The sequence below is a fragment of the Phragmites australis genome, chromosome 2 (assembly GCF_958298935.1).
Source record: "Phragmites australis chromosome 2, lpPhrAust1.1, whole genome shotgun sequence".
NCBI lineage: Eukaryota > Viridiplantae > Streptophyta > Magnoliopsida > Poales > Poaceae > Phragmites > Phragmites australis.
This window is the reverse complement of record NC_084922.1, coordinates 49,806,609-49,870,608: the sequence shown is the minus strand read 5'-3', so window position 1 is coordinate 49,870,608 and position 64,000 is coordinate 49,806,609. Positions and strand designations below refer to the sequence as shown.

At 42.9% G+C, this 64,000-nt stretch overlaps 3 protein-coding genes across 5 annotated transcripts; 1 reads left to right on the top strand and 2 right to left on the bottom strand.

Moving 5' to 3' along the window:
• Nucleotides 1-4,302: 4,302 nt before the first annotated feature.
• On the bottom strand, nucleotides 4,303-10,543 carry LOC133909557 (probable potassium transporter 2). Of its 2 annotated transcripts, none has more exons than XM_062352030.1 (10): nucleotides 10,402-10,543; nucleotides 8,832-9,069; nucleotides 8,331-8,579; nucleotides 8,169-8,219; nucleotides 7,396-7,656; nucleotides 7,238-7,290; nucleotides 6,604-6,718; nucleotides 6,269-6,523; nucleotides 5,005-6,149; nucleotides 4,303-4,558 (listed from the first exon to the last, which is right to left on the bottom strand). In XM_062352030.1, the coding sequence occupies exons 1-9, from the start codon at nucleotides 10,420-10,422 to the stop codon at nucleotides 5,068-5,070; spliced, it is 2,325 nt and encodes a 774-aa protein (XP_062208014.1). In that variant the 5' UTR covers nucleotides 10,423-10,543; the 3' UTR covers nucleotides 4,303-4,558; nucleotides 5,005-5,067. The 2 variants fall into 2 exon arrangements, with proteins under 2 accessions (XP_062208014.1, XP_062208015.1); XM_062352031.1 differs by lacking the exon at nucleotides 10,402-10,543 and adding an exon at nucleotides 10,124-10,385.
• A 3,829-nt stretch (nucleotides 10,544-14,372) lies between these two features.
• On the top strand, nucleotides 14,373-16,167 carry LOC133909554 (protein SRG1). Its single transcript, XM_062352027.1, has 3 exons — nucleotides 14,373-15,037; nucleotides 15,111-15,683; nucleotides 15,759-16,167. The coding sequence occupies exons 1-3, from the start codon at nucleotides 14,600-14,602 to the stop codon at nucleotides 16,029-16,031; spliced, it is 1,284 nt and encodes a 427-aa protein (XP_062208011.1). The 5' UTR covers nucleotides 14,373-14,599; the 3' UTR covers nucleotides 16,032-16,167.
• A 753-nt stretch (nucleotides 16,168-16,920) lies between these two features.
• Nucleotides 16,921-22,503, bottom strand: LOC133909556 (cullin-1-like). 2 transcript variants are annotated; one of them, XM_062352028.1, is made up of 9 exons: nucleotides 22,346-22,503; nucleotides 20,767-20,919; nucleotides 20,576-20,669; nucleotides 19,322-19,507; nucleotides 19,170-19,217; nucleotides 18,914-19,099; nucleotides 18,747-18,830; nucleotides 17,633-17,719; nucleotides 16,921-17,545 (listed from the first exon to the last, which is right to left on the bottom strand). In XM_062352028.1, exons 2-9 carry the CDS (start codon nucleotides 20,892-20,894, stop codon nucleotides 17,468-17,470), a joined length of 891 nt encoding a protein of 296 aa, XP_062208012.1. In that variant the 5' UTR covers nucleotides 20,895-20,919; nucleotides 22,346-22,503; the 3' UTR covers nucleotides 16,921-17,467. The 2 variants fall into 2 exon arrangements, with proteins under 2 accessions (XP_062208012.1, XP_062208013.1); XM_062352029.1 differs by having other exon boundaries at nucleotides 19,418-19,507.
• Nucleotides 22,504-64,000: the final 41,497 nt, after the last annotated feature.

The following is a 64,000-nucleotide window of genomic DNA, read 5'->3' as shown; positions in this document are numbered from 1 at the left end:
TAGTTGGATGAGCCTATCTTCTTCAAACCAAAATTTTTGTGCTTTGAGGTGTTGTCAATACACTCATCAAGGGGGAGATTAAAAACCAAGTTGAAATGTGCCTTGGTTTATATGTGATGAGTGGTTGACAAGGTTATCGATTTGGTTTGTTGAGTTTTTGATTGTTTGAGCTTGGTTTAAGCATTTTGATTATATACTAACTGGAGTTGGAGTTGGAGAAATATATTTGCTTATATCATGGTGTGCAGATGACGGATGCAACTTGGCGGTTGACGGGTAGTGATCAGGGCTAAGCAGGTGCTTGGTGCTTGGTGCTGGACGATCAAGGAAGCCGGACGGAGTCAAGGATGATCCTAGCTGTACATGTGGAGGTCAAGGAAAGCATGAATTGGAGGATGAAGACGATATGTTGACAAAGTCAAGTGAAAGGGATGCCGGTGCAAGTAACAAGTCAGCCCGAGGGATCGAGAGCGGGAAAGACTTACTGGTGGTCAGGATCGCAAGACCGCGTACACGTGTTGACATCAAAGTGCTTGCTTAAGGTGTAGGCAAGTGACGAGTCACGCTTTGAGAAACGTGTAGAGGGTTTCACAGTTGGGTCTCAAAACTTTGGGAGGATTGAAAGAGTATATGACAACATCGTGAAGCTTGCGTCGAGGCGAAAGTAAGTTGTGAAGGCGTCGCGGCCGTTTGATGGATGGAGCAAGAAATAGACCAAAATACCATCGGTGTTAGGTAGGAGTATACTACAAGATAGAGGTATTTTGGTAAGAAGTTAGGGAACTTAAGGATCAAGTTTTGTAGACCTATAAATAGAGGGGTATGGCTATTGAAGAGTTCAAACTAGCCACTTGAGCCCCGTGTGCCACCTATTTAAGTGCCTAGTGCTAGGATTTTAGAGAGATGAAGATGAGTGCTTAATCTATATAATAGGTGATAGTTTTTAAGAAAAAAATCATTGTAATCTGTTTAAAATAAAGCTGATCTCTTTTAGTAATGAAGTTTATGTTTTTGCATTTGCTTGAATTCCCTTCCTTCTAGTCTCTCTTTAATTGTTCTCTTGCAAGTTTACAAGTTTTCCTTTTTCGGTTGTGATTTTCTTGTTGATTTTTGTTTTTACCTTTGAGTTGCAATTTTTTAACTTTGAGAAGTTGTTCTTCTTATTGCTAGAGACATAAACATTAATATACTTATGTATTTGAGAGGGTCTTGAATCCCCTTATCTTTAGACCATCAACTTGAAGAATTGCTTCTTTCAGTGACTGTCTTTTTGCTTTTTTCTTCGTTCAAGTTTCAAGGTTTTATGCTCAAAGAGAACTGGAATGGTCTTGAATAGAGCATATGGTTCATATTCCATCAGTGGAGTCATGTTGTCTTGTAACTTTCTTTCTCACTTTGTCTCTCTTAACACGAAAGTTTATGGTTCCGTTATGTGTTTTTGAGGAGCATTGAGTGAATATGGAGTAGATCATCTATTTCACAAGAAATTTATAAGAAGCCTATTCACCCTCACTCTAGCCGCCTTTATTGGTCCTACATTACCCCTTTTCAGTTAATGTTAGGGTGTGCACCATATTTATTCTCAGGTAACATACGGTATTGTACCAGTATGATCACGGACATAAGACGATGACATAACTTCCAATACATGATATGCATATATATGACATGCTTCATGCATAGCCAATAATATAACTTCCAAGATATGCATAATACTTCAATAATTACATATTATAATAAAGAACAACTACAAAGCGACGTATCTCGCTCACTTCACTTCTTAATTCAATATTCAAGCAAACTTTGAAAAAGTAAATATTAAGGCAACAAGCTCAAGCATAATCGAAATAACATAATTTTCAACATAGGTCAATCTGTCATGCTTCACAAACGAGGAATATAAACAACTACAAATAAGAAGGCTTATCCTGCTCCCTTTACCTCATAATCTAGTGAAAACATCCAATCTTCAGAAGACGGAAAGTAGATAACACTTTCACATTTCATTTAATAAATTATTAGTGAGTGTGGCAATTAAAAGATGAAGGTAACCAAATAATAACCATACGCTACATTCACTTTCCTTCATTGACAACAAAGGCGGGGACTAGCTGTGTCTTGAGGTGGCACCACCTGAACAAGTGCATGAATTATCACCAAAATGCCACAACAACAAAAGCAAAAAAGAGACATGCTCCTATGCCTAAAAACCCTGCAAACATGACAACCGAGGTCTACGAAAAGACATTTACCACTTAGCTTGCAAGACACCAAATGAGAACTTCCACACTAACGAGGTCAAAGACCGAAGAACAAAACACCACGCGAGCTAACTTTTGACACACAACATCATTTTATCAATTACCTAAACCACTTATCCAAAATGAATGAGACTAGCACTATTAGAATGATAGTGGCTAGACCTACAACTTCTATTTTTAGCTTATGGTCGCATTCGACACCGATTAAACCTTAATTTCCAATTTATGTCGCTGCTCACAACAGATCGACCAATACACTAACCCGACGACAGAAAATGATCGGTCCCCACTAACCACAAGCATCTAAGGACTACGAAGAGGTCACCTTCGGAACGAGAAAGTTAGATTGATGATGGAATCGACGAAACTCCAAAAATCCTCCTCCTTCTCCATTTCTTCTTCTTCCTCTTTCCTTCTCCTTTTTTTTTTCTTTCTCTTCCTTCTCCTTCCTTCTCTTTTCTTTCTTTCTTTCTTCTCTCGACCGGCCCCCTACCTTCAGTCTACCTCCTCCCCTCTGCTCTTCCCGCCTCTGTTTCCCTTGTGCTCACTAGTCAGCGATGCTTCGATGATCGTCAATGGAGGATGAGGGGCGTTTCCGCCAAGCGACGACAGGGGTAGGCGGCACAGTGTGGCTAGACGGCAACATGGGGCAGGTGACAGCAGTAGTCGACGAGCACCGACAGCAGGGCGGGCGACAACAGTAGCCGGCGAGCACCAGCGACAGGGCAGTGCCCGAGGTGGCAAGAGGCAGTGGCGGGGTCTAGGGTTTGGGTGGAGGCGGGTGGCGTCGGGCGGAATGGGTAGGGATCAGGGTGGTGACCGATCCCCCTATTCTTATCTTCTTCTTTTATTTTTTTACACTCATCCAACGGTCTAAACCTATTGTGCTCAAAATAACTTCATCAAGTGTCCAAACGGGGTGTTAGATAGCATAACGGTATAGTCTCGATAAGATCTATGCATCTACGGTCTCCAATCGTCTATCTAAGCAACATAACAAAAGGTCAAAATTTGCAACCCTCCTAGTCCCACGGTCAACTTCTGAATTTCTGAAATTTCTCGAGTATTACACTCCATGCATATATTATCATTCATCTCTATCTTTTCTACCCTTCTCCTGTTTGAAGGGAGCTGCTGCATTATTTTTTATTAGGTAGAGAACTGTTCGATTCACCGGAATAGCTCAAAGTGGAAGGCGAAGGGGAAGAGTATGGTGTCTCACAGATTTTCTGAACTAGATGAGATCAGACTTCTTTCGATGAAGATGAAGAGGTCCGTGGTTTATTGTGGGGCCCACATGCAGAGATCACTTTGGCTTTTTTTTATATGTGCCTTTAGCAAGCACTTGCATTGTGTGACGATCTTGGCACGGGATCTAGAGCATAGCAACACTGTGTCACAGCGCCATCCCCCATTGTGGGAGTGTGCCGAGTCAGCGGCAGGTGTCGCTCAGAGGCAGAGGCCACATGACCATCGCCGCTTCCGTCCTCGTCTTCTCCCACCTCCTCCGACCCCTCCCCCTCCCCCAATGCTCTCCACTCTTCTCCTGTGCCACCGTCTCCTCCTCACCGACCTGCTCACCCCTACGCGTCCTTGCCGCCGCCGCCGCCTCCATGTCGTTGTCGTCATCGCCTACCTGCTGCAGCACGCGCACAACCCGGTGAGAAGTCTTCTTGCCGACCGCTGTTCTGTTTATGCATCCAGTCATCTTGTCTCCGTGTATGAGGTTTAGTGGATAAGGTATCAGCTGAAGTTTCAGAAGCTCTTGAAGCCTTCTCAGCTGCACATAGATGTTCACAGCAAACTAGCAAAGTACGTATGGAAATGCTTTTGTTCTTCATCTCTTGCTTGAGTTATTCGAGTACCCAAGAACATGAAGATTTGAGATGGTAACCTGATTAGTGGGAGAAAATTGTTTTAACATTTTTTTAGCATGCTAAGTTTCAAGGGAGAGCTCAAACTGTATCAAGAAAATCTCCATCACAGCAAAGCATAGCATGCAGCTACATCGCATAGATAAAAGTTATAGGTGGAAATCGTCGAGCGAGGAAAGTTAACGCTGACCATAAGAGAATGCATATTCCCATTACATGGCTCTCAGAAAAATTACAGAGCATGCATGTAAATATACCGAAAGAGAAGGAAACTAGGATCACTGGTACCACTCTGATGGTTTATTTAGGCTAAAAACCGTATTAGCAGGAAACTAAAAGCTGAAACTAATAAGCACATGAGGATGCAGTATCTTCTCCCTGGAAGCACAAGACTGAACTCCAGATAAAAAGCCACACGTAGCACTGAAAAGGAAAAAATGAAGGAAGGTTTAGAGGGCCGGTTACAAGTTCAGTTCAGTTCCTCCCTGCAAATTAGTTCCCACAGAAGACCATGAAAATACTTGTGCATATTTAAATTGTAACTATCTACTCCCTCCGTTCAGAAATAGTAGGCGTATTTCTTTTAACCTCGGTCTTCGAAATTGGATTTTGACTAAGATTTTCTCACAAAATATATCATTTATAGCTACAAAACATATATAGTGTGAAATCATTTTAAATTGTGAACCTAGTTGTATTACTTTTATACACTGGATATTTTTATAATTTGATTAAATGTAAGTCAAAAACATAAAATTTGACTTTTTAAAAATAAAATATGTCTATTATTTCTAAACGGAGGGAGTAACTACAAAACTAGAAACAATTTAAATTTAGCTCATATGGCTTAATGAATAGCACAAACTCACCAAGCTTTGTAGCAACCGGGTATCCACATGTGAACTTGGCAATACTTGGCAATGGGCATTAGGCTAAACATAGTAGATCATGCCGACTTCTATCAGACTAATGTGTGGAATGTGCAGTGTGACTGATGGACCTCTGCAGTTCTTCCGGAGGAAAGAGTAGCCAACATCAATAGCAAACTTCTTCAGAAAACTTGAGCTCCTCCTAGCTTTGATATAAGAATGACCCATGATGTACGCCACCCCTGCATGTTTCGCTTCCACAAGAGCCATAAGTTCATCTTTCACTTGTTGACCCATGTCGTCATTCTCTGGCAGCTCAAAGCGAACACGGCGTCGCCGGGTTACACTTGGCGATTCTTTCTCGTAAGAGGACTGCAAACTTCGAAGGCTCTCTGATTTGCTGCTCCTCGTAGTCATGGAGTCAGCTAGGCCATCAAAATCTCTCATGGCCAATGGAATCCCAGAATCAGTGGTTGTTATGACCGCCATTCTTCCTTCATTGGCGATATCATAACTTGCTGAAGAAACATCCTCAGCTTCCAACATAATGAACTTTGCAATGCTCATAACTATCAAGTTCTCAAAATTGTCATCATCCCTCTGCACATCTTTGTAACCATATCTGACAATGCAACGGTACATCCGATATTCTTTAGGTCCAATCCTACCCACAAGGTATCTCTCATCTGGTGAAACGTATGGCATCGGCACTGACTTCACACAAAGAAAGACTAGGATTTCATGGAAGGCAGGGAGATTAGTGACAAAATGTGAGAAGATGGAGGGTACACCAGTCACCAGCTCTGTGTAAATCAATCCAATACCAGGAACCCGAACTATGCCAAGGCTTGGACCCAGAGACAGGATCGATCTCATCGATACTTTGTTCTGAAGGTCAAACTGGTACTTCCTTCTTGTCCCATAGTGCCAAATGTACATGACAGACATGAATATGAAAGCAAGCACAAGAGGCACCCATCCTCCCTGAGGAACCTTCATGAGAGATGATGACAAGTATACAGCTTCAATGGATCCAAAGAATACCAGGAAAACTAGGGCAAATAGTATGTTCCTTTGCCAAACAAAGATGACGATCAATGCCATCAAGAATGTAGTAACAAACATAACAGTCATGCAAGCAATACCTGAAAACACAGAAAACTACAGTGCTTAGGATCCCAGTGCATGAGAATGCCTTGAAAAACAAAAATAGGCTATGTATAAGAAAGATCTTTATGCTCATGAATCAATGCTAAAAGTTCACCATAGGCATTGCCGATAAGAGTAGTATCACGGAATGCAACCGTGACAGCTACACAAAGCACCATAAGGATCCAATTTATCTCTGGGATATATATCTGCCCATTGATCCACCTCGACGTGTGGACAACCTTCACTCGCGGGAAACATCCCAAAACATGGCACTGTTTCACAATGGAGAACGTTGCTGAAATGACAGCTTGACTACCAACAACTGCAGCGAGTGTGGCCACCACGAAGACAGGCCAAAATACAGGTTCTGCATGACAATACAAACTCAAATGACACTGTGCGCAAAGAAAAAGAAAGGGGGGGGGGGGGGGGGCAACAGATGCAAACCTGGGATAGAATCATAAAAACTTGTCCGCATGTGAAAGATGTTCTTCGATAGAAATGCAGCCTGACCCATATATTGTAAAATAAGACATGGATATATGATGGTAACAAAGGCCACCTGCAGCAAGGAGAAAACAATTGTACAATTCAACATGATTTTTTTTTTCAGACAAGGGCGCATAATTCAATCAAACATAAATTGTAGGTACTAACAAGACAGACATAACTAAAATCTAGAAGCAATTCTCAATACTGTATGGTAAGGACCAAATAGGCTATCAAAGAGACACAATGGAACATCAGATGAAGCAACATCCTAATCCACAGCAAAGAATTAACTAGGCTGGCTCCTTTTGAGTTTCTGATATGTCTCAAATATGCAAGTTATATTCATTTCAAATAAGCATGTTGAGTAACTTTTGTTTTACATATACTTTGCTTAGTAAATTAACTTTCCTGCTTCTTTTACAATGAAACATATAGGTTATATGTGAGTTCTTTTTCATGTTTGCTTTACCACACTACACAATACTGCACAACCAAGTATAATTACAGAACGTAAAAGGATATATCCAAAAAGTGTGAATGTTCCAGTGCAGAGATTAACGGACAGAAGATCATTACTAATTAAACTTACCCTGACAGATGCACTCCTAAAGTGACCAAGGTCAGCAAACATCGCTTCGCTGCCTGAAAAGTGGAAAGTAGAGATGGAGATTAAATCCTCCGACTTACTAAAAGTGGAAAAGACAAACATGAAACATCGCCCAACTGGAGGGGTTGATAGTAACTAACCTGTCATGGAAAGAAGTATCCCTCCCAAAGCAATCCAGCCATCTTTCCCTGTCATCCTAAAGAACTTAACCATATAATATGGAGAGAGAGCTTGATATATCTTTGGGTTCCAATGAAGTATGTTGTATAAACCGATTCCACCAATGGAAAATAGCCAGATGATGACAATAGGTGCAAACATGAATGCGACCTTCTGAGTACCTTGGTGTTGCAAGGCAAATAGACCAACTAATACAATGCATGAAAGGAGTACTACAGAACCTGGATAGGAAACAAATTATGTGTCAAACATAAGAGGTCCAACTTCTGAAGTAAACTGATGTTTTGAAAAATTATTACAGAGAATCTCAATATATGAAATGATAAAACTTAGTCTTCAGAAAAGACACAGATATAGACAAAAAAAAGTACATGCGCTTCAGTTCATCCAAGAGAAAAAACAGTTAGGCTCAGCACATTTACGAAAGTAGTTTACATATTGCTGTAAATTTGCAACCGCTAGTACTCCCACAGAAAAGAAACAGATAAAAAGTGGTCTTCAGAAAAGACACAGATAAAAATTAGTCTTCAGAAAAGACACAGATATAGACAAAAAAAAAAAGTACATGCGCTTCAGTTCATCAGAAAAAAACAGTTAGGGTCAGCACATTTACGAATGTAGTTTACATATTGCTGTAAATTTGCAACTGCTAGTACTCCCACAATGACCAGATGTGTGTTTTAATAATGCTGCATCAAGGAGTTATGAGTTCACTGAGATGATTTGTACTTACGTTCCTGTAAACCAGTAGCTCGAACTTGTAATCCAGACATAGATGAGAGGACTGAAAGAAAGGAACAAGCAGAAAAAAGCATGATAAATATACTAAAAGGTTAATAATTACAGTTTTGCCTACATGAGTGGTAAACAAAGAGATTATTGTGGTAGTCTCCACCTGAGATTGCCGGGGTAAGGATACCATCACCAATCACCATGCTAGCGCCACACAGAACTATGAGAAGAAGTACAGTTTTTATTTTTCTGTGCTTCTCCAGAAACCTTCTTAGCCAAGGTGAAGATCCATTGTGAGCTGCAAATCCATTTCTGTAGTATGAAGATAGTTCCTCATCGGCTGCTTGTTGATTTGGAAGCAAGCTAAGTTTTGCATGCCTGCAAAGGAGCGAATACAGCGCAAATGGTCCACCTACAAAAGCGTAGGCAGCTACTTACTTGTCCTCAAATGACCAAAGATTAAACTGAAAAAATAGGACTCATTGTTTCAGAAGATAGAGTAACGGGTATATTTGTTCTAAGATTCATCGGGATGATAAACAATGTAACATTAGCTTTGCTTACATAATGTTGCTAGCCAATTAAAACCATATACTTGTTGAATAAACAAAGTAATTCTGGGCATAAAAAGATAGAAGTTGTTTAGAAAGGGATTGCCATGCACCTTCGTTATTATCATCAGCACTCAAGACAATAGTGACATACTTCAGCAAAGGAATAAGAGTGAAGGTCCAAAATATCAGGGAAAGTACACCGAATACTGTCTCTTCATTTTGGTATCGACGGAACCTTCCAGAGAATGTACTTTTATAGACGTAGAGAGGTGATGTGCTTAGGTCCCCATAAACGACACCAAAGCTCTGGTAAGCTAAAAGTAATAAATTCATGTAGTATTGCTTCCGCTGAAAATGCATGGCAGAACAACTACCGTTATAAAATATATATTTGCAGTGTAGCAGAATAATGTTCCATATATTTGAAAGAAGTGCTCTAAAGTATCACAATATTCATTAATCAAGTAACAAAAAGATCAACAAAGAAAATGATTAAATTCATACATGTGCAACTATAAGAATTGTTTTATATGATATGTCTAAAACTAAAGACCATCCTGACAAACATGTATCACTTACTAAAACTGTGAACGGTATATAAGTATCTTGGGTTTTTACGGATTTGTATAGGATTGCTATTTAGTAAATAGCACCTGACAAAAAGAGAAACAAGAAAATCATCTGTTTATTCCACTTCTTCATCTGTAGTAACATCTGCGGACGAGCTATTGCCTTTTCATTTAAAAGTAATCGTATGCTCATATGATACAAGCATACAACTGTAACAAAACTCGCACAGTAGAATTTCAGAGAACACGAATTGGATAGAATCTGAACGAAAAGAAGTGAAAATGAGGAAACATGCAACACATCAAATATGTCCAGTCTCCATAAACATCATATAGAACCTAGACAATTATCCTTCTCCCGGGCGGGAGAAATAACCCTACTTCATAGATGAATCATTGACACTCTAAACAGCAAAATTATGGTTATTTGTTCATTATCATTCATCTGGGACATGACGGGAAGAGGTCATGAAGTTGGAACATTCTTAATTTAATTAGAATCAACTTCTTTTCTTTTCGAGGTAATTCCATTCCGTCTTGAGTTCCAAGGCCATTGTTCTTCCAAAAAAGAGAGAAGGCAGTCATTTTCCCATTAAGTTCTTCTTTCACTTTATAAAACTCAAATCCCATTTTTTTTTTTTAAATAGTAGGGCATTACAAAAGACTACGATCTTCACTCCAGGAATAACCAACCCATCTACTTGACAGTAGTGATTTCCGATTCAAATCACCAAAGTTGGCTACTTTCCTGCTCCATCATTCTCCCCGCAACAGAACCGAAATGCCCAAACAAACGTTTACCGAAGCAAAATTTAACAGGAGTAGAGCACTACCCTTCAGATTCAAGTCCCAGTGAAGAACAAACCAGAGAGGACACAAGATCTCCCATAGACGGCGCGCAATCCCTGATCCCCGTCAGGGCCCCGCACCAAATCCCCTAAATCTCACCCGGAAATCGTCCCAGCGTAAAGATCACAGAGCCACCGCAATCCAGACAGCAGGCACGAGGAGGGCTCCGATTCAGGTCCAGTCCAACCAACACCACAAGCAACAGATAACGTAAAGAGGGACAGCAAAATCAAGGCAATGGGAGGTGGCCGTGGGCGCGTACCGGCAGCTGGTCGGCGTCCATGGATGCGATCGGGCTCGCAGCGCGAGGCGTCCAGCCGGAGCTCGATTACGACAAGCTCTAAAACACACAGGATGCGGGGAGCCGAACGGCGTTATACACTTGTTCTCTTTTACGTAATTGCTATACATTAGTCAGCTAAAATAATTCGTGTTCTCAGTCAAATTTCTTTCCGTCCAATTGGTGCCACGATTCGTGCTCTCGGCCACTCGCTCCCGCCCTCGCGTGCCTCTCCGCCCATCCTGGACTGATTACGTTTGCTATTTGTTTCAATTCATGGTCTTTGATCTTGTTGTCAGTCTAGTTATTTTAGTTAGTTTTGCGAAGCGGGTTATGCTGTGGAGATCTGGTTAGAGGATGCCACGTAAGATGAGGAAAAAGACAAATTTTATGTACGTTGAAATTCGTCTCTTTTTTCTAATTATATAAGTAATTGTGTGAGATGATATTTTGAAGTGATACGTTATAGTATCCTCTATATCACAAATATTTTTTTGAATTTTTTATGACTATTATATAGACGATTAGCTAGAAGATTCGTAAAGCGGGCTCCTTTGTCGCGCTCGCACGTTGCATTTGTGGACTGTTTGTTCCTTTATGTTGTGTTGATTTTTATTTTTTGGTGTTAGTTTTGGCCCACCTAACAAATCAAAATGAGTTGTAGACCCGTTATAAGAGAGGGGAAAAATGATCAAGTGTCGGAAGAGGGAAAGGTGAATTACTGACTCGATTTGTTTCACCTGTGATATGTCTTCGTGTGAGAGTGGAGCCGCTGTTGGTGCCACTTCAAATCCCTATGCTTTTTTTTTTCTCGCGTCAGTTAGTGTAACTCACTTCTATTCATTTTTTTTATTTTTCTGGAACCGCTCGCCCTTTTTTATTTTTCTTTATGTTGTGTTTTTTGTTAGTCCTGAAATTGACACTCCAATAATTTTGCAAGCAAAATGAAAATCTTGATTCTATTAATGTCAATCCCTGGTTAATCTTTTTTTTATTTGATAATTTTTTATATTTCATATGGCTTTTTTTTTATTTTCAATTTCTTATTTGTTTGTTATAGCTCCTATTCACCCAATAAATAAGAAATTAAAACCTGTATGTAGAAACACTTTATATACATATTTGTTTGAACCTAATAATTCTCACCCATGGAAGCAAAGGGCACTTTGTAGACAACAATGTCATGCTGTTATTAGCTCATAAAGTACCAAAAATACTTTTATTAAGCAAGCTGAGTTACAAAATGAGGTAGATATGTTTTTAAATTACATCCTCATGTCAATATTTTTTGTTTGTACCTTTATTTCATAGTGTTAATCATTCTTCTTAGATAATTGATATTGACTTGTAATTTGATCATCTTTCTAAGAAGCAAGACCCTCATGTATGTTATTCCAAATGATATATTTTTATATTACATTAGAGCTATGTTTCTGAAATTTATGTTGTATTTTCGTGTATTCTGAAATTAAAACCACTATATGGTCTTTTGTTTCAGCATTCTGGTCCACACATGTTTCATTCCAAAGTCCCTATAACTTCATTTAATGGGAAAAAGATTTCACTACTATACATTTCATTTTTCACCCCATCAAGTGGCATCCTATTACTTTGTCTACCAAATACATCTGATACCATTTCATCTACTCTGCTTATTGTCATATATATTGAGTTCTGTACAAATATTTTATAAAATAAATTACAGTTTTACTACAAGATTTACGCATTTAACAAAGATCAACATGTAATCATGTGCACTGCAGTAATCAATATTTGCATTAGATGTTTTTTGTTTCTGAACTTTCTAACCTCAATATTTGAAGCTCCTTGCAGGAGGAGCTCTGTGAAGCCGCACTGCAGTAATTATTTTCTTTGTTGTATATTGCATCCGCACTGCAGTAATTATTTTCTTCGTTGTATATTGTTAATCATGTGCACTGCAGTAATCAATATTTGCATTAGATGTTTTTTTTTTCTGAACTTTCTAACCTCAATATTTGAAGCTTCTTGCAGGAGGAGCTCTGTGAAGCCGCACTGCATCCGCACTGCAGTAATTATTTTCTCGGTAGATCATATGTAGCTGTAGGACATGAGGCCATGACGCGTCCGGTACGTCGGAAGAAAGGATCCGCTGCTAACTGCTTTCTCGGCTCCTTAAACGGCCGTGATGTCCTCCCTCACTTGGCTCTCTGTTTTCTTCATCTTGTTCTTTGCGATCAATGTTTGTGACTGCATAATCCATCGTTACAGTGCATGATAGTTCGATTTGTACTGGCAAGGCCCAACAGGTAGGTCCAAGTGTACTTCAACTTGGACCTCCCAAATCCTTGGCATATGCTACAGTGCACTCGCGTATGTCATGTACGTGTGGCGTGTATAAATCCATCGCTGTTATTCAAATACGATTTTTTGCTTTTCTGCAGACATGGGTCACTTTCCTTAGTAGTGGTTTTAATGACATAGTTGTGCATTGTTATAATTAGATCAGATGTACACTATTTCAGACGCATAAACCTCATGTTACCCACACTGCAAAAAAGTCCATCGGTATCCCTGTCCCCCCTAAAAAAAAAGAGAGAAATAAATTGAACTATTTCGTCCACTGATGCATGACTCTGCAGTCATTGCATTGTTGCCTCAGGCATTTCAATTTCATTTTACAAAAAAATTTCACCGGTGAAAAGAGCTAATTTATAAATTTTTGTCAAAATTTCAATCATTTTTTTGTCGTATGCTATACGGGTCCCACATATTAGTGAAAGAAAAATCTAATGTTAAATATTTTGTTCCCTACGAAATTTTCGAAATTCACAAAATTTCACTAAAATTCAACGAAATTTTAACCCATGTTTACCACTCCCCAGCAGCAACATCAATAATCATGATCTTGTGGTAGTAACGGGTTGCAAGGGTGCCGATGGCTTGAGGATGCTGGCCACCATTGTGGTAAAGGAGGAGCTGAGTTGCCTAATGAGGGCATATTTGTTAAAGCTTTATCTGATCTATATTTTTTTTAAAAGGAGTGGCTCTGTAAGAAAAGTGATTATATGATTGAAAATGATTCTCTAGTGTAAATTTTATGAAGAAAGTGATTCTGTATGAGAAGTGACTTAGAGAAAGCTACTTTTTCAATTCTCAACATCTAATTTATTTTAGAGAATCATTCTCACAGATTTCAATTAGAAAATTTAAAACTAAAAAATATTGTTTAACAAAACTTCTTTAATTTCACTCGAAGAGCTCTGAAAGCTCCCTGAGATTCATGGACAGCTTTTCGACGTTGTGCGGCTCGCTCGTTTTTCACTATCCCCGGGCACGGTCTTCCTCTACGACCCCTTCTCTTGATTTCTCTTCTCTGGTAGCACACTGTTACATTTCGGTTGGAACAGCAGAGGCGCTAAACTTCTTTAGGATATTTTTTTGTTGCCTTAATTATAAGCTGCAATGAGCTAACATCAAATGAGTGTCTTAGAAAACTTTTTTCCAGACACTTCTACAAAAGCAGATGAATTATAATCCACCACCAGTAGCCTCAATCATCTCGCGATATTTTAAATTAAATCTCAATCTCGTAAAGGGAGGTAGATCGATCACAGGAGCATTATCTGAGCCCCCAGGCTTGCCAGTCTAGTCTAGGATTGAATAAACCACTGACCAACCAACCATCCATGTGTTTCATCTTGCGTCAGAAAGTCACAGATCATGGAGCAACAACGGCGACCACGAAGCAAATCGGCAGAGCTAAAGCGCACTGACACCAGCTAGCCAGCTATGAGAATTGAGAACGTCCACTGCATAAGCTCCTTTTCTCCTTTTGGAAATTTCCAGGGCCTAAAAAGTGAAGAGCACAAAGAGGACAAAGAGCTATTCCTCATCTCTCCGCGTGCCGGCTTTGATCCTGAACCTTGATACCACCTCTGTCTCAGAGTGCCATGGTTGTGGCTTCACCAGCACAAATTCTCTGAATGTTGTCAGTCAGGTTCATCTTCAGTCAATTGCCATGGGATCTCTACACGAGCAGCATCTGATCACGCCTCGTCACGGACATATCGGAAACAGTATATATGCCTGCCACCACTGAGCTCACATGGATCCGACATAGCACTGCGTTGGCTGAACCAGGAAGATACAGTGCGAGAAAGTGGTCGATCACAGTTCACAGATGGCAGACGCATGAAGAATGGTAGGCCAGCCCCAACGCGTCCATCTCTCCTTTCACCAAGGTAGTGACCAAGTTGGTGATCAAAATAGGACAAAGAAATCATTCTTGCCAATAAAAATGAACGGCTATGACAAATCTCGGTCCCTCTCTCTCTATATAGCCACCTCACATAAACACACCACGATCATCTTGATCTCTGTAAGAAGATCTTGTCCAACATATGTCATGGCGGCTATGGTCGAGATCAAGATAGGTCAGGTTGATGACGTCCAGGAGCTGCAACGGACGTGCCTGTCCACCGTGCCTGAGCGGTACATCAGGGACGGGGACGACCGGCCGGACGGCGCCAACGTCTGCGCTCACGCGCGCATCCCGGTGATCGACGTCGGCGAGCTCCCGCGCTACGACGAGCTGAAGAAGCTTAGGCTCGCCTGCGAGGAGTGGGGCTTCTTCCAGGTACATAATACTTCTGTTTGGACAAGCTAGCTAGGCGATGGATCGATTCATGCTGAGATGGCCGCATGTATAGGTTGTGAACCATGGCATCGAGGACGAGCTGCTGGACGAGATGGAGAAGGTTACGAGGGAGTTCTTCATGCTGCCGCTGGAGGAGAAGGAGAAGTACCCCATGGCGCCGGGAGGCATCCAGGGCTACGGCCACGCCTTCGTCTTCTCCGAGGACCAGAAGCTCGACTGGTGCAACATGCTAGCGCTCGGCGTCGAGCCCGCCTTCATCAGGCAGCCCAGGCTCTGGCCGACGACTCCGGCCAACTTCAAGGAGACTCTGGAGAAATACTCCGTCGAGGTCAGGGGTCTGTGCCAGAGGCTGCTCGCGCACATCGCCGAGACGCTGGGGCTGGCGCCGGGCATGTTCAACGACATGTTCGGCGAGGCGGTGCAGGCAGTGCGGATGAACTTCTACCCGCCGTGCCCGCGGCCGGAGCTGGTGCTGGGGCTGAGCGCGCACTCCGACGGGAGCGCGGTGACCGTGCTCCAGCAGGACATGTCGTGCGCCGGCCTGCAGGTGCTCAAGGACGGCGCCTGGGTGCCCGTCCATCCCATCCCGCACGCCCTCGTCATCAACCTCGGCGACACGCTTGAGGCAAGTGTAACTTGCATTGGTGTTTCTGCAAACCATGAACACTTGAATGACCAAGTAAGCTGCGTAAATATGCAGGTTTTAACGAACGGCAGGTACAAGAGCGTGGAGCACCGGGCGGTGACGAACGGCAAGCAGGAGAGGTTGTCGGTGGTGACGTTCTACGCGCCGGCCTACGACGTCGAGCTGGGCCCGCTGCCGGAGTTGGTGACCGACGAGGCGCCGTGCAGGTACCGAAGGTTCAACCACGGCGAGTACAGCCGCCACTACGTCACCAGCAGACTCGAGGGCAAGAAGACGCTCGAATTCGCCAAGTTTAATTCGATCACGACTGCTCGTGAAGAAACCTGAAGTTGCATATAGTTTGGCCAAGTTGCCTCCAGTTATTCGTGGAAGTTACAAATTAAATCCTGATGAACTACTAGTCCTCTCTATAGTACTCCTAAGTATGACGAACCGTATCCTCTCTCTCTCTCTCTCTCTCTCTCTCTCTCTCTCTCTCTCTCTCTAAAAAAAAGGAAAAGCACTACGACTGTATATCTGATGTGTGTTACTGAGTGTAGTCTCTGTCTTAAAAAACTGTCTTCAATTCAAACAGTGTTACATGTGTGTCTGACCTACAAGCATTTGGTGTGAACAATAGAGCAATACAGTAACTGGTTACAAGCATGTTTCTTTCGGTGTATGCTTTATCGATCAAAGCCGATTGCGTCAAAGTACAGGCAAAGCTGCTTTAAACCCTGATCATCGAGTAGACGACCCTACAGGGATGATCGGTCGAGCTTATCACCTGAGATACCTTGAGCCGACGTAAGGCGCAGAAGACAGTGGGACAAACAGTACCAAAGGCAGGAGAATGTGCCCAATTTGCACTTTTTCAAAAGCTTGAGATCATCTTCCAAGCCCTTTGTTCTAGTAGGAAAAGGGCTATACAAAAAGTGAGTCTACTACGGTACGACGAGAGTAGAATATATGTGCACGCTTAGAGAATCACTGGATGTCTGATCATCCTAGGGACATGAGGTTAGATGGTTTCTATATTCGCCATCAGACCTAAAGGCCGGCAATCTGGTATGAAACCGGCTACGGAATAGGAGAACAATAGTATCAGGCTGCAATCTCAACCGCTCAGTTGGTCCAGAACGAACCAGCGTGTGAGCTAGGTATAAGCACCTGGTCAACTACACTGGCGATCATGACAATCAGAAGCAATAAAGCAGCATCAACTCAAGTCGTCGAGAAGACAGATTAGACAAGCTTTCTCAACCATAGCCATCGTAAGAAGCACGCAAAAGCACACACCATTCATCGTGCTGGCATGCCAAACAAGTTACGGGCAAGTATATGCAAGAATGCTGGGGGCACTCGCCAAACATTTATGCTAGATGACAGTCGGGGAAACGAACACCTTTTGTCACAAGAATCTACCATCATGATTCATGTACATCTCCAATGGTGTTGATTCAGCAAAATAGCATGCAATCTAGTTCCCCCTAGGTTGGTCGAAGCAAAATGTAAGGCAAAAGAGAAGCAACCCTTGGTTGAGCTCACAGCCCTAGAAAGAATAGCATGCAAATAAATCTCAACTGGATCTCACCATTCAGATCAGCGGCTAAATCTGCTAGTGATAGGTCAACACGATCTATACTAGGAACCGGGTAGCTTTGAGCTGTACCGAAAAACGAGCTGCACCAAAGTTCTACTTCGCGCGTGCCATGTTCTAAAGCCCTCCTGTATGTAAGCTGGGTTATAGATGTATGTTAGGTAAAGTTGCCTTTCTACTCCACTCAATTGAAAGAACTGTCATCTGAGCAGCCGCCAAGTGTCAAGCTAAGGCATCTGCCCAGCAGTTCCTCCTCTACAGTCTGCAATGAGTGAAGGAACGGTTAGATGGAAGCTAGTGGGAAAAAAACTAATTATCAAATGGTACCTGGGACTGCGATTGAGTTTACCTTGTATGTTTGAAGCAAAAGCTGACCACCAATATGTTTCTCTCTCGCATAGTTGTCATAAGTTTGCATCAATGGAGCACTAACAACCTGCAGTGAGCAGAGGCAGTAGAACCAATAAATTATTCTCTCTCTCTCTCTTTTGCCATGCAATGTCAAATAGATTTCATTTTTTTTATGTTTTTTATGGAAGATGCATATATCCAGATTTCCTCATTGTCGTTTGTGCAGACTCACACCTTAATTTTGAATTATGAACTGATAACTAAAGAGATGAACAATGACTAGAAATCAAGGATCAGACATCAGCCCATAGCAAAACGTGTAATACTAAATCAAGGATCAGGCATCAGCCCATAGCAAAACGTGTAATACTAAATCAAGGATCAGGCATCAGCCCATAGCAAAACGTGTAATACTAAATCAAGGATCAGGCATCAGCCCATATAGGGACAAATGAAAGCACTGTGTGCTTGTCTCCCTCTCATCATACAACAGTTGGAGGTGAGATTCTTTCTTACACTTTAGTAGATAAAACAGTATCATTGATAAAACAAAAGGTCTAAATACGATTACTGTTCATGGGTTGATCATTGTTCAAGTAGCTTTTTTCAGTCCATCAAGCTGCTGAAAGCTCTGTCCGGACTCCATTACAGGTGCAAATGTCTATGCAAAGATGTGCGGTGTACATTGGGGGTGTAGCTACCCATGGGTCTAGAAGATTTTGCTTCCATTACAGTGCAAACAAGTGCATATTTCATTTCGAAATCCTGGAAGTAACACTTCAATGCTGGTAGCCAAGTGCAGAGGGCACATAATTGGGAAATGAACATGAAACATAAGGCATATTTGATACCATTGCCTAGCATTGCTAGTGTGCCAGGAAATCCTTGCGAGCAGAGAACCGTCTCTCCCCCACAAAAGCATGCGAATCCTTGCTCAAATTCAAATTTTCTTGCCCAAGAGCAACACTAGGCAAGGTTGGGCAAGGGAGCCAAACATGTCCATAAATAACATGGGATAAACAATACCAACCTTATGCTACTACTAAAGCAAAAGGTAGATCAAATACTGTAAAAGTAACACTTCCTGAAAAAGATAAGGATAAAAAAAGAACCTGCAAACAGAGCTCTGAGATACCTCCCTCTGTAATAGACAGTTGAGTTAGTCTCATGGTTTCCTTGTCCATACATTCCTGAACCTATAGACAACACATATCAACAGTGTTGAGAAACCACGAAAGGAAGCATTGTTGACTCATTAAAGTACTATAAAAGTATTGACCTTGGCAAGGTAATCTGGCAGAGTGTAGTGCATAATCCATTCGGAACTTTTCATAGAGTAGTAAGCATATGTATCTTGAAGCACAGCATTGTTCATGAAGGTTTGGACTTCAGAACGACAAATGCCACACATGACATCCATCAAAAGGCCCATATCAACCTTACTTCCATCACGCTCCCGGCGAATCTGGGATCAATTCGATTGTTATGTACAGAAGGAATAAAGAACAAAATAAAGACAGCTATCTAAGAAATACCAGAGTCAGTAGAGCATCTGTAACTTCATCCTTGAAGAAGGAAAAGACCTAGCAAAAGGGCAACGGACATAACAAGTTGCAGATACACAAGTAGATAAGCAGTTCATCCTCAAAAGCACCAGGAAGCAAAGTTTTACTTGCACAATACTCACTGGACTGAAAAAAGAAGTAGCAGCAGCGTCACTAAGCGAAGGTAGTTTGCTATGTGTCAGATAGCAGCGGTCCAGATAGCTGAAGAAGCCACTTACACAACTAACCATGATGCGGTAGTTTGACCACATGTTCACAATCTCTCTAAACAGGTAGTCATCTCGCTTGTGCATTAGATGGGGCAAAACCTAAAAACAAATGAAGAGAAACATGTCAAGCAAGGGAGAGAAGGAAGATGGACTTTGTAAGTATGTGATGCACACAAATACATGAGAAGTTTATGCATTTTGGGATTTCTTTTGGGGTATTTTGGTATAAATATGTTATCATGATGGTTCTGCAATAAAGCAGGGAAAAGGCAGTAATGCCTTGTTATTTTACATGAGGGCTAAAGATGCACAATAATAAGGTAATCCTTGCAGCAATAGCAGTCCACTACTCACCTTACTAAAATAGATGAAACAACAGAAACTACACATACATATTTCATAATATCAGCAAAATGTAATAATAAAGTTTGTTATGAAAGCATATGTGCTTTTCTGCTAAGGCAAGAAGATATACAATGGTTTTGCCAGCAATTCCTTATGGCGCCAGCTCACAATTTGCCTCAGATCAAGGCAATGAAATCTCCAAAAGAAGCCAACAACTATAAGGACTAAATATCCCAAATGGTCGATCTGAGATTCATTTCCCATGGGCAGCAAGACGATCTAGTCTAGTTGCTGTGGAACTAAAAGTATTACTTTCAAAGATTTGCAAGTCATAGTTTTGGCTAAGAACAAACATAACAATAACACAGAGATTGCAATGAAATAGCTCTGACAACACGAATCATAAGATTTTATACAGTACTGGGAACCAGTAAGACAAAAACTCCACCTACAGTGCATGAAAAACTACAAACATACATATGACAACATAGAGAACAATCAAGTTTTCATTTAATATGAGAATTCACAAATGAAAGAAATGTCACAAATATCACATGCTTTCATGTCATCTGGATTGCAGCATAGATCCAGATTGCAAAATGCCATATTGCCATTATACCCTGTGCAGTAACCAGTCCAAATCTTAATATATATATAGTGAGATTACAGAATGGTATTTCATTTAATTTTCAAATATGATTTCAGTCATCCTTTTTCCCTATTAAAACTTTGCATGGTTAGATCTAGAAACAGTGCCTCAAGCCCTCACTATCGAGTATGGAACATTTTGAGATAAAAATTAAAACAAAAAATATATATTACCATTGCATGGACACATTTCTCAAGTGTCATCTTGTAGCCATTGTACATCTCTTGACAATAGTGGTTTTTTTGCACAGCCATCCTATAAGCACAGCTGGAAAAGTAGAGGAATGAATAGCCAACTGAAACATTAAATGCTTTATGGATAGTAGTAAAAATGCATATTGCATCATGAAGCCATAGGAGCGTACTCATAGCAATCCATGTACTCAGCCACAGTGGGCCTTGTACTCGTGAAACCCTCCAAAATCTTTGAGCATTTCACAATTCCCTGTTCCAGGACTCTCCATCCATCCTCAAAGTTTAGGTGTCCGTTCATTTCACTACTTTGCTCTTGCACTGAACTGCAGTGACAAAAATGTATAAGAGGGATTAATTTCTGCAGACCCAACAATAGCAGAAGAAATGTAGCAAAAATAGGAATTGATCATTGTGAAAGGGGCGCCTGTAACACAAAGACTTTGCACTGATAATTTCATCCAAGGTGGTTCTTTAATCACAATTCCATTATGCTGCACAACACTCAGCAGATAATGTTCCTGTTTTTCTGATACTCTTAATGCAATGACCAGCAGGAAGAAAGTCTCGAGTGATCATCTGAAAAAAGGCACGTGTGTTGCAGCAGAAAGTATCTATCAACTGTGCATTTACATATATAACCTAAGCTTCAACTTGAACCTAATTGACTATTTCCATCCAAATCAAGCAACTAAGGGTGAAGGAAGACTAATTCCCAGACTTAAACATGATTTAGCATACATTATCAATTTGTCATAACAGAATAGTACAAGAGAAGGCGTCGAGATTGAGACGTTGAAGTATAATACCCATCACAAGGTGCTGGTCAAGGAAATAATGTGCAAGAGAATACAATTTCTGGCCACATCATTCACCACACACATAAACAATCCAACCAGAGGTGAAGCAACGAATGAAACCAAGGGTGCTAACTTCACACGTAGTGGAAAAAAACTCACTTCAAAACAGTACACCTACATATGCATCAAACCTCATTGGTAAGAGAGAAACAGCAAGCAAGCAAATCGCAATCAATCATGCCCAACAAGCATACGCACAATCATGAACAATCCAAGTAGATGGATTCTCACCTCATCTCATGGAACATATTGATTTGGTTTCACTCGATTTGAATTCTCGTAACACTACTTAGCAGTTACTATCATAATAAAATATCACAACAGAAGCCAGAAGGTCTCAAGTTTGACACGTTGAGGTTACGCCAAGTAATGGACAAATAATCGCCACCACACCGAACGAGTAAGCACGATTTCTGAAGACATCATGCACGGCATTGGTCACGCATAAACAGTCGAAGCTGGGGTGCGGGGCATGGGGGTTCATTCAGTTGAATCCCCAAAAAATTTGGAAAATAAACCGTACCCGCACCATGGGTCGATTAATTTCCCGCGTTGAAGAAGAGGAACCACCTAATCTAACCATGGATGCTCTTGTTTTAAACTTTGGTTTTGGATGTACTTGGTTAAACTGGTATCCCCAGTCATACAGATGCTGCAATCGTTCTGTCGCTTTCAATATAAGCGGGGCTGTGGCGCCTTTTGTCTAAAAAATCTAACCATGGATGGAAGGGTACCAGACCACGAAGCAAAGCAATCCGCGACTAACTCAACTGGACGACGAGAAAGAGGTATCTGGATGCGATCGCTCACAGTCGCAGCAACGGAAAAGGTTGGGGAAAGCGAATTCAAGAGACCAATCGATCAGTAGCGCGAGGAAGGAGGAGACTAGTACCCACGGATGGAGAGGCGTTGGTGAGGATCGGTCGCGCATCGCTCGCCGCCGCTGGCCGCCGCGTCTCACCTGCTCTCTCGCTCGCCCGTCGGCCGCGCGCTATGGGGAACAATGGCGGCGGATGGGGTGGGGTTTTAAGGCAGTGTTTGCTTCGTGGATGGAGTAGATTTATTCCTTTTTAAGCGGTTTGTACGGAGAATACCGGAACGTAATGGTTTGAAATTAGAGAACGGAACTGTTTAAAAAATAGTGAAATATAATGGCTCTATTTTAAATTTGACACGGATGATAAATCTGAGATATTAAAATAGATTTGTTTCATCTTATCTATGAAATAAACATCTATATATAAATAAAATTATCTCATTTTAAACCTACGAATATAATTATCTATTCTGATCTCGTTCTCTAAACAAACACTACTGAAATATCTCTCCTACAGTCCTGCTCTCCCTTTTTGCTCATTTTGTTCGTGCTGAAAAGGTGGAAAAGACTTGGTGCGGCCCAGGATAAGTTTGCGTGGTTCAGGATAAGTTTGATTTTTGTTACACCTGCCCCGCTAAAAGTTCGCTCATTGTAGACGCGAAAACAAACTATATATAGGTGTGGACATGAGGATACACCCTGTAGCTACTATCCAAACGCACTCTTAGATGTAATCAACCAAAAAAAATTAGTAGGGTGTCCATCGGTAGCAGTCTAAACGAACTCCTATCATTAACACGAGGGGTAACTTAGATGGACGACTCAAATTTATAACATTTTTGTTTGAATTCAAACTCAAATGCAGGATTACTTGTGTGTAATAATAGTACATTTTCTGAAACAAATAAAAAGGTTTAAAGGAAAAGAAAATTGCGAAACAAGTGTGTTCCCCCTTTGTTCTCTGAAAAATAATGAGTGGACGCTCCAACAAAAAAAGCCAACGAAGTCCAGAACATTAGGATATGCTTCGTTTTCTATGTACTTTGCCACATTTTGCTAGATGTTTTTTGACAGTTGTTTAGTTCGCTGTTATAGTTTTAACGTGTTACATTTTTTCAGTCTTTGATCTTACCTATTATAGATTTATTTTTTATCAAACTTTGTCTAAGATGTGATGAGCAATTTATTCACCACAATTTACATACAATTTTGCTAAAAATACGATGATCTATGAATCAAACAGACCTTTAAACTTTTCCATGACCCATAACTGATGAAGTTTCTTGGGCCCATAGGATTTGGCTAGGCCTATAGCTGAAGCTGGCGAGAGTATTGGGTGGGCTGAATTGGTTATGGGCCTACCGCGTTCGTAATGCATGCGTGCCTTTGCGTGAACTCAGTTTTTCAATCAATAGTTTCTCTGAACCCGTCTGTAACCGATCCTATTATGCAGCCTGCGCTGTGCCGGCTGCATGCATGCATCCAGCCGTCGAGCTTGGAGCTTCAGCGCGACTGATCGATCAGCTATTCAGCTAGCTCGTCGTTCGTCGAGCAAACAGCAAACTTGTGTTGCTCCGCTAGCTCCTGAACGCTGAAATTAGCACTCTACAGAGTTAAGACTCGTTTGAAATTTTGACAGGCAATCAACTTCATTTCTCTCGACGAACAGTACGTACACAATGCTCTGCTCGAGTGTTACGTGGCCAAGATACGAGAACATACTACTGTCTCAAAAGATGAATCGCTGTTCGATTGATAGAGAACAGGTCTCGGCCCTGTTCCCGACCCGTACGTGTGGATCACGTGTCTGTCGGCAAATTCTTGGCCTTGATCTGTATGCGCGCGACCGGCGTCCGAACAAGTTTCAGAAAATCAGAAAGAGCAGATGCATGATGCAGCAGGAGCAGCTAGCTCTGATGCCTCTGAATCGTCAATTCGTCATGTGCTCACGCCATGCACGCAGCGTCAGATGGCAGATGGAGCATGTGCTGCTGCTGCTGCTGCTGTTCCGCGTGTGCATTTTGCCGCCCTACGTTTCTACGACGCGTGGCGTCGTCCGCGACTCACAGACTCACAGTACAAGGACCCCAAAAACCTACGTCACGACTCACGAGTGACGACCAATATATTGTTGCGACCAAGTATCTTCTTCTTATTTAGGTGCATGTACGTACGTAGTCACCCATGTATGCATGGATGACTCCGTACGTACGCTGTACGCGCGCGAGCTTCACATATGTACTGTCTTTCTTTCGTATTCCGATAGCCGCAATAGCAATACTGAACGCGATAAATAGATACTAGTACGTAGCATGCATGCATGCATGAGTACAGTACAGTTGTCCGATGGTCTCGATCAGTAGCCGGCCTCTCCCAGATAGATCTCTACTCTGTACGTAGATATATATAGGAAAATGTTATCAGTTTGTCGATAAATTTCTTGAGAGAAAATCTATCGAATTACTAACCTCGTGATCATGTGCAGAGATTCGTGATGAACCTCCATCTCCGGTGAACTCGTGAACTCCAACGAATTTTATAAAATCCGACGAAAGATTAGGGTTAGAATTCGGATTTTTAGGGAGGGGTTTGTAGCTGCCAGCTTAGAGGGAGGCTAGAGGAGGCTGCCGGCCCGACGGTGGCGGCGGGCGGTGGGCGAGGCGGCGAGGCAGCGGGGGCGTCGCCCGCCGCGGTAGTGGTAGACAACCGGTTGGGTCGGCGATGGCAGTGGGGGCGTCGAGGTTGGAGTGGTTAGCATCGACATCGGTCGGGGGTGGTGGTTCCGGTGTCGGTGGCGCCTCCGGAGTCAGGTGGCGAGGGAGCGCGGGGAGGGGGAGGGGAGGTGGAGAGAGGACTGGCGACGGAGGAGGGAAGGGTGGCGGAGGTGGGCGGGGCACGATGGAGCCAGGCATAGTGGGGAGGTGGCGCGTGGGGCAGGGGCGGAGTGGCGGTGGGGATTGGATGAGGTCGGGGTGCTAGGGCACTCGGAGGGAGTTAAAAGAGGTGAGAGAGGTTCGTTGGATCATTACATTCTCATCCGACGGATAAAAATTTGACAGATTATACCCTTAAAATCCGTTGACAGATAACTATATATATAAGCCAAAGTGTGTGTTTCGTTATAAAAAAAAAGACAATTAGCAGATGGCTTCACGTGGCTTCATGTTTCGTCGGCAAATAATATATTTTGTACCTTAAGATTCTAATCTACTATCTAAATACCTAGACCATATTAAATCAAGGAGAAAAGGAGCTCCTCTAGTGGCTACAAAAGGAGGTTTCAGGCAGCAGAAGAGAGGACACCACCAGACGCCAGCCACCAGCCATCGAGCAGCATCCAAAGAAGAGCGATAGCGTCCTTAGCACTCCCTCTCTCACTCTTAGTATTAAGTCCACCTTGTAAAATAGTTATATTGAAAGAAGAATTTGTTCTACTACTATTGTAAGGTAATTCTCCATGTGTGTAAGTATTTGGGGTTCTCGAAAGGGAAAACCATTTGTAAGCCATGCTTGTGGAAATAGAGTAGTGTTATCTTTGAAAATTCTTTGGTCTTCTAGTTTGTCTATATGAGACCAGTTTTTATGCTATGTACCATATATGAGAAATCTCTTCGATAGTTCTCAAGTAATCCTTGTATCTGGCATAGCCATAATAGGGTAAGAAGAACTCTATGTCCGTAGAGAAGTATTCCCTTTGGGTGAAACTCCCGACGTCTAGCTCGCTCGCCTATATATACGCACCGTACCTATGTGTTGTGTTTGTCCTGCATGCTGGTCGATCTTGACCAATCATCGAATATCTCTCTTAGCGGTTTGTGCCAGTGTTGCCAGTGCGCTGGAATAGAGCTATAGAGGCCCAGATGCCATTGCAACGCCGCAAGAGAGTTGCAGCAGCAGTCAATAGTTTGGACTGTGCAGGCTCCTCACCAGGCAGCTTTTTTTTTCCCTTGAACATACAGGAGAATTGCACGTCATTACGTTAAGAAGAAGAGTGACCCAGTTTATAAGGAAAACCAGATCCAAAAACTTTACAAGCGGTGTATTACAATTCGTGGAGCCCTGCTCACGTGCAAGACATATAAAAAAAGAAAGAACCCTAAACCCTCTAAACAATGAGCCGATAGAGGCTCGGTAACAAACAACCCGACTAACACACATCAAACAGCCCGGCATAGAGACACCATCCAACACACAGGGTCAACCAACGACACCCACACCAAACAAAGCAACTCGGCAAGAACTGCGCCCAGCTAGCACCTAACATGCGGAGCTCCGACCACACGCCTGACAACCCAAACGATCGACGATCCCTCACCGAACCACAAGAAAGACGAGGTCCTTGGACGACGAAGCACAGTCACTGACGAGATGCGCCGTAAGGTGAAGAGAACACCAACCAAATAAGAGAACGAATGGGTCGAGTAGCAATGGAGGGAGGTGTGTCCAGCAAATAGCGCCTCCAGCTGTAATGTCAAGATACAGAGGAATTCTCTGAAGCGATGCCTTCATGAAGGAAGCGGTAAGGAAGCTGTCGTCCCTCATCTGGATATCGAACAAGGTTTTTCACCCGAAGAGATCCCAGTGGGGAAACTACGAGACGATGCCTCTAGGGAGGTAACGACGGCCGGCAATGCCATCATCGTCGGCAATGGCATAAAGCTAGATCGGGCTTTCGCCCATAAGTCCCCGAACCACAGCACAACCCAACGAACACAGATGTTTGACAGGTCAACCAGAGTACACACCAGAAGCACCAGGGCATGAGGCCCCAGCAAGAGATGACCATTACAGCGTGCAACACTAGGCACAAGGGAAGCATAAGAGCACAAGGATACCTCCAATAGCAAGGGACGACCGAGGCGAAGCCCGACCAGCAGCGATGCACGGGTTAAACCACAAGTTAACGACATCAGACAACGACCGCAGGCGCACTGAAGTGGCTCACCCAGAGAGCGGCGACCCCGTAGCCACAGGAGAGCAGTCGGCCGCCTCGAAACCACACTTCGGTGGCGAGAAGCCCGTAGAGCCCAGCGATAGCGTAGCCTAGAGCCCCTGGCCAAAGAGGAGAGACGCAGCCCGGTTACGGACCCCCGAAGGCAGATCCGCCTCTGCCAAGGACGGATCGGGTCCCAAGACGTTCGGATTCACTCGGCCGGAGGCGAGGATGACCGGGAGTCGACACGACCAACGACAAAAAGCTAGAGAGGGGAAGGGAGAGAGAGAGAGAGAGAGAGAGAGAGAGAGAGAGAGAGAGAGGAGGAGAGAAGGGAGCTCGAGGAAGGAGAGGAGCAAGGCCGTGGTGGCCCAGCTTTGGAGCCATCGCTGGCCATCGACACCGACGTCCGCCCACTAGCGGTGGCGGCTGAAGCAAGCTCACTTTAGATGGGTATTGGGTTTAGGGTTGGATCGCCCCTCAAGTGGCCGGAGCAGGTGACGCGGGGCCTCTCTCGTGTATGCAGCCCAAAATCACCATGCTGCCTTTTCACTTGCCAACTTTGGAACGAGTCTTCTTTACTAAACTCATTTGTCGGCATTAACGTGAAAGGATAAAAGATTAATAGGTAATTTCTAGCATATGCCTTTCTCCAAACATCCGTTAATAAGCTGCTGCGTATCTCAAAATCTTTTTTGGACAAGTTCTAACTAGAAAAGGAACTAGCTAGTACCATGAAACTCAAATTTCTTCACCCCTCATATACAACTTGCAAGGAAAGAGTATAAGCTGTGCTTGAGCACTTCAGTGAAAATTAACCGACTGAATTTCCCGATTCTCTTACAAAAGTTATTTATAATGCAAGTGTTCCAGTCAAATTAAAGAGCAGATCATTTGTTTCTTGCCAGATGGATCACCAAATTGTCTATGGTTCATCACGGACGCAAACAAATCACACACCTGACGCCAACAAACTCTCTCTTTGCGCATTGGTTAGCTCCCGGCTTCTTCTTTAATTTCTTTCTCATCTTTCGCAGGTCCACCACACTACTTAAAAAAAATCATAGGTGATAGATAGTAATTGTCATTAGTGAAAGATCTTATATCTGTCATCTTAAACGTATCACAGATGAGTTGATATTGGTGACATGTCAATTCAATTATAGGTGACAGGTCATAAATTAACCTATTACTTATGAAGGCCATAAGTGACAGATCGTAACAGTGAGGTGTCAATTCAATTATAGCTATTTATAACTAAACATAAGTGACGGGTTATAACAATACTTTGCCACTTATGACTTTTTCGTGTTTTTTAACGCGAAAAAGTTAAAAATATATATTTACACCTGAGCCACCCAAAACAGAGGCCCATCACATATACCTATAAACGACGTTATTTTTTAAACTATTTTTAGTCTTTGCGTTCTGTACAAATTGAACAAGCGACCTCCCTTCGTGTGTGTACCTCCTTACCACCTTAGTTATCACTTCGGTGTGATAGAAAATGGATACATTATCCTTTTAATCTTCTTTGTCGAAGGTCATAGATGACGACAGGTCATAACCATTACCCGTCACCTATGACTGATTAGGTGATGGGTCGTGGCTATGACCCATCACCTACGATTATGGTACCAAACAGGTGGTCTAGAGCATCTTTGATAAAATAGGTATAACTTTTGTATATAAATTTTGATTTTGATATTTTTTTGACTTTACGAACATAAAAAAAATTATATCCGTTTCCCCTCAACTTTGTTGGGTTCAATAATTTTTTCAAAGCCAAAAATAACCTGGAAGATTGATTTCTCGCATCCTGAAGTTTCTACACCGTATTTAGAACTCACGTTTGTGTCTATAACCACCACCCCTTATATCAAACTTGAGCAGAAATATATAATAATTTTTATTCTAGTGCTTCTTAGGTGAGAAAAAAATAAGATAAAAACAAAAGAAAAATAAAAAATTATAGCATCATGCTATGTACATATTTATTATATAAATAAAAATTAAGTAAGTTGTGATAGGAACCTAATTGACAAATATATCTAATAATTGATTAATTAAATTTTTTTACTGCTCTGTTTTATCAAACTGGTCATAGTGACGGTCAAAAATTGATTTATAACTAATGACTCTTTAGATGACCCGTCATTGATGAGTTGACAATAAATAATGGGTCAGAACTCTAGCTAAGGATGACCTTTCACTTATAGTCGGTAATATGCGATGGATCGTAAATATAACATATTATTATTATCATAAGTAATGAATTATATTACATATATTATTAATTTTATATCTATTTTATCTGTTTTTTACGTAATGCCGTTTAGATTGAGAATATAACTTGCAGGATCTTACCTGGAATCCCTCCTAATGCATGCCGTGCCTCTCCCTTTCTTTAAACCTCCATTATTGTCCGGTTCAGTTCCCCCAACTGGCACAAACTGCCTGCCTGCATGCTACCTGATGTTGCTCTTGTTCTTGTTGTTATTGCTGTTGCTAATGCACTATATATTTATCCTTTTAATATATTTTTCTTCTCGTTAATCTAGAACAAGCTTGCATGCATGTTAGCAAATGATACATGTACAGTAATATATTTGTACATATTGCGAAGTAAGAACGCGTTATATTGGTTTAATCTTACTTAGGTGTGCTGGCAACATGGTTTACTTAATACTCCCGTACACAAGCGATTGAGACTTGAGCTAGACTTTCACAGAGAAAGGGATCTCTAAGTTCAGTATTCTATTCTAGCTCAATGGATTCCTCCAGGGGTTGGAGATTCCTTTCTAGTTCAAGTTCACTTGTTATATTCGTCACCGGAATCAAAGAGTTGAAAAACATGACAAGCAACTCGTGAATGGTCCCAATTGTTAGAAATTTTATACCATTGAGATGAGTATGGACAATATTATAGGCATTATTAAACCAAGAAGGTATCTGCTTCCATGTTATCGCCTCATATATTTTTGTTTTGATCCTTGGAGCATTAAGTTTTGACCAAATTACTTGTCTTAGGAATCTTCCCGTGGATTGGACCTCATTTTTCTTCTCTTGCCTTAATTCATAGGATATAACAACTTGGGCAGGCCACTTCCCACTCATGCTTTCTCTCGAAAATATGCCTTTTCAAACACATGTGCAATCAAACCAATTGCTAGACCTTGCTGAAGCAGAATAACCAAAATCTCTTGTAGCTTTCACTTCGTGTGTTTTGACTAGGTTGTTCCATAGTTTTAGAAACAAAATATATAATGTAATGTATTGGCCAAATTAACCACGTAGATATTTAGAGGAGAAAAAGTCAATAAAAGTAATCCACCTATCATTTTTAAAAGAAGAACATGTGTCCTAATTAATTAAAACTCTGGGAGTGCGGAACAAGAGTAAATAATATACTCTTATATATTTATGTTGTATATCAAAACATGCATTTCACGAGCAATTCTTTTCTCAGATTGAATCTATATCTATTCTCCTATAAAATACACGTGCTAGAATAGATCCGATCGATCTCTATCATACTTTCAGTTTGATCAAATGGTCACAGACCGAAATTAGACCCCATTTCTCATTTCAAAAATGCATTCAATCTCTATTATTTGATTTTTTTATACTAGATGTTCAATATTTGTCTTCCATATATTCTAAAAATATATTTAATCTATTGATCTTCCATACATAAACGTCTAATATTTCCTTCCATACATTTACTGTCGGGTTTCTCCAAAGAGTGTGATGTTTCCTGTACTTTGCCTATAATAACAGATTTCTCCAGAGGATACGTCGCCTCCCGCATTTTTGCTACAGTGCCGATTTTTGGAGACGGTGCACCACCGCCCATACGTCACCTCCACCTAGGGATGGCAATCGGATATAACGGGTACGGGTGGTTCTAACTTATATCCATATCTTTCGGGTTTTTACCCATCCACGGGTATATCCACGAATGTCCATATGCGAAGAGCCTATCCTAAACCCGTTACACGTGAGTACCTGTTACCCGCGAGTATACCCATTTATCTGTGAGCCTAATCTCTCACTCTCTTGATTTTTGAAATTTCCCGGTGAACTTCATTTTCTTATACCTAGCTAGACTAAATATTAGTAATTCCAACCTGGATGGGTGACTTAATAATTCGCGTTTTGCCTATTTGCCCTTGTTACTTCTGTTCATTTCTCTCCCCACCAAATCCAGTAACGTTGTATGCTCAATCTTTTAGAAAGAGCTGATATCTGGTGATCTGAATGGAAATATACGTGTGTCAGTGTGTGTGATTTGGCTAGTAGCTCATGCAGCTGTGAGTTGGTGAGTCACATTCCAGTTTTCAAGTTGATGAAATCGCTTATGTAGACAATCACATGCTTTGAACCTCTCCACAAATTGCAAGCCCATGATGTCTACGTTCTGAAGTGCCTGCTTTCACCAGAATGGGGAGAGGGGTTGGTCAGATCTGACCTCTGCGCATGGGATGAGCATATGTATGTGAGAGAATAAAGATTAGGGTTTTAGGTAAAAGGCTCATATGTCATAAATCTATACGGGTAAATGGATATCATAAGTATGACATGTACCAGTATATTTATCAGGTAATATTTTTTCGCCTACGAACATATCCACGGGTACTTAAATGCTACTTATATCTTACCCTATTCAGGTATTTATCCGCAGGTAAATGAGTAATCGGAATGAATTGCTATCCCTACCACCACCACCGTCTACCATGGAGATCATCGTGCTATTTTTACATCAAGATACTACATGAGAATTGTTTAGAGCACTCGCCATTCTTCTCACTCCTAAAATTATATGATCATATTATGAATTTTGTGTATGTAATTTTTTTGTTATATGATATTTTTTTACTTCTTTGAATTAATATATCCTAAATTAATTATACGTATGTAAAATAAGTGTGCAGTTGCTAATTGTCTAAAAGGACAGCACTTTTGTGCTCAAATTCACAAGGATACAAAAGCTCTCCCACTTGCCCTTGTTGGCATAGCCCAATGGTACACTGACAACATATGATTGTGCAGTTGTAATATTTTGCTAATTATCCCAAAAATTGGGGGGGGGGGGGGGGGGATGGTCCCTTCGAATAGTAGATCTTTTATGTGCATAGGAATCCACAGGAAGTACCTTTGTCTAAAACTCAGACAGACCTTTGAGGTCTCCACCCCAACTTGTAGCCCAGGTCTTCCTCCTCTTCCCCTTGGCTCTCTTGTCACTCTCATGAAGCATAATGCTCTTGCCACTTGTTGCCGTTCCTATGGTTCTGTCACAGCCAAAAGCAACCCAAAGGAGCAGTCCTACCAATAACATACCCAGCTTGCACGTCACAAAAGCTGGGTACTCCCATACATTCAGAAGCTTGAAATGCGCTGCCAAAACTCAAAAGGGTCATGCGTGCATCGGCATGTTCTTCTGTACACAGAAATTAAGTAGCCCTAGGTGCACCACTTCCAAGCTGTTGGAACTGTTTTTTTGAACGATGAAGCTGTTGAAACTGGCTTGACGAAATCGAAAAGATCGAGGGCGATCGAGGAGCCCGAGGTGAGTGAATGACTGGAACAGGTGGACCACTCAGAGCACAGACACACGTGCACTTGCCCCGCTCTTGCTCCTCCGATTGGTTAGTTCTGCATGCATCGTAGACTGTGCACTGTTTGTCTGCACGGTTCTTACAGTATTTTACTGCACAATTTATCCGCAAATTTTGGGTTCCATGGGACCATGGCCCTCTTGCCACATCGAGATTAGAGAGTAAGGGAGAATTAAACGAAACTAATAACTGTATGCGTATTTCATATATGTAAAATAAATATAGGATATAATAATATGAAAAGGTATGTAAGATGAATAATAAAATATTAAATGTATTTTTGGAACGTATAGAAGCTAAATATTGAATGTTTAGATATTGAAGATAAATAATAAGATATTAAATGTATTTTTGAAAGAAAATAGAGTTTAACTTTATACAAAAGCCATCCGACTAACTCGGGTAGACGATAGAGATGATCAAATATGCTATAGCTTGTATATTTTATAGTAATAAAGAAGTACCTATACTTTCACTAATTTTAGGAGTAAATAGGATAGTGTTGAAGTTGAATAGGTTAGGGATTGTGCAAGTCCCTGTGAGGAAGACAACTATGGTATGTGCTATAATGACTCCTACGTATGCATGCGGCTATGTATCTACCAGTAACAAGGTAGCTGTAGACAGTAGAGTGGTTTGTGTGCATGTCGTAGTATAGGACATGCATGCGCTGTTGACTACCCATCTTATTGGTAAAATCAAAGACAATGAGGCATGATTTTGTCTCATTTATTACATATATTAAAGTGCTAAGAATCGGCGGCCTCTCAGTGCATTAAGTCACTGTAACTACTGTTCACCAATCACGACACTACACGTGGCACACATAGCCGGTGCTAAAAAAAAAAGAAACCGCTGGAGAGGCCAGATCTCCCCGTGGTTGACGCTGGTTGAATGTCACCAGACCCATCCCTCCTCCCTTCTGCCTCCTCCCGCCTAACGAATCTGCTTCGCCGCTCGCCGCATCGAATGCGAACGCTGCACGGCATCCGCGAAGAGGCGCACCACGTGGTGGCCGTCACCACTACCGGAGAGAAGCCAACGTGACCCCATCCTTCATTTCGACGCAGGATCCATCGCCGAGTTCCCCGACATTGCCACAACCGCCCCCCACCAAATCCCGCAAGGGCCCTGAGCCCATCAGCCTCCCCACTGGTCCCCGCAAGTGTGCCGACAAGGAGCTCACCAACACGCGTAGCTTCGAGGCCGTGCAATGGGTGGCGCTGATGGTGGTCCATGCAGCTCTGACGATCCGTGTCGTGGTGGATCCGGCCTCGAGGATTTGGGTTCACCTTGTACCAACGAGACAGACAATTGCGGCCAATAAGGAGATGGACGAGCCCTTCACCACGGCCTCCTAGGAGATGTCAAGCAGGGCGGCGTCGGCGGTCTACTCTGACGGCGACACACGAAAACAATGTCAAGCGGGACAACATCGACGGTCTACAGGTGCCCACCGATCTTCTTCATGTGTGGAGGGCCACCGAGGCCTCCACCACCTTCTCCTTCGCCTTCGATCCGATCTAGGAGCCTCGCCACCAGACGACAAGACCCCTCTTGCTTCACAACCACATCCACACGGGGGCCACCACAAGGCCCCACACACCTCCATCGCACACCACCTCGTCGCATAAGTCATTGCCGACGCTGATGAGGTGCCAAGTCAGCACCGCTATTCTCTCTCTCTCTCCCTCTCTCTCTCTCTCTCTCTCTCTCTCTCTCTCTCTCTTTGCCGGTGATGCTATGTCGCCGAAGTTTACTTGGGGTTGGCTGTCGTTTCGACATATGCTCTTGGCCACCGCATTTTTACCGGAGGAGATAGGAAAATGAGAATATAGGGTTAGGGTTCCCGGGAGGGAGGCCTGGTTTTGATCCCACGAAAACGACGACGAGTTGTCAGATGATTTTGGATGGGTGAGATCGTGTCTCCATGTTGGTCGGGTCGGAATGTTGGACTGGACCGCGCTCGCGAGACATGGGCCGGGTATGCTGTGTTGTTTCCCCAGGCTGACAAGCATGCGTGGGAAAGAAGTGGGCCGGTGCGTGTTTTTTGGGTCAAAAGATCGGATTTTGGAGCTTTTTCTATTTAATCAAATTTCCAAATCATTTCTCAATGATTATTGTTCAAATAAATGATGTTTAATGTGCCAATGCTTTGACCAGTAGTGTTTTGAGATTTAAATGGACCTCCACGGGTGTAGCATATCGCGCCAATCCACCTAGTTGTTCTCAAAGTGGACAAGCTGACAGATTGAGACCGGCCCTCCTCGTTCTCTGATCCGATCCTTTTTATTTTTTAACTATTTTTTTAAGCAAGGGGTGGATGTTTTTGGTTTTAGTGACTTCAAATAGATATGAACTGTCAGATCTAGCATGAATAGATCAGATCTGATGCTATAATAGATCTACAATATTTTGTGAACAGTAATTTCATATACAGTACTATGTGCTACAATAAATGAAGATAGGATACTATTCACCCTCTCACAATTTACTGTCCACATCTACCTTTAGAGGATTTGGATCCAGGGTACGTTTTGGTTGGAGGACACAAATATGTTTGGTCTTCTTGGTGATCATGGCACCTGAGGCAAAAAATAAAAGGGAATCAGCAAATATTACTTGAAAGCATCCTTTCTGTCTCAAAAAGAACAAGGTTACACACATACGCGCGCGCGCCCACACACACACACAAACAAGGAGATGCTATTCTCCCCTTGCACTCGCTCTTCATGCGCTCACCGATCTGTGGAAGTCAAGTCCAAAAATCATGATGGACTCTCTTTGTTTAATATCATGGCAAATGGTCACTAGCTTGGAAATAGCATGAATGCGCACTGGTAGCTGCTCGTCCCTACTCCCTAGCTCTTCTCTCCCTTACCCTTATTACAGATCTGCGGTGTCTCTGCCTCTATTTCGTCACCTAGGTCAATGTGGCAGAAATGTCGAAGTAGCTGGTTTTGTGTGATTTTACTGAATACTTTCTTACGATTTCAATAGTTCTTGGTTTAGCCAGCAGTTAGGTATTCAGTAGTTTCGGTAGTTCTAGATTAGTTAGTAATCCTTAGGTATTCATGTAGTTTTCGTAGTTCTAGATTGGTCAGTAATCCTCAGGTATTCAGTAGTTTCACTAGTTCTAGGTTAGTCAGTAGTACTCATGTATTCAATAGTTGCAGTAGGTATAGGTTAGTTAGTAGTCCTTAGGTATTCAATAGTTCTATGTTAGTCAGTAATCCTCAGGTATTCAGTAGTTCTAGGTTAGTCAGTAGTCCTCACGTATTTAATAGTTTCAGTAGTCAAGTATTTAGTAGTTTAAGTAGTTCTAGGTTAGTCAGTATTCATCAGGTATTCATTAGTTTTAGTAGTTCTAGGTTAGTTTTAGTAGTCAGGTATTCAATAGTTTTTAGTAGTTCTAAATTTGTTAGTAGTCAACAGTTTGATGCTGAGCTAATTCTACTACTAAGAACTGCCGAACTTCTGATAACTATAGAACTAATAAAACTTTTAAACTATTGAATGTCTATTAAGTTGTAAGTACTGAACCATAATTCTTTTGAATGACATGTTGGGGGAAAGGCTTGGGCCTATAAAGAAGCCATGCAATAAAGCAGCCCATATAAAGGCTAAGGATCTCGTTGTAATATTTGTACCCCACTAAGGATTGGAGAGTAAGTTTCACCTCTCCTCTTCACCTATATAAAGGACCTAAGAGGTCAAGAGGGAGACAGATTCCTCCCATCTCCACTCCTATCTCTTTACTAGATTGAATCCCATCGGTACTATAGCAAGAAATTATTCCAACAGTTGACGCTGTCCGTGGGGTTTCGGTTCTGAAGAGTGAGGAGGCCTTCGTACAAGAGGCACCCCTCGTAGAGAGGAGGCCTTCATATTGGGAACAACGCTTCGTTAAGACTTCAACGAGAAATACTTCATCAGACCTTCATCGGGGAACAACCCTTCGTCAAGCCTTCGTCGGGGAAAAGGAACCCTTCGTCAGGACTTTGTTGGAGAAAAGGACTTCGTCAGGCATTCGTTTGTACAAGCAGGCATTCATTTGTGCAAGTAGGCCTTCGTACTAGCAAGGCATTTGTACAAGCAAGGCCTTCGTACCAGAAGGGTCTTCGTACGAGCAGGGCCTTCATACAAAAGGCACCCTTCATACAAGCGGGGCCTTAGTACAAGCAAGACCTTCGTACAAAAAGAACTTTGTCATACCTTCATCGATGACCAACCTTTCATCAAGGACAATCCTTCGTCGACAAAGAACCCTTCATGCAAAAGACACCCTTTGTACAAGAAACACCCGCCGTCGAGCCGTGCCACAAAGGGTTTGAGGCCAGGAAGGCTTGAAACCTTGGATTCCATGGACAATAATCACACACCTTGCCCCACTTACCAACTTGATCACTTTATGTTACTGCCTTCGCTAGCAAATATATTTTAATCCACACCGAAGAGAGTTATATCTACAATTAGCAAACACAATAGATGAAGATATTTAGCTAAGTGAAAAGACATCATCAGAAGGTGGTGCACACAGTTGTTTTTTTAATTTCCTGGTGAGGTAGGCTAAAAAGAGCACTTTTGTTTTAGCACTTGCTCATTGTCCGCTTTTTGTTCTACCTATATGCACTAGGAATTTTTAGTGCTAACATGCGCAGGTGCTACCTGTACGATGGGCTTTAAGCGGGCCTTTGCTAGGCTTTGTCCCCACGTGTGGGCCTTCAGACAGGCTGGCCTGGTCTTTGCACGTGTGACTTTACCAGGCTTCACCCCCACGAGTGGGCCTTCGCCGAGCGGCCATAGACTAGCAGGCCTTCGCTAAAGCAAGTCCTAGCCACCACGAATGGGCCTTCGCTAGGCTTCACATCATGCACGTGGGCCTATGTCGGCCTTCGCCCGGCCTTCGGACCAAACGGGCTTCGCCACCAAGGATGGACCTTGGCTATCGCTGGTGCCTTCATCAGACTTTGCACCGCGCACCTGGACCTTCGCATAACGCGAACGAGACTAGCACACCTGGGCCATCACTCATGCAGGGAAGTTCTTTGCTTTGATACCTTTGTGCTAGTCACGGACGAATGACGTAGGGCAGTCGCGGATCGGGACTGCCGCTTTTTCGCTTCAGCCGTGCGTACATTGTTGTCACTTTGTTGGTTTTCATGCCTTCATACTGTAGTCAACTCATTTGCATAGTTGAGCATAAGCACTGCAAAATGGCTAGGCAGATCTCTCTCTATCACGGATAGCGTTAACTTCACAGATGTGCACATAAGTTTCCTTCGAAGTTGTTGTTGGGCACTAACATCCACAGGGAGGAAGGGTCTCTGCATTGAGCATATACAGGCTCTCTAAAACCGATGGCGTCTATGCAATCCCGTCCAGCTAGACGGGCATCCGCGGACCTCGTCTACTTCACGGACATGGATCTAGGAGCTTTCGTGTCACCTTCACATCCACATCACCAAGGGCCTCAATGCCAACCAAGTGACCCGTAGGCCACCCCGTATGCGGACGCAGCAAAAGGAGCTTCAGCATCGCCCTTGCCTTTGATGCACTGAAGTCCTTCGTGTTTGTTTGGTGACAGTGTCTCCGCTGGCCACCTCGCTGTTATGGCTACGGGAGCTGCAGAAGGAAGAGGCAAGCTTCGACAACTCCGGCTTCAGCACATATGATCAACCTCGACTCCAGGAACGAAGGTGGCACACCCTCGTCAGAGGATGGCCTTGGCTTCATCAATGACTCGACGTACTTTTCCACGTTGAACTGGCTATAAATTCTTCGCGCGTCGGGTCTCCATGGTAACTTCTCCGCACGACTAGCCGGACTTCGCCTCTGGCCTTTGAGCGTCGGGCCTCACTAACAACCTCATCTAGAGACGGGCTAACCTTCATGTTAGATATTGGGACGCCTGGCCGTTGTCCTCGGATCTTCGCTGTAGCCCCGTCATGAGAAGGTATGTACCTCTTTGGACCTTCGGGAAGTCACATTCCGGAGGCAAGGCCTCCACAGCAGGCCTTCGTTCCTTGCTATGCTAAGCAGGGTTATAGGCATCAAGTACCAGTATCGCTACCCAGTGAGCTGGGGGCTCAACTGTTGATTAGGTCCGAAGAGCAGTTAAATCTGCCACTCTTGGATGGCTACGCCAGGGCTCACATCCACAAGCTACTTATCTACTTCAGCATATAGCAAAGTGACGACGCAAGGGCCCGAAGCCTCTAGCATGCCATGGAGTAACATTCCTACTTATGCATGCACTTATGTAAGCTAACCATGCTGCATGCACTAGACATATCACTCGGTATATGTATTGCATATGAAGTGGTTATGTATTGCATCAGGGACACAATTGCATCGAAGCTTTCACGGCCCCATGGCATAACCAGCAATTGGCAAGTTTTTTTGGCAGACATCGGTAGGTCTGAACATGCCGAGTCACCGAAGAGGACTGAGCCTTCGCAAGGAAACACCTCGCGTAGAGCCAGACTTCGAGCGCGCTGGGCGCACCTCCGTCTCTGTGTGCCAGGCTTTGCGCGTGTGATGCGCCTCTGTCTCCACGCATGATTTGTAGCCTTCGGAGAATTCTCGCACGTTGGACGGCTCTTTCAGCCGCCAAGTTTCCCGCCTCCGCACTCTGGTCCGCGTATTATCGCATCAGGTTTTTGCCATGGGCCTTCGCGCATAGGCCTTTGGAGTGGCTGGCTTCGCCTTGCCCGCATGGGCCCTCGGATAGGCGGGCTTCACCCCGCACGATGGGAGGGCTTTTGGACTAAGCTTGAGCTTCCGTAGATCATCACCTTTATGCGAAGGTCATGGTGGGCCAAGCTACGAGGACCAGACCTCTACACGGATGGGCGCGTAAGCCTTCGTTTAGATAAGTGTATACCATCCGTTGTTTTGTGCAAAAATGTTGCGGCATGTAGAATCACATGGGTCATGGGATGAAGCATCGACTTTCACCCACCTGTTGATGCAAGCGTTGAGAGGTCATTCTATTGGGTTTTTTTTTTCATGTCCACTGTTTACATTTAAAGCAACTTATCTCTAGCACTAGATCAAGAGTTATCTACACCGAAGCTTAATTATCCTTGAGATTCGGGTTTATGTTGCGCATTTGTTATTTCATGGTCTATCTTGCTTGTGCTTCGTTAGACCTAAGCATGCATTTTCTTATTACCAGACCTGTGATAACTTACGTTGTCTCAAAATGCTTAATTGGTATAGAACTGCCAAACCGTTGTTTGTTTCTCTCCCTGCTGTTGTAGGCTTGAGCAAAGGAACCGTACAAGAGAGATTGAGACGAAGAAAAGGTGATCGAAGCTTAACAACCGAGTTAAAATTACGCGCATGGGCCTTCACCGTGTGTCCTCACAACGCATGGTGTCCTTTGCCAGACATCACCGCACGTGGTCCCTCAAATATGAGCCTTCAGCAATGATTACCTTCACATGTGGGCCTTCACTGGGCTTCGACACCTCGTGTGGGCCTTCGCTGTACTTCGTCAGCGAGTGTATCACGCGTGGGCCTTCGTACCTCCAGCGACGTTTGCCTTCGCACATGCGGGCCAAGACCTCCAGCTTGCTGGTCTTCGGGTTCACGCATTCAACAAGCACAAATAGGGCTTCGCAAGGATCCGTAGAGTCCTATGCGTGTGGGTTGTGGAAGCAGCAGTTTGGGCCTTCATGCAAAGGTGAGCCCTTTGCACATGAGCTATATCATGCGAGGGTCTAGGCCTTCTTGAGCCTGTAGAAAGTCAGCAGCAGACCTTCGGTTATTGCTTCACTCGGCAGGTAAGCTTTTGTTTTCCTTTGTTGGGTTACAGGCGGTATGGCTTCGCTAGCCAACGAGCTAAGCACTTGGCTGTTGAGTGGGTTCGAAGAGATTTAATCAACTCTTGGCCAGCTACGCTAAGTCCACATGTTTTTATGCTCCTCTTGAGGGGCTATTTCTCGCTTCCATGCCGGTATTTACCCTTTGCATCATATAGCTCTTTATTACATGCAGAAGTGTTTACTCTTTGCGTACTTGCCTCACATGTGCTAATTTTGCCCGCGTGCTGAAGTATTTACTCTTCTGGATACATGCACTAACCCTTCATTTGAGGAACTTCGTTCCTCGCTTGCAGGTTTTGGCCCTTTGTTTATGGTCCTTACCCTTTACTTGAAAGTTTTAATTCTTTGGTGTGACAAAGCATCCATCCTTCATATGTGTTTTGTTTTCCATATGGCAAAAAGTACGCTTCATACATCGCATTTACGCACCAAAGTGTTTATTTTTTGTGCATTTGCATGAATTCATACTTCGCGCATATATATGATTTGCATGCACGAATATCTTCACTTCTCTTTGCGATGAAGCACATACTTTTCATATATGTGCATAGCATCATCATTCTGGAATACATACGTTTAACACATTTTTCTTTGCATAAGTACATCAAGATATTTATTCTTTGTGTATGTTTACTTTTTCGAACGCTCGAATAACATATGTATCGAAGGTTTATCTATCGCACAATTGGCGAAGTACTCATTTTATTTATGCTTGCATTACTCATGTGCATCGAAACAACTATTCTTACCCTCCACGTGTGCAAAGCAAGTGTTCTTCACGCACTGGCATTACATATGCATAAAGATATTTACCATTCGCTTGTGTGTCGAAGCTTTTTTCGCATGCTCTAATTACATTTGTGCATTTGCATGGCTTAAATACATCGGAGCATTTGTATTTCACAAACCACATGGCTATCATGTAACGTGAGAAGGTTTTATCCTTCACTATAAAAATGTCAAAGTGTTTATGCTTTGCTAGTTGACAAAAGGCTTACTCGATGTGCCTATATTGTTTGAACAAATCGGAGCACTCTTTGCATATATAGGATTGTTATCCTTTGTTCAAGACCATATACAAGTTTTAACCATCGCTGGTAAAACATAACACGAATCACTTGCAGGAATCTATACTCGTCGTAGGATGAAGCTGACAATCGTTTGCTGATAATCCATTGCTTCGATCTATATTGTTATGTTGAAACATTGATTGCACGGTGCACAAGATGAGGGATAACACTTGCCTTTGTAAAAATTGTAAGACGAAATGACGGTTGACCTAAATAAGAGGCAACGCGCCTTTGCGGCAATGAAAAGATGAAGCGTCGATCGACCTCAAAACCAAGGAATCGCCTTCGCAAAAATTGTAAGACGAACTGACGTTTGAACTAAATAAGAGGCAACACACCTTCGCGGCAATGAAAAGACGAAGTGTCGATTGACCTCAAAACCAAGCATCGCCTTTGCAAAAATTGTAAGACGAAGTGAAAGTTGACCTCAATAAGAGGCAACACACCTTCGCAGCAATGAAAAAATGAATCGTCGGTCGACCTCCAAACCAAGGCATCACCTTCACAAAAATTGTAAGATGAAGTGACGGTTGACCTCAATAAGAGGCAGCGCACCTTCGCGGCAGTGAAAAATTGTAAGATGGAGTGCAAGTTCTTACCCTTCGCTCGAGGGAATATTTATTCCTCATACACAAGTTTTAACCTTGGCATGAGAAAGCTCTTATTGCTCTTTCTTCGCAGGATGGGGCTTATCCCTCTTATACCGAAGGTTTTACCCATCGTTGCTACATTTATCATAATGCTAAAGCATGCACTCTTCGGATGTACTTTTCCTACATCTATTTAACAGATGCACAAAAGACAGAAGCTAAAATTGTTTGCCCCCGCACCGAAGGTATTGCACCTTCGGGTTACAAAAGGCGGGGGCTAAGAGTGCTTGCCCCTGCACCAAAGACAAACCATGTCTTCGGATTACATCAATGCATTTAAGTATCTATTCTTCTTGTGCACACACCGAACATAAATCGAGTATAATGTGTTTTTCACTTCCAAAAAGGATGCGAAGCAACTATTGTACTACAGGACAGGAAGTTGAAGTGCCGCTGGTCCTTACGTAAAGATAGCGCACCAATCGACTTAAAAGGCAGTCAAAGGCCCGTCAAGGAGGACCGAGGTGCCGCTCAGCTTCAGGTAAAAGCAATGCTCCATTCAGACCTCAGATAGTAAGTCTTGAAGACACAATCCTTTGTGCTCCGTGGAGCCGGAGGTCCCTTCATGCATGGTGCATTGTCGACCACCTTCGTTGATAGTGGCTACTCCTTCGGCTATTTTGCCACCTTCGACATTGATTCAGGATGGAGTCATCATCACCTTCGGCATCCACTCCACAGAGTCATCCCCGCCTTCTGCTTTGGCCATGATGGCTTCACCTTCGTAGACTTCAGCTTCGACGGAGGGGCTTAGGCAACAACGTCTTCACCTTCATCGGCTTGTATGTCAATGTGAAGGGATTCGGCCGTGACTACTTTGATTCCGTCTACTATGACTATGTTAACCAAAGGGTCTTCATCCACGTCGACTACACCTCCGTTGACTCCAACTACGTCGACTTGAGGGGCTTTGGCCACGATTACTTTGACTCCATTGACTACGACTACGTTAGCCAGAGGGGCATTGGCCACGTCTTCTATGCCTCTGTCGACTAGAGGGGTTTCAGCCACATCAACTACGCCTCCATCGACTCCAACTACATTGACTTGAGGGGTTTCAACCGCAAGTACTTCGACTCCGTCGACTAGAGGGGCTTCTGCCTTGACAAGTACAACTATGTCGCAATGACTTTGCCCATGCCGACTCCGACTACGTCGACCATGTGGCATCTTTCACCACTCACAAACACCGGTCAAGAGGGGCTACGAAGGGTACTCGGGTTAAAATCTTGTCCTGGGTCCCAAGAGTTTGGCCAGTGCATGTGAGTAAGGACACGTGAACATCATTAACTATGGCGAACCACGATAGCAACCTTTGACCTCCGAGCCATGACAGCAACCTTCGGCCTTCACTTCATCGGCTACGTTGAAGCCACGCCTGTCAAGGCCTCAATAATAGCCTTCGTCAAGCACTGAAATCTTTAGCCTTCACCGAACATGACGAAGATGTACCTTTGACTTCGGCTCCGGAGAAAGATCTACCCCCGCTGAAGACTCCCTTAGCCGAGCGAGACGAAGCGTAGATATAAGAATCTATCTAGTTCTAGCAGTCATATAAAGAAAAAAATGCCATGTACGTGCTCTTTTCTCCATGCCCTTTTTTTCCCACTGGATTTTTAGGATGGAGTTTGTAGCGAGACGTACATGGCGACCATGAGTCTGAGCCATTTTCTAGTAATAGTTGTTTTCCCCGTTGTCCCATTGGAACTTACAGTTGAGGGGTCACTGTTGGGGGAGAGACTCGGGCCTACAAAGAAGCCCATGTAATAAAGTAGGCTATATAAAGGTCTAAGGGTCTCCTTGTAATATTTATATCCCACCAAGGATTGGAGAAGAAATTTCACCTCTCTTTCTCACTTATATAAAGGACCTAAGAGATCAAGAGGGAGACAGATTCCTCCCATCTTCACTACTCTCTCTTTACTGGAATGAGCCTTATCGGTACTGTAGTGAGAAATTATTCCAACACGGCACAAGGAGTAGTTCACTACTTAGAACGTATCAACAAAAAATATTATGATACTGAAACATATTTCATTCAAAACTATTGAAGATGATCTCCGAATACATCATCTATTCATCTCCACATCAACTATGTCTACTCAATCCTATTTTGCTTTGACAGGAGCAACATGAACATCTTGTTCAATAGAACAAGCAACAGTTGCATCATCTCCGGTAGAGGTAGCATGATCTCAGCACATCAGATGTATGTGCCTTTGCTTCTTGGACATATATATATATATATATATATATATATATATATATATATATATATATATATATATATATATATATATATATATATATGATCTTACAGTTGTTAGTTTTTCTTTTTTATAATGTGTGATTTTCTGTTTTGTATTAAAGATTTTACTGTTTTCAGTTTTTCTGTTTTATAAGCTGTGATTTCTATTTTGTAAAAGGAAGTTTTCCAATTGCAGGTTGATTCAATAAGGTTAGGTTGGCTAGTGCGCTTAAAAGTATTTAAGCGTAGCACGTTAAATATTGTGGCTTGTTAGCACAGTGCTTATTCTGTGGTACTTGTTAGCACAATAAAAAATGGCATATCCCTTTGACAAGGGTCATTATCATGAGTCATGGATGGCAACAAGAACAAGCTAGCTAGACCCCCTGGTTGCAAGTGGATCCATGACTAGGACACAAACAAAAATTTAGAACCCTTCTAGCTTTTCCTTTCTTGCACCTACTAGATGGAGCTCATTTTATATATGCACGTCCCTTCTCCCACTTATATTTGCATCTTTAGGGTACGGTGACAAAAAGAACCAAAAAGCTAATAGACTTTGGTTTGAATTAATTTCTTTGGTTGGCTCCCTAATCCTCTCTATATCTTGAAAAGAAGGGAAAATATGGTTCCTAATTGTTAGCAAATAGTCAGTATATGACCGACCATATATATTCGAAAAGGATCATATATAGTGTTATCACTGCAGAGGATGAACAATTATTTGAATTATGATCCATTTTAAACCGTAGGATGAAAAGCAACAGCTCAGAGCAGATGCTACCACATTCGGTAAACAGTAAAAACAGCGGCAACGTAAACCAAAATATTGTTGCTACAGGATCCGGATCTGTGCATGGCGGCTAGCTGCAGGCCCAGATCAACCACTCTGATCTTTTCACGTATATTGCGCCAGCAACTAATACATAGAACCTACAGAGAGAAACAAATCTTGCTACAGGCCTTGCTGACACACAAAATTTAATTAAAAGTGTTCATTTATAATTCATATATATACTTGCACTAAGGCAGAAGTTTAAAAGACAAAGTAGAACCGACCGCACCACAGCCAGCAAGCCATCCGATAGATAAGAGTTGGAGTTGTCCGTATCCCGGTTGATGGAGACCTCGCTGTCACAAAATTAGTGAAAGCAACCATAGTGTCACTAACGATTTTAATGGTTGACAGTGACAGAGAAACTAAATTAAAATATATTTTAGTTTATATGTGATAAATAATTGATAAGATTTTTATTTGGTTTGATGATTTGTGAGATTACTTGAACATGTCTATGTATTGCAATAATGATCATGACTAACTAAAGTTGTATAGAAAAATAGAGTTGGCATTTTGTCACTGGGAGCAGGAGAAATTGACTACACCGGATAGTTCGGTGTTTCATGTCGGAGCATTTCAATGCAGAAGGAAAAATTGAAGTGTACACCAGATGGTCCGGTGATGAGCAATATGAACACCGTATGCTTTAATGGACCATTTGTTACAGAAAGTTTGCAAAGCATGTCTAGTGCTATTTCACATACTGGATGGTCCAGTGATGAATAATGTGTACACCGGAGGCTATACTAGAGTATTTTGTTCCAGAGAGATTACAAAATAGAATGTTTGGTGCGGTTGTACACCAGAGTATTTGCGATGATGGACAATGTACCCACGGAGGCTTCACCGGAGGGTTTTCCAGGAGGTCTTCAGAGCAGAATAGAGATGTACACATCGGATGGTTCGGTGCTTGCATCGGTGGTAACACCGGATCATTCGTATTCATATTTTTTTGTGTGATATGTCCTTCAACAGGGAATTTTGATTCGATGAACTAGAGATGGAGTTAAATGGTATTGACGATAATTGACGATACATGTTTGCTTGTCTTATGATGTGTAGGTGATGGATGCAACTTGACGGTCGATGACAGAATGATTGGGGCTAAGCGGCGTGCTTGGTGCCAGATGATTAAGGAGTCCGGACGGAGTCAAAGGTGATCCTAGCTGTACACATGGAAAGTAAGCAAATCATGAAAAGGTGGATGGAGACATCATGTTAACAAAGTCAAGCGAAAGAGATGCCGGTGTAGGTGACAAGGTGGCTTGAAGGATCAGGAGCGGGAGAGACTTGCCGGCGGTTAAGATCGCATGACGGAGTACACGCGTCAGCATCAGGTCGCTTGCGTAATGTGTAAGTACGATGGTGAGTTATGCTTTTGAGAAATGTGCAAGGCAGTTTCACGGTTTGGGCTTAAAACTGTGGAAGGATGGAGTGTACGTGGCATTATCGTGAAGCTTATGTTAAGGCAAGCTAAGTCATGAAGACATCACTACCATTCGATGGACGAAGAAGAAATAATACCAAAATACCTCGGTGGTAGGTAGGAGTGCATTGGAACAGAGGGGTATTTTGGGTTGAAGTTTAAGGGCTAAGGAACCTCCCTAAGCCTATAAATAGAGGGGTAAGACTGTGGGAGAAAGTAGAGCCTGCAATTTTAGAGTTATGTGGTAGTGTTTTAGGAGAGAGACGAGTGCTTATCCTATGTGTTAGGTAAGATCTTTTTGCATGCAAAATATTTTAATATCTGCCGAAAATATAGTTGTCCTTTGCAAGTAATGAAGTTCGTATTGTCTCTTATGCTTGTGTTCATCTCTTTCTAGTTTTCCTCTATTAGCTTTATTGTTTCGTTGTGAGTTTTTCAGTTTTCATTGTAACTAGCTGAAATTTTTTACCATGTTGAAGTGGTTCTTTTTATTGCTAGAGACATAACTTCACATTCAGAATTGATCTTGAATTCTTTTGCCTCTAAATCATCAACTTGAAGAGCTTCAGCACCCGGTGACTATCTCCTTGGATTTAAGTGCTTCGTTCTCAAATTGCAAGCTTTTGTGTGCGATGACGTATGGATTGGTTTTCAATGGAACATATTGTTCAACTCCATCCACGAGAGCCAAACTTTCTTAGATGATCTTTTGGTGCAACGTGTTTCTCTTGAGTTTTTGTTTTCACATATTGTTTTGAGGCGCGTTGAGTTAAAGATTGGGAAAATGCCATCCAAGAAGTTGGTAAGCCGTGTATTCACCCTCTTCTAATTGCCATTATCGATCCTACAATGACAAAATAATCTCAGATGGTTGTTTTTTTACAAATCCGTATGTTACTATCCTACAAACATAGACAATATTTAGAAAAAACTCATTTGTGATATTTTCACTGATGGTTTTTTGTAAAATTTGTTTGTGTATGTATGATGGACATAAACAAATCTTCTGAAAACACTTTAATGCTTAAAAGCCTAGGTATTGTTTTAAATTTGATCGGTCGTCTCCTCTAACTCTTTCGCCTTTTCACACACATAACTTGCTCGTCTCCCATACCTTATTGGCTTCCTACACACACAACTCGCTCGTCTCCCCTCAAGATAAAGTGATGAGGAGTATTGATCTTTCGTGCTCTACTCGTTGCCATCTAAGTGTTCATCTTCCACACGCATAGCTAGGGTTTTTCTCGCGTCAGAAGAGCGAGATCAAGATGTCGAATCCCATTCACTGCTGTGAGGAACCGTCCAAATAGTATTCTAATTAATCATCAGGAGGATCATTATTCATAATCACAACCTCGACGATTAACCAGAATACCATTCCGGTAGTCCCAGCACGTGTTTTGTGCCCAGGATCGGAACACATGCCTTCCAACTCAAATATCACAACACAGTTTAATAGAGAGCAAATAATTAAACTGGATTACAAATATTAAACATGCAACTGCTTCCACAATTTACAACAAAAGAGGAACAACAATAACTATGCAGCGGAAGAAAAACCTATACAACAAAAGAGTATGGAGCCGAATGCCCTTAGGCTCCATACCAAAAGCGCCAGAGTTCGGAGTAGAAGGTGCTACTCCTGCCCGCCACCCTGATCGGCAGGCACAAAGTAGCCGAACACAGTCTCTTCCTCGCCAACCTGAGAGCCTGAAAACAACTTAAGGGCAACACCCCTTAGTACGAAGGTACTAGCAAGTCTTACACAGTATGAGTATATATATTCTCGACTCCAAGGATCATGCATTTAAAGCTGTAGCAAGGATTAAGACACGTTTAAGTTCATTAAGCGGTAAGCAACCTAGACGCTAGGTGTAAGCTACTGACTTAACCAACCACCCACTCAAACTCTGCCAACCAACCGATCAGAACAGATATATAAACAACCAGTGTATAAAAGTAAACCATTATCACCAACCCACCGACCACATACCGACCAAACCACCCAAACCAACCATGCCACAACCCACATTGAAACTCTACGACCAAAACATGGTCGCTCGGTGGAGATAAGCGATAGCGATGCTCATGACCGAGAGCGCGGCAGTTCGAACTGATTATACACCCTGCAGGGGGATACTCCTGGACTCACACGACACAGGGACCATACGGCTTGTGCCACCCGCTAAGGTACACACAAGGGGGTACCCGTGACAACCTTTCCCAACCAGGCCCAACCATGTGGATCAACCATAGCTCGGCACGACGGTATTAGAACTACTCCCCGAGCAAACTAATACCGCTAAAAGCCCGGACTCAAACCGGACTCAAACCGTCTATGACGAGGCCCACATGACCACGTCTGCGAAGGTAATCGGCTCGCCTACCATTATATCAGCATGTGGTGAGTAAGGTAAGTGCTAAAGCCGACTACACCGATGATCGGTGCTTAACCGGTGCAAGCGGTCTACGGTGTCCGGGTTCCCTTCCCGAACTGCCTGAGGACTCCTCGTGAGCAGATGACACCCCTAACACCGCCCACACCTCGTCTCAACTCACCACTCAACAACCGACACATCATCAACATAACCACAAATGTGAACAGGTAAAAAGCCCTAGGCTCGTGACAACGGTGGACGCCGTCGTCGACTTCTACCGGAAAGCCTAAGTACCACTAAGCATAGCGAACTAAAATTAGACCGCGATGACACCACTAGGCTCCAATGGAATAACACATGACACGTGACCGAAATGGAAGAATGCATAGGCATAGGTTCTACCCAACTCGGAACCCGACACATGCAATGCATACATAAGCGTAGATAACATATTAGATTTTCAAGTAGACACGGTGCAATATGATAGATGCTTGCCTTGCTGCCCTAGCTGCTGCTCACAGCTACCCGAGTCCCGATCACCACTGCGGGAACCACCGGGGACAGCCTCGCTCGCCTCGTTCGCCGGGTCGAAGCTCCCTGAAAGAATAACGCGTGCAATGCAATGAATGTTATGTCAAGAATGATGCTTCATAGCCTGTGACAACAGCGTAAAGCGTCGTGGTACGAGTTTAACGCACTAACGATTTCCTAATGGAGATTAGGGTTAACCATTCAATTATCCTCGGATTAATTAAAGCATAACTAAGGCTTAAATCAATCTAGAATACTAACTGTGCTAAAAATGAAGGTACATATTTTTATTCAACAGGGAATAAATCAACAAGATTTATAAAATTGATTTCATCAATTTTGGAGTTACCAATATTTAGTTATGAATTAATGAGGCTTTAAGCACATTACATTAACTAAGGAAATTCCAGCACATATTTCATGGTCACTAACAATTTTAACATGTAGAGCATGAGCATATAAGGCTAACAAAATTTGCTTTACAATTTTTGGAGCCATATAGCATTTCTTATACATTTTACAATGTTTCAGCCGATTTATTAGTTTAACAAATACCCAATTTTGCATTTTCCGATTTTTCCGAATACTTAAATACCCTAAACCTTTTTCCACTCGGGTTTGGCCAGCTGCTGCGACTGACAGTGGGGCCGGCGTATTTTGACCCAAGTCAAAATCGACTCGCGCCCGGGACACTGCGCAGCGCGGCCGGCCGGGGCTCGGGTCGTGCCCGCCGGCGGCGAGCGGCGCAGACCAGGCGGCCGGGAGGGACAGCTGCAGCCCCAGCACGTGCACGCGGATCCATTTGAGGCATACGCGGCCGCCGGCGACGGCCGGAGAATGGTCAGCGGCGGCGGACAGCGGAACTTCACGGCGGTGGCACGGCTTTGACTCGCCGACGGCGAACGGCGGCGCAATAATCCTGACCGAGCACCCTACGCGATCTACGCAAGCACGTGGACCTAACGGCGCGCTTGCCGGCCGACGAGCTCGACGACGGCACGGCTGGCGGCACGCGCGGGGAGGCGGCGGCGCGCGGCTGCACGGCGGAAGGTGCGCCAGCGACGGGCTAAGGCCCAACGGACACACGCGCTACACTCAATGGGGGACGGTGATGCTTACGATGAGTTTGGTCACCGGGGAATGGCAGCGGTTCACCGGTTCAACGGAGATGGGTGGAGATGGCTGCCGCCGTTGGGGAAGAAGGCGCGGGTGGCTCCAATCCGTGCGGAAAACGGCCGGGGAAGGAGGGGAAACGGCTGAGGAGCTCGGGGCGCTCTTCCCTGCGGCTCCACTGGGCTCGGGCTCAACGGAAATCGTCGGTGGCGCGTCGGATTTGGCCGGCGGCGCGGCGCAATGCGGCTCTGCTCTGCGGTGTGCTGGGCGACAAGGAGAGCAAGCGAGGAGGAGAGGGGAGAGACACCACGAGAGAGTGTCCAGGGGGGGTTAAGGCCGACGACGCTTCCACTCGAAGGCTCGGCCGGTGACTCGACGGCGTGCTGGGTTTGCCGGCCGCGGAAGTCAACAAAGCCAGCGTCGCTCTCTGGAAGCAGCGCGGCTGAGTGAGGAGGGAGGATGACGAGTGGGTCCCGCGTGAACAGTAACCGCCAGACAAAATATCTCCACCACTTTAGCCATCCATTTGAATGCCTTTCCAAAGTCCAAAATTAGTCAAACGAATTTTGCTTGAAACTAAAACTCAGAAAGAACCTATTTGAACTTGTTTGACTCAAAAAGCTTGCACCAATTTCAAATGAAAATTCTCCAAAGAGGCAAGCTTTTCTAACTTGTGTTGAGTTTTATGCCTTTAAAACAATCTCCAAAAATTTGGGAAAATTCAATTATATTCTTCTCCTAGCATCTACTAATTTCTAAAATTATCACCAGTCCTAGGTTCCATAGAAGTTTTAGGAGATGCTTCACAACGCATCAGTTAAGCCCAGTTCAACTAAATTCGGTTTAATCCACACTGCAAATCTATATGGCTCAAAACAAAAACAAATGATGCTCATTAGCACTTAATTACGTGTTTAGAAACTCTGGGCCGTGACAACTGCACTGATGTGAGTATCATAGAGTTCCCATTGCGGTTTTGGTAGGGTTTCTTAAGGCTTGCTTTGATATGTGTAACTGAGGGTAATATGGTGTTTTTGTCATAGATTTGAAATAGCTTAGTTCACTACTATCAAGCGGTGGTAGGATAGGATTGTCCTTATGTGCGGATGCTTGGTATCAATTTCGTTCGTGCAGACTTCATGTTCTTTGTTGCTGTGAAGGGCCCCTTCGTGGACCCTTGTTTTTGCTATGAATTGAATTCTCCATTATGTTTTTGGAGATGAAAATTTCTCAATTTTTTGTTCGTCGTAATGGAGATATTTTCGTGAACTAAAAGACTGGTTTGAACGTGCTTTTCTTGATTACCCATGGCTGGCGGTTTGGCATAAATGCAGCTTAGTTCTGGCACATGACTAAGTTAGTCATGATGGAGCTTGATCCGGATGATAGCGAGATGCTCATTGAAGATGATGCTTGAGTTGATATTGTGTTGAAACGCGGGAGGTTAGGATGATGTCAATCATTTCATCTTTTTGAAAGACAGTGTCGACCAATGATATCGATCATCTCATCCTTCTGGAAGACGACGTCACCAGTGATGTATAACTATGGATTATACATAGCTAGCTAGGTTTATATATTCTGAACAATATGCATTTGTATGTTGTTCTTAATATTTGTGATATGTAAATGCCCGTGCTGAAATTCTGAATAATATGTGATCAATATTTTGAACAATATGTAAATGTGTGATATGTAAATAATATATGTGATGTTGTCTAATTTGTGAATTATGAAGTGTATGTACCATATCATGAAGGTAGTCAGGAAGCAAAATTATTTATATAAGGAAAGGGTCACACAAGTAGTTTTAAAAAAAATTATGTCTGTAACACTTTATACAAATGGATTTCAACAAAAATCTACTTGTGACTCTTACTACTTATAGATGGATTTTTACGAAAACCGTCTGTGACCCTTACTACTCAAGACGGTTTTACAGAAAATAGTCTGTTTATATCTCTATTAGAGACAAAGTTGTAACTGTCTATAACAATGTTGATATCATAAATACTTTTAAAAATTGGAACCTCTTACTGTTTATAATAGGATTTAAAATTCGTCTGTAACCCGTTTTGAGATAGTGTATGTCTCCATTTAGTTTGATTTCAGTTGAACTCTACATACTTAATCTTTCACCGCAAGGTGGAATTTTTAAAAGAAATTCAGTCAGTTCTTGCATTGTATATGTAGTAGTATGCGTAATTAATCCTACTCTTCCATTGGTTTATGCAATAGTTAGCAGTCATTTCTTGAACCTGAACATCATTCTTACGATCAAATTGATATAGCATGTGTACGTGGGATGTGACCCTTCATAGTGTTAATTGTACATCACGGCAACATTGTTTAATTGTGCTTAATTCTTGATCCCAAAGTCCTGGTCAATATATGTCGCAATCTTTCACCGCAATGCTCAGTGAAGACTCTCAACACATGATTTGTCTACATTTAATTATTTAATAAGGCGGTGATGATATATATTATGTACCCATTGGGAAACGATCAATACTTGAGACAAATCTATGTCCCCTGATGGCTTGAGCTGGAGGAACCCAGGAAGCAAGTGCTCTGTTCCTCGGCCCTTGAGGTCAAAGAATATGGTAAAAATCTAAAATAGATAATACACACTACCATATCTATTAAAATAGATAGTATATCGACGTATTTACAAATCTAATATTTGTACTCAGCATTTTAAACACCGAAAACTCGATTTCGGTACCTGAGGAACCTAAAAATGGTGGCCCCTACTGTTTTTGGCACATAAGGTGCCGAATACGGTATTGTGCTCCATAATCAACACTTGAGGTGCCTGTCGAGGGTTAATCTCTGATAATGATTTTAGGTATGCTGAACAGGGGTGCGTGAATGGCGTTTCAAGAATTAATGTGTGCATGTACGATGGACTCAGGGACGCAGAGAGTTATACAGATTCATGCCTCCCAGAGAATAATAGACCTACGTCATGTGTGTTGTGTTATAAAGAATCTTAACTGGTTACAGAGGTAGTTCTAGCTACCTGCTACACAGGGCCGGCTTTGGGCCATGGCGATAAGTACGCTGGCCTAGGGCCCAGCCCAAATAGGGGCCCAGGCATATTATATTCTTCCTTAGTATGTGCATGTAATAGCACCCCAGCTCTAGAGGTCCACACATGATGATTGGTGTTTTCTACATGCTGAAGCCCAACCGCAAATGTTCATGCTCTAGTATTTGTCTAGTTTAGGCCATGGGCCCATCATGTTGAGTTCACCCTGGGGCCTTCCAAACCATAGGGCCGGCCCTGCTGCTACACTCGATCTCCCTTCTCTACAAACGGAATCCTCATCCCTTTATATAGTAGTGAGGGGAGAACTTACATGTGGGTCCAAACAAAAGATCATATTCATCCTAATATCTAACCCAACCTATCATTAAGGAGGACCAAGTGTGTCCACTTGCTCGGAGAGCTCAGTATATCTCATCGCCGTGCGCATCTGTGCTGGTTTTCAAAGTCCCAGTTCGCAACATTTAATGCCACGGGATGGGGCAATGCCCCTTTGTGTTGTCCTCGACCACTTGCTTGAACAGTCTGCTGACAACGTCCTGCCTGTCGTGTGGCGCCGCGTTGACCTGTAAAAGTTCCACTCCGTAGATTTAATGATGCGAGACAGGACAATGACCCTATGTGTCGTCTATGACTTCGTCCACTGGAGTTAGCACCTGGGGAAGAAAAAACACTTGAGTGGATGTCAATAAATGCGATTGGACCGGTTGTGTCAGATCCAGCCCTGCGATCAGTGAGGTCAGTCGCGGGTTTATGGGATGATGTAGAGAGACTGGTCGTGTATGCCTTGTACTAGTCACGGGAACCATATCCTGATCGCGCGATCGACAAGTTTTAGGAAATATACGTCTCTTGCCATTATCCCTCGCGGAGCCCGTTTGCCAGGGTACCCCTTTACTTAATACACCGACAGTGCTGAAAATAGTGCACAGTGCTGTATTCAGCACCTGTGCTGAATTCAGGCCGGCATCATTCTTTCGCATCTTGCTTTCGGCGCCTCACGTCTCGTCACCGCCTTACGCCTATAAAAAATGATGCTTGATTGTGAGATATGTCATAGGAAGAATGATCATTCATAAGGAAATTATTTAGTTATTTTTCATTGTTAATGTGGGTATGGTTGTTAAACTGTCCTTTGTCAGGATTGGATAATTCAAATTTAGATGGTAAGGAAGCAAGTACTTTTAAATTTGTAATCCATGTAATGTGTTGCTATTGTAAATTTGTTGTGTCGATAGCGAGTGTTGTCGTGTCTTGTTACCACGTCTCGTCACCTCGTTAGGTCAGACATCAACATAGAGTGATATTTATTCTTGTGTCAGCAGTGGCGTGCTGCTACTATAAATTTGTTCCGACATAATTTTGTCGACATTGTTTATTCACTTAGTGCAAATTTGTGTGGGTAATTTTTTAGTGCAGCAATGATGGGATGATACAAATTATAATATATCAAACAATAGTAGTTGCGAAACATAATTATCATATAACCTGGTACAGATGTTACATACGCTGATGAATATTACATGGGACATGGGGTTTTTCGATGCTACGAGAATGGACCCAAACCATAAAGAGATGACGACAATAAAGACATGTTTATTCCGGATTATGGATTATGGATTGTGTTACACAATCCAAATTGTGCAAACAAACTACCAGATTGTGAAAGTGGATTCTCACAATCTAGGCCTGGATTATGGCACAATCCATAATCCACCTTAGAGTAGCTTCGACGATCCAGAATACAGAATCCAGATTCTCACAATCTGGGGGAACAAACATGTCCTAAACATTGGCATGTATGGTACGCCTAAAGACTAACTTGGTAGTGTGCCGCTGCTAAACCTGACATGTCTTAGGGAGTGAAAATAGACCGGGTTACAATAGATGTTCTCTACTGAGTGCATCTAGGATATTTACCCTTAATCAGAGCATTAGGGCCCTCTGTCCTATCGCGATGGTCCCTCTACCGCTTCCTTTCCCTCTCTTCTTCACGAGCTTCAGCCGCGGCACACTCCTACGCTGCCTTCCTCATGCGCTCTTGAAGGAGATTGGTGACGTCCTAAGAGGGGAGTGAAATAGGACACTTAGAATCTATTCGGCTCCAAAAACTAAATAAGATAAACCTATATCAATTTATATCTAATTGTGATCTAGGTTTATCTAGTGTGTCTACTCTATCAATCAAAAGAGCTTGCAACCTATCTAGGAAGGAAAATTGCAAGAATGTAAATGCGGAAACGTAAATAAGGTATAGAGAGCAAACTCGGCACAAGTATCGATGACATGAATGTCACCCCTAGTCCATGTTGGAGCTCCACAAAGTATATGCTCCTAGTCGGCACCCGATCACGGCCTTTGAGCCACTAAGTCACAAAGACAAGACATCCACCGGATGAGCCACTAAACCACCAAGGTAAGGTTTCACCACTAGACTCTCTTCTGGTTCCTCACCGCCATGATCACTTCAGAGCTTGAGCCACAAAGGCAAGGGTCTCCGCGTCCCCTCACAATAGTCTTGTCGCTGCTCCATACCAAGTCGAAGGGTCAACAAGCTTGCCGGCAAGTCACCAAGACTCCAAGGTGCTGGCGTACCAAGAGGTACACTGTTGGATCACTCCTTGATCCACTCTCTAGGCAGCAATCACCTAGCAACTCACTCTCTAGACCTATAAGCACTAATCACTCACTAATCTTATGCTTAATCGCCTTGGATGATCATTTTAAATACTTTGGTGGTTTGTATATCTTCTCACGTGTACATGAACTTCTCAGAACTCCAGCAACATCAAATATTGAGTGGAGGGGTATTTATAGCCTCAAACTCGCGCACTAATTGTTAACACAACGGCTCTGAAAAGTTGTTAACATCGGATGATCCGGTGAGAATAATAGTACTAACACCAGATCATCCGGTGAATACACTCTCACAAACTAGTCGTTGGAACCCCACTCCGGTGTATACTCCATCTTCATCACTGGACTTTCCGGTGAGTATACCCTAGCCATCCGAGCCAACATCTTCTCTGTGTAAATTGCTCCGGTGCCTTCTCTGGTGCACATCACTTCATCACCGGACCATAAGGTGTGTTATCCTCAACCAGCTGAGCTAATGAAACCCTCTCTGGAAAATATACTACGGTGTACACATCTTCAGAGCACCGGACCTTCCAGTAAGGTCATTACATTCTCTCATTTATCAACAATGCTCCGGTGCTTTCCTCCGGTGTGTTCAAATCAATCACCAGACTATCCGATGAGGCTTTCATACCTCTGTCCCCCTTTGACAGAGATGCTCTGGTGAGTGCAAATACCCGGAGCACCGGACCATCCAGTGTAGTCATTTCTCCTGGGACTTTTTCCAATTCAACCCAACTTTGTCCCGGTTTCGGTGGCTTCTTCATGCATTGTATCCATGAGACCTACTAACATATATTCTTGATAAACATGTTAGTCCTAATAACTATGTTGTCATTAATCACCAAAATCACAATCATGGCATAATAGGGTAATTTTCACTACAGCTCCTCCTCCTCGTGACGCTTCAGTCGTAGTTCCTTTTGTTGTAGCTCGTACTCTCAGCATTTATATGCTTTCCTCGTCCACCGTATGGTCATATCGACCCACCGCTTCTGGTGCTCATTTTGCTTAATAATGAGACATTCTATGAATTCACAGATAGGTGGAGAAAACTGGATAAATGAAACAAGAGGAGAGATTAATAAGAAAATGCATGAAATGGTATAGAAAGTGCCACATGAGTGATCTACGTCGCTATATCAGTGGGTACTCGTACGGTCCATGTCGAGGCTTATCGTATTGTTAGTTGGCACACAAGAAAAGAGCATAGGCTATAGGTGTGGGAGATGTCCTGGAACTTGCAAAGCCTACAAGGGTCGTCAAAGAAGCACATCGGCGGTTCGACCCCATGTAGGATGAAAATTCCCAAGTGTTTCTTAGGTGAGCTTGGTGGAGGTGAGGAAGACACTGCAGTTGACAAAGCTGAGGAAGAAATAGTCTATCCATAGATGAGGGTGGAGTTATTTATGGTAGCTAGGGGTCGATACATGGACTAAGTGCATGGGCTTACTTGGGGGCTGTAGCATGGGATTCCCTGTGAAAGATAGAAAAGTTGTGGCATTGATGCTCGACAGAGATTCCTTGTGAAAGATGTTGTTTTGTGTGGTCATTTGTTCGAGAAAGAGTTATTGCAATGTCAGGGTGGGTCTCAGGGAATCCTGTCATGCGTGTGTCAAAAGTGTCCACCAACAGAGAGAGAAAGATGTGTGCGTCTAGTCTGAGTCGGGATAGAGGTGTTGTCATTTAATTTATGATGAAAGCTTTGTTGTGCGGTCACTTCGTATCTGAAATCTGAGTCAAGACATATGTGTTGTCATTTCATGGTTAAAGCTGAGACATGTAGTCACTTCGTATCTAAAGCCTAACTCACAATAGAGATGTTGTAATTTCATGTTTAAAGCTGAGTTGTGCTGCCACTTTGTGTCTATAGCCTGTCTCACAACAGAAGTGTTGTCATTTAATGCTCAAACCTTTGTCGTGTGGTCACTTCGTATCTAAAGCCTGATTCACAATAGAGATGTTGTGCAGGTTTCCTCCACGACAAAAAAGTGAATAATACATGTGTCTTGAACAACAACAAGTGCACCGAACAACTGCAATAGCGACTGAACGCCGACATGCCGCACACAATTTCCAGGAGTGTATGCATCTAGTGGGTGTGTGACTCTCATCCCAGTGACCTGCGCTAGCCCCTGTCACATGTTTCTTTGCTCGTCATCATCATCGTCTTGCCCTGTGGGACCCCTTCCGAATGTGTATGCCGCCCTGTTAACTCTGCCCTGCATGTACCATGATGAAGGATCCGCATGCAGAAGTGTGGATGCCCCTAAAACGTGCTCCGATGGAGTCCGGTGTGTCGAAGGCTCATTCTACTGGTACCACTGTGAACCCCCAGGTATGTTGGGATATTGGGGGTATTGTGCACTAAGGAGCTCAATGAAGCTGGAGGGCTGCATTGCAGCAGCCCAGTCAAAATCATGTGTGCCGCTCTAGTCAGATGTCTACTGCCTGCAGTCAATGACGTCCACGTGATGATTCGATGCTACAGACAGAGGTATCATCATAGTCTGAGGAGGTTGTGTCCACTGCGGGACATATGAACCTAGTGTAAACTACTCAGGTGCAAGAGCCTGCGTGCACTCCTCGGCCTCAACACCGAAACGTGACACATGGTGCTCCGAAGTCGAAGGTACCTCTCGCGACTATGCTCAAACTTGTTTCTCATGGGTACTGGATGAGCGCATGCTGTGGGAGCCACAGGACGAGTCTATAGCTGGCATGTCTTACCCCCTCCAATGCGAGGTACAACCACCTAGACCACGTATGGCGGATAGGAAGTGAGATTCTCTCATCCTCATATAGTCCCAAAGAGGGTTCCGATCCCTCTGTGTTGATGACCCGCTTGCTTCCCCACAAGCTTGCTCCGCCTACGTATGCATCTCGTACGTCTCTTCGGTCTATATAAGATGAGGATCATGTCAGTAATACAGAGGTTTAGCAAACAAAAATCATTATAAGTACCGCATCACATACCACAGCATGAAGAAATCGAGCACGATCCACGGGGCAAGGTTTGAAGTCCACTGAGTAAGGTGGTACGCGTTCGCGGATGGTACAATGAAAGGTACTTCATGTGCGTGGCTATGTCGTATTATCCAGTAGAAACGACAACATCTAGCGTCCACCTCTGTATGTACTTTGCTTTCATGCATGCCCACTCGTGCATGCCTCTGTCCTCTATGCGCTCCTCCTATACGTGACATAAACAATTATAATTTGTTAACATGGATCACTTAAGGTACTAATGCTACCTATAATAACACACTTACCGGTGTGCCCGTCCAGCGTCTCGTGGGGGAGGAACTAGCACCACCTGTCATACCCAACATGCCTCTATACACACTCAAGAGAATATACTTCTACCTTATTCATATATAACAAGAAGCATATGATTATCTATAAGTCTGAGTCACACCAACAAGAGGATACTATGAGCCCTCTAATCGCAATTTCGGCCACTCGTGTTATACGCCATGGATCCCACTATACGAGTTCGGCGCTAAGGACGTCCAGATCACTCATCACCCAGTAGTAGTTACCATGGTCTTGCTACCGACTCCATCTCAGCTTAGTATGAATCCACCGATACCCCCATTGAAGGCCCTATGTCATCTGCAATGCCGTTGGAGATGGCGACTGTATAGTAGCTCTTGAGCACCCAAGGCCGAAAAACTGGGAGGTACTCCCAGCTCCATAGCTGTAAAAGGTGAAGGCAACATGTTACATATCCTTTCTTCTTTAATCGCTGGGTTGCAACACACAATCCTCTATAGGTTGCAACCAGCACAACAAATCTCAATTGTAAGATGTCGGCATATGAGGATGTGACGTGAGATGACTCGCTAACCATATAATATGGGGGACGACATAATCGATTGCCGTGTTGCAGAACATGAAGCCTCCTAACAGGACGTATTAGTACACTTCATAATGCTACATAATTATACCTCGTCCGCATTCGGTGGGCATGCACCAAACTATGACAGCCCATGAATCCAGGACATGGAGAGGCTAACATCCTTCATGTCATATTGCAAACCAAACATACAAGATGCAGATGGTCAATGAAGCTTGAATATCACTACAATATATAAAGTGCATTACATAACAAATAATTACCTGTCCTGAACATAACCTTTCGACTGCTCCTTTGCTGGTGGTGAAACTACTAACGGGGCGCCCCTAATTGGTAACCCGATCAGCTTATCCACATCCCTCAATGTTATGGACATCTCGTCAAAAGGAAAGTAGAACGTGTGTGTCTCAGGGACCGGTCGATGAGACCTATGAGTAGTGGCTCATCAATCGACGGGAGAGGTGTCCTGCCACCACCCGCCATTAGAGCTCCAGCCATCCTGAGAGCAAAAGGCAATAGTCCTACCCGTGCGAGTGGCTCATGGAATCGAGGGTCTAACTCCTTAATCGTGTGGACACTCCGCGCTCGCAACGAAAGCAACTGCAAAAGTTATCCAATATATGTACTGAGTTAGTAGAAAATTATCGTAGCAATTAAAAAGAACATATAATTGCGATACATGTTGCCCTATGGAAATCATCCTTCCCCTATATTCTCGTCATACCGTTGCTGAAGAAGCTCAGGAAGACCACTATAAGTCATGACAATGATCTTAAGATTCATAGCTCAATAAGTAGGTGAATTACAAATTAGAATATATTACAAGCTTTATGGTTTAATAAATAGGTGAACAACAAGCTTCATGGTTCAATAAATAGGTGAATTATAAGCTTCATGGTTCAATAAATAGGTGAATAACAACCTTCATGGTTCAACAAGAAAATATCGTCTGTGATAGTAGTACCATACGATATATTACAAAAATAAGCAGTACAACTAACACATAAATAACAATTTAGAATATAAACCATGACTGCGAATAACTTCAAAGTACAAACTAAAATGCAACAACTCGAATACAATACAATTCGATAGTGACCTAATAGTGTACTCCCGGGTTGGGCATATCCTCCTGTCATAGCCAGGTTTTTTTGTAAAGGTTGCACTTGTGTAGGCCATTAACAACATCTGCTTCATCCATGTCACCTTGCAGCCTCATAGCTCTAGGTGTTCCAGGATCCGTGTGTCTTGCTCGGGGATATGGTATCCACTTAGACTCGTTGATCGTTTTGTACCTACTTTCGATTTTGAAGGACCATATCTTTGGAAGTCATGTGCTCCTCAATGCATCAATCGTGAAGTACGGTGATATGTGCTGTGATCTGTCATTGCCACTAATATCCCTATAAGCGGCTAAGACATGCGAGCACAAGATATGGTGCAGTTTTCGTGTATTGCGTATGCACTTGACCTCGTGAGGCCAAAATTGGCATTGTTGCACGATGTCCCATGTGCTAGACCCTGAAGCATACCTACGGCGGCTTATGACCTAAAATTTATTGTTGGTCAAGTTGTAGATCCTCTTCCGATGAAAGTGTGTGTCGTTCCTCCTTTTGGATATGATTACATCCACCTTAGGTGTGAACTGCGTGCTACAATTCATTACAGCATTATCACGGTCTCAAAAGTAGTCTGTTGTTCTATAGAATGTGAGCTCAATGATGACACACAATGGGAGACCTTGTACTCCTTTTAGGACATTGTTGAACGTCTTCGCTATGCTTGTTGTCATGATGGTGTACCTAACAAGAAATACATTAATTTTAGAAGGTTTATTTGCATAAAAAATGGTAAAATATGATCATTAAATTTCTATGTGCTAACCTGGCACCGTGAGTGTCATGGATTAAGGGCTAACGCTCAGCCAGCTTCTCTGCTATCCACTGGCTAAAAGTAGCACATGAATGGCTAACGATATTGTGTCCTCCAACTATTTACGCTCGTAGATGGTCCTCATGTGCTTGTTGCTTTCTATCGCCTGCTGGTTCTGCAGATATAACACTTCGAATATCTTGTTGCAATACTTTGTGTATCGCATGCATCATCTTTTCTCCACATCAAGCCAAGCAATGTAGTAGTTTGTGCTATCATGCAGCACATCCAATGCATGCAGAAGATCCTTGTTGCAGTCTGAGATGATGCAAACTCATTCCCTATTTCTCACGAAACGTGTCCTCAAAAAGGTGAGGACCACAACCTCTATAATGGATTTTGACAATAAACAAATATCCGTACCAACAAGGGTGATGAGGAGTTAGAAAATGAACTCGCATCAACGGAATGTCTCATATTCCTAATAGCCTCTTCGTTGCATGTATGTGGGGGTATGTCTACTGATCACAAAATAGTTCTCATATTTCGGTTTATATGCTCGTACAAAGTAAGGACAATTCAGGTGCTTAAAATACCTAACCTCATACTCCGTAGGGTTAGACCGGGTGCGCTTGTGATCCCTTCTTGTCATTACAGCATAGTTGCTAATAAAGTGGATGACCTCCCCTGTTACAAAATTGTTGCTCGACCTGGATGTCGCTATTCTGGTATCCCCAGTTAGATAAGGTATTATACTCAATGACAGCACAATCCAGTAGCCCAGCATCACGAAAGTGTTGGATCGCTGACACCGGGTTATCATTGTCAGGAGCTTCTTCATACCTACTACTATCGGCTTCATCATCCATACATCCTGCATCTACCTCAGAAGGGTCCACTCTAGCTCTCTCTCTACCAGAACTGCCCTCCCTAACATGCCCTCTATCCTCTTCATGCATCACTTGCTGGCTTGATCCTTCTACGGTAAACACTGCATCACCTTGCACCAGTTGTGGCACTATGTATACGTACACCCCCATATATAAAGTTTTTCACTAATGTCTTGCGTGAGTGCAAAGCCCATGTGTTGTTTTCTTCTCATCTCGAATAACGTATAGACAACAACCGAGCTATTTGGAACAAGCTGTGGCCGCACACCCTCCAAGACAGCAATATGAGATTGTTGGTTCACACGCAGAAGACTCATAACATGTTATTTCAGGCCATCTAGGTCATTAAATACCTAAACTGAGCTCTCTATATGCTGGCAGTTCTGAATTACTACAAGCGTCCCGTGCAAAACTGTTGGATGTTCACCATAATAAATATGGAAAACCATACGTATCTGCTAAACAAAGTTACATGTAATAAAATACTACTTAGATATATGTACGATACACAACTAATTACGCCATAGATAAATAATAAATAAATGAACAATGCAATTAAATAGTAAAGTACTTAACAATGCTAAATATTAAGCAATTAACAATGTTAATTAAGTCATCAATATTGAATTCAAATTAAATAATTAATACTTAAGATTAAATTAAAATATTAATTAAACAGGCTTACACCATCCATCATTCACATCACATTTTATCCCAGATCACCTTATGTCTATACAGCTGTTCGGTGTGGACCACTATTTTAATGGATTGAATTAAAATATTATA

What these genes read in the sequence shown, in the direction of transcription:
- LOC133909557 (XM_062352030.1), bottom strand. Translation starts at nt 10,422, where the DNA reads ATGGACGCCGACCAGCTGCCG. An exon ending in CCTTACCCCGGCAATCTCAG is followed by an intron (nt 8,220 to 8,330) that starts GTGGAGACTACC and finishes CCTTTCTTTCAG; the next exon opens with TCCTCTCATCTATGTCTGGA. An exon ending in TTAGGAGTGCATCTGTCAGG is followed by an intron (nt 6,719 to 7,237) that starts GTAAGTTTAATT and finishes TCCTTGCTGCAG; the next exon opens with GTGGCCTTTGTTACCATCAT.
- LOC133909554 (XM_062352027.1), top strand. Translation starts at nt 14,600, where the DNA reads ATGGTAGGCCAGCCCCAACGCGTCCATCTCTCCTTTCACCAAGGTAGT. An exon ending in AGGAGTGGGGCTTCTTCCAG is followed by an intron (nt 15,038 to 15,110) that starts GTACATAATACT and finishes CCGCATGTATAG; the next exon opens with GTTGTGAACCATGGCATCGA. An exon ending in ACCTCGGCGACACGCTTGAG is followed by an intron (nt 15,684 to 15,758) that starts GCAAGTGTAACT and finishes GTAAATATGCAG; the next exon opens with GTTTTAACGAACGGCAGGTA.
- LOC133909556 (XM_062352028.1), bottom strand. Translation starts at nt 20,894, where the DNA reads ATGAACGGACACCTAAACTTTGAGGATGGATGGAGAGTCCTGGAACAG. An exon ending in TGCCAGATTACCTTGCCAAG is followed by an intron (nt 18,831 to 18,913) that starts GTCAATACTTTT and finishes TGTTGTCTATAG; the next exon opens with GTTCAGGAATGTATGGACAA. An exon ending in TTTTGCTTCAAACATACAAG is followed by an intron (nt 17,546 to 17,632) that starts GTAAACTCAATC and finishes CACTCATTGCAG; the next exon opens with ACTGTAGAGGAGGAACTGCT.